The sequence below is a fragment of the Myripristis murdjan genome, chromosome 22 (assembly GCF_902150065.1).
Source record: "Myripristis murdjan chromosome 22, fMyrMur1.1, whole genome shotgun sequence".
Taxonomy (NCBI): domain Eukaryota; kingdom Metazoa; phylum Chordata; class Actinopteri; order Holocentriformes; family Holocentridae; genus Myripristis; species Myripristis murdjan.
In genome coordinates, this window is record NC_044001.1 from 18,759,571 (window position 1) to 18,820,180 (window position 60,610).

At 41.5% G+C, this 60,610-nt stretch overlaps 3 protein-coding genes across 7 annotated transcripts; 1 reads left to right on the forward strand and 2 right to left on the reverse strand.

The window, feature by feature from the left end:
• Nucleotides 1–8,121: 8,121 nt before the first annotated feature.
• Nucleotides 8,122–16,220, reverse strand: LOC115354537 (synapse differentiation-inducing gene protein 1-like). 3 transcript variants are annotated; one of them, XM_030044935.1, is made up of 5 exons: nt 15,863–16,219; nt 15,681–15,780; nt 13,692–14,189; nt 9,821–9,958; nt 8,122–9,094 (listed from the first exon to the last, which is right to left on the reverse strand). In XM_030044935.1, the coding sequence occupies exons 3-5, from the start codon at nt 14,115–14,117 to the stop codon at nt 8,936–8,938; spliced, it is 723 nt and encodes a 240-aa protein (XP_029900795.1). In that variant the 5' UTR covers nt 14,118–14,189; nt 15,681–15,780; nt 15,863–16,219; the 3' UTR covers nt 8,122–8,935. The 3 variants fall into 3 exon arrangements, with proteins under 3 accessions (XP_029900795.1, XP_029900797.1, XP_029900796.1); XM_030044937.1 differs by lacking the exon at nt 15,681–15,780 and having other exon boundaries at nt 13,692–14,140; nt 15,863–16,220; XM_030044936.1 differs by lacking the exon at nt 15,681–15,780.
• A 16,844-nt stretch (nt 16,221–33,064) lies between these two features.
• Nucleotides 33,065–50,440, reverse strand: LOC115354726 (RAS guanyl-releasing protein 1). Its single transcript, XM_030045214.1, has 17 exons — nt 50,176–50,440; nt 49,240–49,415; nt 44,076–44,181; nt 42,371–42,433; nt 41,758–41,889; nt 41,400–41,553; nt 41,036–41,209; nt 40,065–40,181; nt 38,796–39,071; nt 37,964–38,044; nt 37,611–37,715; nt 37,318–37,427; nt 36,508–36,652; nt 36,341–36,377; nt 35,797–35,928; nt 34,785–35,125; nt 33,065–34,679 (listed from the first exon to the last, which is right to left on the reverse strand). The coding sequence occupies exons 1-17, from the start codon at nt 50,313–50,315 to the stop codon at nt 34,548–34,550; spliced, it is 2,421 nt and encodes an 806-aa protein (XP_029901074.1). The 5' UTR covers nt 50,316–50,440; the 3' UTR covers nt 33,065–34,547.
• A 3,301-nt stretch (nt 50,441–53,741) lies between these two features.
• exd1 (exonuclease 3'-5' domain containing 1) lies at nt 53,742–59,824 on the forward strand. 3 transcript variants are annotated; one of them, XM_030081741.1, is made up of 11 exons: nt 53,742–54,036; nt 54,315–54,383; nt 54,538–54,571; nt 55,000–55,082; nt 55,164–55,237; nt 55,391–55,477; nt 55,593–55,697; nt 55,776–55,856; nt 55,974–56,117; nt 56,200–56,391; nt 57,980–59,824. In XM_030081741.1, exons 1-11 carry the CDS (start codon nt 53,913–53,915, stop codon nt 58,682–58,684), a joined length of 1,698 nt encoding a protein of 565 aa, XP_029937601.1. In that variant the 5' UTR covers nt 53,742–53,912; the 3' UTR covers nt 58,685–59,824. The 3 variants fall into 3 exon arrangements, with proteins under 3 accessions (XP_029937601.1, XP_029937605.1, XP_029937604.1); XM_030081745.1 differs by having other exon boundaries at nt 55,821–55,856; XM_030081744.1 differs by having other exon boundaries at nt 53,743–54,036; nt 55,000–55,076.
• Nucleotides 59,825–60,610: the final 786 nt, after the last annotated feature.

The following is a 60,610-nucleotide window of genomic DNA, read 5'->3' on the forward strand; positions in this document are numbered from 1 at the left end:
TGCATTACAGTAAAAAAGCAATTTTCTGAACATGATAGGCTCTTCTAGCTGGTTGATTATATCCCTCTATCTGCCTGGTTATCATATCCATATTACTCATGATTGTTTATGAAAAATCTCTTGTGTGTTACTATCCTGTGACAGTGCCAATAGTCATCCCTACAATACTGTCAGGATTGGAGTATTCAGTCAAAGATAGCTGTGATAGCTGTGATATTTGATTTTGTTCATAACACCCAGCCATAACTAGGCCACACTGTTTACACTGATTTGGCTCAGTTTGCTTTGTGTGTAATTATGCATTATAATGTTGTGCAAAGGCAATTAGAGCTACACTAAGGCCCGGTTATAGCTTTCGAGGCCAACCTAACCTGTGATTTTGTTTTTGTCCTTAATCAAGCCCAGACCTGACTAAAGCCTGTAATTACTAATAACTTGTAAATGTTAAATTGTTGCCAACAAAATCTTTGAACTCAAACCCTGCTCTACACTCAGGCAAATTTTGTTTGAGTCCCATGAGGTTCAGGAATAGATGCTGGCTTGCAACAAAAATAACAGCAAATGTTTCACCACATGCTTTATATACTGGAGGTAAAATTCTCTGTGGAGGCGCCCTGTAACTGAATGAGACTGACTGACAGACATGATTTGCAGTAGAGCCGGCCCTCACCTCTATAGACCCTCAGCCCAATTCAGCTATTGAGGCCAAGACATATGCAGAGTGAGGATTATTCTTCTGAGTGCAAAGCTATTTAATCCTCTGAAAGTGGAATGGGATGGTTATGATAGATCAGATTTGTTGAAGATCAAGCTGTTTACATTTCATATGAGGAGGTACTCCACAATATCCCTTATGATGGACACACTTGTATGCTGAAGACCATCAGAAGATCATTTCAGTGCATGCAAAGTGAGATCAGAGGAGGTTTATGAGAAGATTTCGACTTAATGTAATATTAACATCCAATTTCTTTTTATGTGGGGCTTATAAGCAAGATGATTTCACTGGTGAGATTACGTGCAGTAACATCTTTTTTGGCAAGGCTCCTTGCTCGAATTGCTTGGTGCCTTGAAATGTAATGTGAAACGTGGTGATGCTGAATAGCATTGAAACATGGTGTCGCTCTGCCCTCTGCTGCATACAGAAGTCAGTGCAACAAGACTGCACACGTCCTGCTGCAAAGTCCATGATTTCAATGTTCATGATTTCTAAATCCATGATTTAAAAGTCCATGATTTCTAAATCCATAATTTTAAAGTCCTTTCTCATGGCAATGGTACAGTGAAATGTCCCTTTTGTCCAAAAATTCATCTACACCTTGAGGAAAGCAAAAGAAAAAATAACATAATGCAGTTCAGCTTCTGTAATCAGCTAAGTAGTGTGTTTGTTTTAGAATTATTACATTTCTATAATTTTCTGAATAATAATGATATAGTCACTCTAGAGGTTTCTATATTGACCAATAGAGCTGCCTCTGACTATAATGGCTGTTTTTCTCTAAATACCAACACCTAAACACCAAGACTTAAGGCATCTGTTGCTCCTTAAAATACATTTCTCCTCCCAGTTACTATAGATATCAGGTTGACAACAAGATAAAAAAAAAAAGAAAAAAAAAGAAAAAAGAAAAGGGATAAAAAAAAAGATTAAAAAAAAAATACCTCCTGGATTTATTTTATTATTTTTCTTATCTCTACTTCCACATCTCCTCCTCATCCAAGGATGAGACACACATTTATATTACTGGTTCTGTTCTTAAAAAAAAAAAAAAAAAAAAAAAAATCACAACAGGTTTCTAACAAATTGTGCTCTCATGACCATTTCTCACATTGGGAAAATCTTTGAAAGTTATTTCTAACGGTGGAAGGGTACAGGAATGCCCTTCTCCAGCCCTGAAAGCAGTGTTACTTTGTAAATAATTTACTTATAGTAGTAGTGGTAGGTTCTTCTACGATCTACTCAAGTTCAAGGAAAAAGAAGCTCATTTGCAATTTACTGACATAACGCTACACTTAAAATGATTCAGTTGCTTGGGATAATAATTCCAAGTAGTCTATTTAAGACGATTTAGAGCATGAATAGATTATTTTAACTGGAAAGTTTGGGCATTACAAATTAAAGTGTTCTAACAAAATTAAATCAGATCACTCTCCTCTTCTTTGTTCTTATGTATTAACTTAAAAAGTACAAGTACACAAAAGAACTACCCATTTATGGTACAGTACATTAAATGAGTAAATGTAATCAGTTACTTTTGCTTTTTCTCAGACAGAAGCACATACAGTGAACATTAAATGATTTTTTTTACACAGCCACAGGATCCATGTTCAGATCCATGAACACTGACATCGGTGGGAAAATTATCTGGGAGGAATTACCATTTAAGTCATTCATGTATGTCTTTGAGCAGCAAGGGAAGATAAAAAAAATAGAATAACTCTTGCTAATTTACTCATTGAACCATGCCTTTCTGCCTCAGGGTAATTTATAGCAGTTGTTGCCGAAGCTGAATCCCGTGAGAGGCTTAATGAAATATAAAGAGGCCAGAAAGAGAACCTGAAGATGAGATGTGGAAAGTAAAGTTATATTACTGGATTGCAGATTCACAGAAATCACTGCACATTGTGCTCTCAGAAGACAATGTGGATCTGTCCAAACACTTGAGGACAAGCGGATCTGATTTAACCATAAAACAGAAAAGCTTTCATTAAAAAAATAAAAATGATCCATGATAATCTGTACCATAACCCCCTACCATGTGAAAACAGAGACGCATGTTATGATGTATTCAGATTTTGTTTCTATATTTTTGCTTCCATATCAACAACAACAATAAACAGTCACAGATCTGATTTCCTTTTATTTAAAAGCATACAAGCTCGGGGTGAACCTATTTATTTATTTATTTATTTGCTCAGTGATGCCTTTGAAATGATTTGCTGAAGCCTCAGTGGTATGTCTACACAGAGCACAGGGAGTTCATTCAGAAATGAGGGGTCACATCACCGACTTTGCATATTGAAGCTCCAGCCATGTGTAAACTCTACCTAATGTTAATGATAATTAACAATAATTAATGTAATGATACTAAGTGCATGTATCACCTTGTCTCCTCTCTCTCTCTCTAACACACACACACACACACACACAAACACACACAAATACTGATGTATGTCTTGTGTTTTACTATATAAAATCGTTAAACAGTATGCTTTTGTTAGAGTGAGTCACTGCGGTGTCAGTCAAATATCTGACCATACTAACATCTCAACACATGAGAATGCATTTATTACTTTCTTCAGTATTTATGGTATTTCTTTCTTTCTTTCTTTCTTCTTCTTCTTTTTTTTTTTGTTTTTTGATTTGTTTTAGCAATTCTGGCAGAGGCTTTATTTCTGAGACTTTCCCTCAGACCCTTGCATCAAATGTTGGTTGCTTGTCAAGCTGAATAAATTTAAACTTTATTCGAGATAAAAGTTAACTGCCAAAAAATGTAAAATGAACCTTTTATATATTGCAAATTGGCTTTGAGCTGAATTGGAGCTGAATCATGCCCTTTCACAGCTGGACTCGCAGTGCTTTCTTTTGCCCACATGGTGGCAGTCTTGAGCCTTATTCAAAACGAGATTTGTCACAGCCACTGTTGTCCCTGTGAATCAAATCAGAAGTTTACATATTTGATATAATATTGACAATACAAGAAGTCCTGACGGTGAAAATACTTCATGTATATAGTGGAAACCATTCGGATTTGTCCAGGTGAAGGAAGGGGCGAGTTACACGGCGAGTTTTTGAGTTATGATCTGCTATCAGGACTGGTATTTGTCATTTCTTGTCATGCTCGTGGTGCAGTGGTCGCTGATGAGGCTGTCTGCTGTGGGTTAATGGACACAGGACTGATGCTGCGGCTAAATGATCTGTCTTGGCCGGGGGGCTGATGTCATCTCCGAGACTCATTTTACCAAAAGCCATCGTGGGTCGATCACACTCGACTCACCCGGAGCCAACCAGCATCCTCACACACTTCACTGGATGACAGTCCTCATTCCAATGCCTTCAATCCACTGAGTTCAACTTTTTTTTGAACTCAGTTAATTTGTGCAGCAATGTTAAGTGACCCTAACATGGCTTTCTGATTGGTCCGCTGATCAGACTCTGCTGTTTATTATCACAGCCGGTGCCTTGGTGCTATTCCTTCTGCTGTGATAGATTTGGATGCGGGAGTACGGAAACAACATAATGGAAAGTAAACAGCACTTAATTTCCCTCATCATCTGCCCTCTTGCCATTTCCTCTCTTGTTGTCAACGAGAGAAATCTTGATTTTATGTTAGGCTATATTAAAATAATAATAAAAACAAAACAAAGCCATCCTCATGACAGCTGTTCAAAACCACACAAGCACATTTTGTCTTATTTTTTTTACACCAAAAAAAGGTGTTTGGCCCCACAGCTCTTTTGAAAGTTATGGCAAGTGTATCTTTGACATAGACTGATTACAGTGGAGTTGATATGAGTGCTGCAGCTGTCCCCTGGTAACCTTTACTGTCACAGCCCGGCCCTGCAGAGCAACACTTCTCTCTCTGTCAGCAATGGATATCGGTTATCTCTTGAAGTTGGACTTGACTGCTTGTCCCAGAAAAGATTTATGATGTGTGGCACGACACCAGCAGCCATCCACTCCAGCCTCCCTCCAGCCTTTAGAGCTCTGTATTTTCAGCGAGCCATCTGTGGCCAGATTTGGTGCCAAAATCTAGTCATCTGGACAGACACAAATGGTGTTAGCCCCAGTTTACTTTCATATTACCTTACCGGGCCTTTATTGCCTCCAGCTTCACACCTCACATCTCCATCCCCTTTCCAATCCCTCCCTCCCTGTGAAGTATCCCCATTCAGACACACAGGTAGCAATTAGAAACCATCACATCTCTCTGAGCCTTATCTGAAAGCTGCATTAGACGCCACCACTGGCACAAGACAGCAGTTTTGAGGAATGCTCAGAGGGAAAATAAAAGCGTCCAGTTTGCGCTTATCAAGAGAGCGTGCGAGAAGGCAGGACAGATAGACAGTTGCTTCCTTGTTGCTCAAGAGCGATAAGTCAAACCAAAGATGAGCTTGCGAGGCCCTTATCAGTCCAGAGTGTGTCCTGGCAAAATGCCGGTGCCACAGAGAGACGCATGTTAGAGTGCGACAAAGGTGTGAAGGCAGATAAGCATGCATGTGTGAAATGCTTCAAAGATGGGCTTAAACGCTGATGTGAAGCCGTGGCTGGGGAGGCTGGGAGGGTGCAGGAGGGAGAGGCAGAGAGATGGGTTTTTTAGAAATGGATGCTGACAACTGTGTGTGTGCTCGGCACTGATGTAGGGATGTCTTCATTTCCTGGTGCCCACAGAGCAGATAGTGGTATGGGAAAACTGCATGGGAATACTGATAGGTCCCGAGAGACTCTAGAGAAGAAGAATCGTCGAGGAACAGCAGCAGACGGATGCAAATGAACATACACGATGATGTTATAACTATCGGATGTGCCAAGGATGCTATTTGTAGTCGCTTGGATTCCTGATGAAGAGTTTCCACAAACATAAATAAATAAATAAATGAGAATAGCGAGTCTCTCTTTGAGTGACAGCGCACAAGTAAAGCAGAAGCAGAACATGATGCAACACAGTCTTTGATGAGCACAGTCATAATGGGATTTCTGGTGTGAGCCTTGCTATTTTTTTTTTTTTTTTTTCAGGTTAGATAGCAGACTATTGATCCCTGCATTCATCTGCTGCACAGCTGCTTTTTAGAGTTAGCTGCCCAAAACGCCTCAGCAATAGCAAGAGGCTCTGGCAGCATACTGAGGCAGCCTCAAACTCCACCATATTGTTATGGTAAAAAGAAATATATCCTGTGAAGGCTCCATGATATCCATGATATAATGGTTTTGAAGGATTGTTGAAGGATAGCAAGCAATCTGTTGAGAACTGTCGGTCCAAATGCATGGAAATATTTTATTGCTGAGAATCAATCTAACACAGGTTGGCAATAGATTCATGTTCAGGTGCTACAAGCTGTCAGTTCTCTGAATTTCAACTGGATGTAAAACAAAATCAGCACACTGTGGTAAACAATGCAAAGGAATCTGAATGGAGGGTAAGCAGTGTCTGCATGTAACCTGTTGAAGTACCAGAGGACACAGGGCGTACGTTTAGTGCGATCCATTGCCAGATTTGTCACTGCTGTTACTGACCTAGAAAGTGTCCCCAGAATAATGAAATATACATTAAATTTACCCGCCTGCATAGAAAATGGTCTCCGGATGAACATCAAAGAGCATGCCGCTATCTGTCATCTAGCAAATGATCTTTGTGGCTCTGATTTATGATGTTCCACAAAATATCTAGCTGAGGGTTTTTTCGCTTTCAGAAGGTAATCACTCTTTAGCAACAGATGGATATTTACATGCTCCTCATTCACATCCTCCCATTATGATTTTAGGTGGCAAATTGAAAATGCATCACACTTTTCTCCTTTTTAATTTGTTGCTTGCAAAATGCATTCTGCAAATGCAATAACTGACCAGGTGATTTTCAGACATTTCTCCAAGATTTCTCAGTGAGGAAAAAGCTGCTCGGAGGTGTAGGGATTCTATCTGTGCAGCTCTTTTAGATATCGCAACCAGCTGAAATGAATCTTCTCTCGCTCAGGGACAGAACAAACTGAAGACATTGTTTATATGCAGCTGTTGTCCATGTGCGGGCACTGTTGACAGGTATTTCATCAAAGCGGCGATAAGAATCTGAAAATGCCTCACAGTCGCATGAACAGTCAAGTGCAACGCGCGCCTTATTAATGTAGCACTCCACTCTAATGTCTTTTTGTCTTTCCACTTCCTTTTGAGTTTCTTATCCATTTGGTCTCAGCCCATTCATCACTGTTTTGCTCCTGAAATGTGTTTTCACTTCATTTGTGAGCATGAAAGAGCCATTCATTTTGCTCTTGGTCATTTGCTTAATGTGACAGGGTGGCGTGTGACTTTGTCAAACTTGGCAAAAACAGCCAAGCTTTTGGTTATTTTTAGATGACGGACTTATATTTAGAATCACAGTAGGGACATCACATTCCTCTCAGTGAAGTAAGCCTTGGCTTGTACTGCACATACAAACACACACACACACACACACACACACACACACACACACTCTATAAAAGTATTAAGCAATGTAATGAAATATTTGCAGAGGTTCAGATTCAACCTGCAGCCCCTTGGAAAGTTTTTATTCACATGTGGGTGGATGACTAATAAAACCAGTTTGCTTCTGGTGGTCTGAGCTGTGGATGGTGTGAGTGAGTGAGCGAGCGTGGGTGAAGCTTCCCATCTACTGAGGGAGAGAAAAACACATGCAGCACTGCACTCACTCTCAGAGTGAACCCACTTCAGCACCCCATACAGCTGCCATTGATGAGAGCGGCACTTTGGCCCCCGACTCCCCCACTGAACCATTTCATGCATTAGAAATTTGATGTACTCGGTGAGAAGCTGCACAGGGAGGTCAGGCTGCATCGGCCCTCCTGTGAAACTTGCTCCCATCGACAACTGCTCCATTTATACTGGTACAGTGAATGACGAGCTATATTTCCATATAATAGTCAGGCTTTTCTATGTGAGTCCAGCTCAGTGTGTGATCAAAGGAATGCACACACGGTTCAAACCCCTGTGGTACTTGGTAGGAAAGTTTGACTGGTTTCGGGCCATTCTGGCTTTGGAGGCAAATATGCTGATGAGATGGCAGGTAGTGAAAGAGTTTGGGACGGGCGTAATGGCCCTTCCAAGTCCTGGAGGAGAATAACTCAAATTTTGCCCTGACATCCTGACTTCACAGAGTAGGCATTGTTCCTGTCGCTTTCAGTGCTCTGGCAGCGAAAGTCACCTCAAGGCAAGACAGTGAGTGATGCAAAAGATAGAGGGGAGAGCAAGCGGTGCCAGTTACAGCAGGAGCCTGTGTCTACAATAGCAAACAGTCAATATAACTAAGAGCAGCAAACAATACTTTGCATCGGCCGTCTGTGCGCAGCTCATCAATGTCTCCGGGTCTCTCTTCTCAAAGAGGCGCTGAATAATAGGGAGAGATGGGATAGGATGGCTCATTATTCATGCCAAATGTATTTATTGATGAAATTTACAGTACACAAGAAACACAAATTAACCTCTTGACCACTGCTCAGCAGCTTTGCGTACACTCTCTGACAATTGCCTTTGTTCTTTTTCCATTAACAGCCCACTGCTCCCTCCTTTTCTTTATTCTGTTTACTGACCTGTTCAATTTCTGGGATTTTTCTTGAATAAACAATCATGTAGACACTCAAAGGATTTTTTTTTTTCCCCCGCTTGGATCTCATTTACAGCGTAAACACTACACTATCTGCAATAGTATTGACAGAGAATACATACAGAGGTGACATGAAAACAACAGAGGATAATGTCAAGTGGTAAAAGGTAGGTAGTTTTGTTACTGCTATGAGATCAGTTTTTTTTTGTCTAACTTGTAAGTACAACACAGTCTTTGTGGTGGAGTCGTCTCTCTTTTCCAATATTTCCCCCTGTCCTTTTGCTTTAGTTGTGATGGAATATCTTGATGGGAGTGCTGCGTCCCTGAAATAACGATTTGATGCACATCAATAAGTATGCAGTCCAAGTAATACTCCATCCGCAGACGCGCCTTGTTTATCTCTTCTTTCTTTCTGTGTTTAGTCTTTTCTCTCCACATAGCTGCTCCGCTTCCCAGACATCCAGGCAACAGCACAGGCGAAAGGGAACATGCCTTTAGGGTGGCTTAAGTGAAGGGATCTATCCAAATTTTCTCTCTTTCTCACACGCTCTCTCGCTCCCTCTCTTATTCTCTCACTCTCTCTACCCACTCTCACTCGCTCTCCCCCCACCCAGCAAATGCTATACGTGTCCGGGCTTGGACAGGTAGGCTATGAGAGCCACAACCACCCCCACATACATCCCTGTTCCGATGGTGATGGAAAGAGCAGCCAGGAAAAGGGCTCTCCTGGAGCTCATGCCCGCTCTGGAGAAGTCTCCCTTAGCGATGGCCTTGCCGGTCTGACAAAACAAAGCAGAGAGCGAAATGAGCCAGCGTTACTCATCAGCACCGAGTGTGTATGAGTAGGTGTTAAGCCACAGTTAAAAGAGAGAAAACAAGAAATGCTCTCAGGGAGCCATTAGTTACCATGGCAATTAGGTCATTATTCCTTTGACAGTGACAAATGTGTTGTTTGGGTGTTTTCGGTTTCTTCTAAAAAATGAGGCTGCCCTTTAATCTATTTATTCCTCTGACATATTATAGTCTCTTTCAGTATAATTGTCTCTGCAATTATTTTGGGACATGTTGCAAAACCAGAACGATGCGCTCTGTGCACTGTGCTTTGTTCAAGGGTTCATGGTTTAAGCCTTGTGGTTTTCAGCTGAACAAGACACTGAGGGTAGGCAACCTTGATGTATTATTACAATTATTACAGGACGCAACCATGGATGCAACAACTCAGTCATCACGCATGAATGGAGTAATGTAATTGTAATGTATTTCCCGTATAGAAAACGATTACATTGTACTATAAAATGTCAATGTTAATGGTTTCCTGAAGAGACTCACGAGAGGGCTGAACCTGCTGAGTTTATGCAGTCAGTCATCTGAAACCACTGTGGAGGGGTCACAGGTGTGGAAAATGGGCTCTGGTAGTACTTGTCAGAGCACTTGTGCTCACTGACCTTAAATAATATGCTGTGTAATCAGAGTTCATAACAGGCTTGAGGTCTCTGGGCCTTTACCTTGTGAGAGTAGTAAAAGGCAACAATGCCCAAGGGCCAGAAGCAGCAGAGCATGGAGAAGATGGCCAGGCCCAGGTGGTCCCTCGGGGGCAGCACGATGAAGTTGTCCTCACTCTCACTGTCACTGGAGCTGTCAGTCTGGGAGACAGGTTTATAAAGAAAAGAGAAGGTCAGAGAAGACATGGATGGTGCACTACTACACACACGGCAAAAAAAACCCTCCATCTTAGCAAATCATTTGGTCTCATATTTGGTGTTAAAATCTTGTTTTACTTAAAACAAAAGAAAAAAAATACCAGTGGGGTGAGACAATTCCTCTAGGTTCAGTGTTTTTCTGGGAGTATAAATATGTTGAAACAAGGCAAATCAGCCCACTAATACAAGAAAATAGCATTTGACTAAAGAAAATTCTACAAAACAATTCAATTAGCATTGGAAACATGTGGGATTATCTCATCCCACTGGCAGATTTTTTTCACTTGCTTCAAAAAATAAAGATTTTAACACTGAATATGAGCCTGAATGACTTGCTGAGATGGAGATTTTTTGCAGTGTGGCTCTCACTGAAGGCTATTTAGAGTAAACATACCACGTTTTGCATGCTGGAAATATATTGCGTGAGACTTTGAGTGCGGCAAACCATATCACCCTGATTCCATCTCACAGAATCAGACAAAAGGTGAGCGCTGAACTTGATGCTTAAATAATAAAGGAGTACAGGAGTTGTGTAGTCGGTCTGGTGTGCTTTGGGTATCTCCATGGTGGGGTGGCTTGACAGCTCGTGCCCCTCAGGCCTATCTGCCCTTGTTCCTCTACCATCCAGGACAGGATGTGCTTAACCAGCCAGAGAGGATTTGGTACCTCTGTCAACACCCATGAGCGGCCTGACAGATAACACAGGATTAACGGATTGTTCCATCATTGTGAGGTGACAGGGGAAACAGCGAGAAGACAGTGTCGTTTATGTGCTAAATTGCTTCTACAGCGTGAGGGACCTCCCCCGCCTCTCCCATTGCTCTCCTAAATACACCCGGCATCTTGAGAGGCTGTGAGCCCTCAACAGGCTCGTCTGATCGCTCCCCATTCGGCGCCTCCACACTCAACCGAGGCCCACGGGGGCTGAGTGGGCTAATGAATCACAGAATCGAATGCCACTTCTTGGGCTACGCTGGCACGGCTCGCTCAAGGCAAAGATGGCAATGTGGCCGGGTGACCTTTAAGAGGAAATGGCCTTGCCTCTCTCAGTTCTCCCGGAGACAGAGAGGATGTTTGTCTAAATAAATAGCTCCCATAACGAGCCGGATTCATTTGTTGGTCCTGTAGCCTGCAGTGATCAACCGAGATGGGACTTAAAGGAAGAAACAAAATAGAAATCGATATGTAAGGCAGAACATAAATAAGCTGGTCTAAACCTGATTAAAATAGTCAGGGAAGAGGGCAAAGAAGAAAAGGAACACAGAAAATAAGCACAAAACTATGTACAAATGAGACTATAGGCATAGACCAATAACTCATGTAGTGAAGACCTATTTTTCCAAAGTATTGTACATAATCCTTTGATGGAGCCTCTTTTAGCGCAAGGTCTCAGTCTAATCTGCATTTACCAAACCACAGGATCTGATGTAATTATCATCTGTTTTATTTTAGGGGTGCTCCTGTGAAGAAACTTTGCTTAGATGTTGGAAAAACGGGAGTGAGAGCACTGCTCTATCCAGCCGTCTCTCAACAGGTTACCTTTGCCAGGGAAAGATTATGGCGCTCCCTGTTATCTGCTTTATGAACACTGTCCACCTGGACCACCGGGTGTGATCCATCAAAACAGCAGCTGGTCATAACCATATAATCTGACATCGCATGAATAAACTGCTAAGCACAAACAGCAGTAATATCCTTTTATCTCTGTGACCTGGTAACGACTCTGAGCGACTGGTGCACTCGGATGTACCGACAGTCTGCCCGTCCTGCTCCAGACAGACGCCCGCTCTGTTTTGAGGCCAGTGTTACTGGTGGAATTTCACCATGGCAAAGTGCCTTTAACTATCCTCTAACAGCTGTCCCAGAGGCCTTGTTAAAGTCAGCTGGGGACAGCGTGCTCATTGTCGGGGCACACAGCGACCCTGGACCCTGTTAGCAGAGAGTGGTGGCATCACTCTGGCATCCTTCACTCACAACCACATCAGAGCCGAATCGCTCTCCCGTCTCATTAACAGCAATATCCTTACTGTCTGTCACAGCCTGCTGACAAAGACCGTTTGTGGAACCTGGGGTATTTTGAGGGGAAAAATGTGTAAAAACAACAGCCACATGCCATGCAGACTATCCAGACTTTAGGATCTGCACCTGGTAGTCCAGCTCCTCCTTTCTGACCTTCTCATGTTCAGTCTGTGTCAGTAAAAGCAGGGCTGAGAGACATTGCGATATTATATCAGCATCAAGAAATGAAATTGACTATCATCTTGGAGACTGAACATGGTAATACTGGAATTTTTTAATGGCTGCATTACCATAAAAAGATATAATTTTCTGAACTTATTAGACTGTTATTTGTCCCTACCTGCCTGGTTATCATATCCACATTGCTAAAGATTGTTTACCAAAAATCTCTTTGTGTGTAAATATCTTATGAAAGCATCCTACAAAATCTTCATAGCAACATCAAGGTATTGAATGATAGATACTGTGATCATGTTCACATTGTGCAGCCTTAGGTATACCTACCCTAAATCTCTGATCTGTTATTTGTGTAAAGCTGCTGTACATTAGCACATGCCTGGCATATATTTTATCGATGCCTTGCAATCACTTTTTCCACTGAAATGATCTATCTAAATGTGTGTGTGTGTGTGTGTGTGTGTGTGTGTGTGTGTGTGTGTGTGTGTGTGTGTGTGTGTGTGTGTGTGTGTGAGTCTTCAAACACGTGCCCACACAAGATGGAAAGCCAAGAAACGCAGCTGCTGAGCAAAAAGTCTCTCATATTCCAACTGGAAACCCAACTTTCATCTGAGCAGTGTTCATCAGATTCATTTGCTCGGTGAATTGACATGGAATAACTTTAGCTCTCGGCTCACCTGCTCCGAGGGCCATGCATCAGCGGAGTCCCCCGCTTAATACCCTCAAAGGATGGCATTACTTAAGGCATTAATGACACTCACTGCCATGTCTCTATCCATCTGCCAGGCCTCCAACTGACAGGAGCTGGCATGATCATCAGCCCAGTTAGGAAGCTATACTTCTTCCCCTGCCAGCCCTGAGCTCTGGGTATTTCACAATCTTCCCTGGGTGAAATTAGATTCTTGCTACTTCTGAAAAGATTTTGCTCTGTCGCCTGTCACAGTTTCCTTTGGAGAGTGTAATCATAGCCTTAATGTAACAATAGCCTGGGCAGACGCAATCAGATGCATCATTTTTTCCAATACAATTATAAAACAAAAAAGAGTGCAATTACCCTCCGCTGGATTTGAAAGGCCATGGAAAATTGACCATTTAGAGAACAAATAGAAAAATGAGCATGAATCACGCTGACAGTCTATTAGGACAGCAAATGAAATAATGAATGTCACTACGCACCATGACTCACATTCTGTGGAAAGATGGCCCTGACAGTTATGAATAAATGTTGAAATCCTTTTAATTTGAGATAGTCTTGATATTCTAATTAGCCTGTCAACATTGCCAAATGGCTTCCACTTGCACAAATTAGCTCTTTAGCAAGATTCTCTCCATATTGCAAGTAAGATAGATAGATAGATAGATAGATAGATAGATAGATAGATAGATAGATAGATTCATAGATAGACCTAGCAGGCACACATGCAAAAAAAAACAAACAGATTCTCATTGGGTTCATTCCTTGCTCTATGTGACGTCTGACCTCATACTCATGACCCTGCTCCTCCTCCACCTCGTAGGACACCGTCTGGATCTTCACATCCTTCTCTCCTTGAATGTTATCCAGGATGTGGTCTGCAGAAACTCCATCCAACACAGCGTCCTTACTCTCTGTGAAGGTTGTCTCAAAGCTCTCGCTCTTGGAGTCCTTGCTGTGAAGACTGATATCGTCCTTGTACAGGATAAAGTTGGGTCTGTAGAAGGCCTCCACTGCCAGGTGCAGGGAGGTGGCATCCAGGTACTGCTGAGTCTTATTCTTGCCATTGGTTCCGGTGTAGAAGTAGCCGATCAAGCTGTCATGGTAAGGGTGGCTCGGGTAGTCGCACTGGTAGCCCTGGTAGTCATTGTGGACCACATGTCTGCTGGTCTTCTCTAGCAGAGGGTTCTGCAGCTCGCTCAGGCTCTCCATGGTGGGCGGGCAGGTTCAAACGTCTGGCAGATCAGAGAGGATAGAGTCCAGAAAGATATGGAAATCTGGCAGCTGGAAGAACATGCCAAAAAGAGTTATAATAAAAGCTGGGAACAGTGGAGCGACAGGCAGCTACTTTTTTTGTTGGAAGACTAAATCTGGATGCACAACAGATACTGTGTGAACCAGTCTGATCCAAAACGGATTTTAGTAATTACACACTATCCAATGGAGCAGGACAAGGATTCAGCCTGGGGAACAATTCATCCTGCCTGGCTATCAGCATTCCCCTCACAAGCCTTCACCACTCTGAGCCTCCAAATCGCCATCTGCTGTATGTTCGACTGTTGCATCTCACACCCCTGGATTTATATAAACATGGAGAAAAAAGGCTATCTTCAATGTATCAAAACTGCCTTTATTCAAACCGAGTGAAAAAGCGGCAGATGTTGCTGCGTTTTGCAGTGCATACTAATTACTTCAGATATGAGCAGGCCTCCATGTCGTCACTTGAGTGTTTTTAAATTGGAAAAAAAGCCTAACATATGATGAATAAGCTTTAGTCATGTTATTAAAGTGTGAGACGGTGGACTAAACATTAATAAACACAGCAAGACTATCAAGAGAGGCCGTCACTAAGGCAACAAGTCCTCCAATGTGTTTCAAACAGGTACAGAGTCCGGTAGGCAAATGCTTTCTCTTGCCACGAAACAAGCACATTTGCATACACATTCGAAGTAGCCATCCGGAGCACATGGTCAGTCTGGAAGCCAGCAAGAGGACCGTGTCCATCAAATGAATCTTTCATCCCATGCCTAATGATGAACGAAGATCAGAGCCACTGATGCAGCTGCACTGCATTTTGGAAAGCAGCAAGTCACACCAGAGTCATTTCATGATTTTGTGTTGAATGCTCGACTGGTGAGAAATGTGCCACAGGGGAGAAATACACCACACCATTAAGTGATTTTCCACCAGCACATAAAAAAAATCCATTGTGTGGCAGGGCTAAAATGGTTACTGAGTTGCACTGAGCCAGATTTGGGTATATATGTACATTATTGCCCGGCTTCACAGAGACAACATGAGACATCTGGCCTCTTTGACCCTAGAACAAATGTTCATCCAGACAAAATGGGTGTAAGTCCCTGATCTGCACTGAGACGCTTGATAAATAGAGGTCGGGTGCCTGAAGCAGGAGCCTGCACACAGGTCAAACCCACTGTCTCCTATGGGGTTCTCTTTTTTATTGTCTTGCTGTCTCCATTCTCAAACGCTTGGAGAGAAAAGTCTCTCTCCAGATAACAGGGAATTCCATAACACAGAACACCCGGCAACAAAACCCACATCATACCCACAAATAATTCATCTGACACACCAAGATATGCACTTATGCATGAGTGGGTGTGTGGTTAGACTCTACAATTATTAATGATTGTGAACCCTCTCCACTGGCTGACTTTTTCCCCTCTCCCTCTCTCGATATATCGTCTTTCTTGTCTGGATACCACTATATTTTTACTTTACATTACACATGATTATTTTCCAAAAAAAATTACTTACATGTAAGCGCAATCTCGATGATGATTTTTCACTTCTTCTGTCATATAGATACATTAAGCACCGTCTCTAGGAAGTAGATGGCATTCCTGGCCTCTAAAAGCTGGCATAATGAGAATATTCCATAATGTATAACTTGTATGGACATGGTAAACACAGCTCGGACGATCAGTTGTGAATCATACCTGTAGTGCAAGATTCTCCCGCAGACTTATTCAGCATCATCCCTCGGCGCTTGCAGCTAAAGTCGATGGAGACGGACGAACCCACCTCTCTACTTCACATTATCAGTTATTTGGGAAATTGCCAGTGCGATTTTAATCAGCATCGGGAAGTTATTCCGTGTGTGAGAGAACAGAGCTTCCTCTGCGCGTTCCGCCTGGCATGACACTGCAGCGCGCACAAGCCGGAGTCTGACAGGTAGATTTTACGCACAAAATCGCTCTGAGCTCAGGCTCCAAACTCCGGCAAAAAGGCTGACCTGAGTCTAGCCAAGTGATTGGCTGTGCGAGGCGCGCTGCAAACTCTATTACCGACCACGGATTTGACATTTCCAAACTCTGTTACCTTGCCTGGGCGTCTTCCTCCATCCCGGTGGCCAATGTGGCTGTCTGGGATTTTACGCCCCCCCCTCCTATTCCCCTCTCCTCCCTCCCGCTGTGTGTAATTTTGCCTCGTTGCATAAGCAGTGAGTCCTTTTGCAAAAAAAAAAAAAAAAAAAAAAAAATCGGTTAGCTGCTCTCAGCACGTCAAACAGCCACCCAAAAGAACAACTCTGTTTTAGGCTGAGCATGTGTTATTCTTCAGCTACGGAGGAAAGCAGCCATAAATATCCTTTGGCAGAAGATAGTGTCCTGAAATGATTCACTGCGCCACTCGGATTACTTGTAAAACTTCTAAGTGGAAGCTTTCTTTAAGTGGCCTGTGTGTTTGGCTATTCTCGCCCACTGAAAACACCCACTCGGTGACTTCTAGAGTAAAGGATAACACACATTAAGTAGCTGACATAGCAACTCTAAAGATATATTGCATTTTTTTTTTTTTTTTTTTTAATTTACAAGTGGTCTCCCCCAGCTTGAATAATGTCATGATTCCCTTTGTTCACGCAAATGCAGTTTTATTTGCGACTTTTTTCCCTAAAATTTGCCTGTTTTCCTTTGTTCCCAAAAAAGGACCAGTCCCCAAAAGGTGCGCCACCCTGGGGACTGACTCCAAATAGCTCATGAATAAGCCGCTATTTAATTCATTGCGCATTTATATTTTATTAATATTTCAGACAAATCTCATGCATTTATCATGAGCCTGCCAATTTGGTTGTGCTTTTAACCCTACTCTGGTAAGCTGCTTAAGATTTCATGTCGACAATTGATCATTGTAAACAGTGTTTACATAACATTAATATGGATGTATTTTTCATGCAAGCACAGCAAACGGGTGACATAATAGATTCCATGCAGCAGAATTAAGCCTAATTCGTTTGATTCCACTTGGAGTTAATACTGATGCTACCACTGTGTGCCCGGGGATGCAGCCTGGCTGTGGCTCAGAGTAAAGGGAGCCCACTGTGAAGCCCGTGTCTATCAATGGATTGTAATGCCATGCCACTGGAAAACCTAAAAGGCTGATATACAGCCATTGAACACTGGACACGTGTCTTGTTCAGAAGGAGCACTCTGTTCCATCGGATCATAAAAATGTCTGGAGTTAATAATGTGCAAACCCGGCTCTGTCACTTTCACTGGGAGATGCATTAAGGTGCTGATGGAGACTTTATGGGGGAAACATGGGACTGCATTTATAAGACTGGGCCTGCCTGAGCTACCTCTCTCCTAGAGTCACCTTGTGTTCAAATGGACAAGGCAATGTGGCATAACAACACTCCCATCTCTGTGATGGATACCACTCCCTCAGGAGAGGAGTATATTAGAGACGAGGATGGGGGGAGGGACAGAACCTGTAGCGGTTTATCCTCTTCCCCTCTTTACCTCCTCTCTCTGTCTCTCCGTGCCTCTCTCTCTCTCTCCATTAGCCCTCATAGCACAACTCAGAAACCCATCTAATGAAGATTAGTGTTGCAATGACACAGGAGCATCCACAATCCAAAACATCCAAACGTTAAATGTGGCACTGCCGAGGCTAAAACGGAGCCGCTCGGTGTTGAAAGATGAAGCATAGTTTTATAAGCAGACAAGAGATTTCTCCTTGGATGAAGCTTTTGCCAGCCTTCAAGATGGACTGTGAATATTTATGGTCCTAACTGTGCCCCTTTCTTCTGCTCCATTTTCCACTCTATATTTAGGCACAGTGTCACTACACAGCAGATGCACTATTTGTCAAGCGAATGTTTTTGTTTCTTGCGATTTCACAGCCAGAGGGATGATTGAATCTGAATGTGCAGGTATTCAATTTGTGTTGCCTATTTCCCTTAGATAGTGAGACAGGGCAACTGAAATGCAAAAAATCGTTATTCTGTGTGGCTATTAGTTATTTCTTATATTAACTTAATAGAACTTTCCTCCACCTCTGTTTGATATCACAGCCAACTCTGACACCCTGAACTTGGAAGTCTTTCCTAAGGCCCATTAACCAGCTTTAATCATTTAAACACTTTTGGGAATTAATCAGCCTAATCCGATTGGCAGAGAAAGTATCAAACCACTTAATTTGATCTGCCCTTGCCAGCTTTTGTCAAGAAAGGAGGGATTTAAGCGGCTTTTCCCAAAGGGCCATTCTGTGCATTATTTCCTGTTTGATTAAACACTTAAACAAAGTGTATGCCAGCACAGCACCTCTGACCGCCGAGCAACCCAGGGGTTAGACGAGAAAGAGCTGAAGTACGGCAGTGAGAAAGCAATATTAGATCTGTTTGGAATCTAAATGTTAGTAGGGACAGGAATGTTTAATTGCAGCACAATTTCAGTCCAGCTATGGTCCCTCCCCTCTCCTTGTAGATCATAAACAAAGCTACTGAAAGTCGACCTAATTCCGATACTTGCCGTTATTCGTACCACAAACTTCCTACGTCTGTTTTATATTCTGCTGGTGTTTGTTTGCAGACATCAGGTGCTGTGCAAGAAGCTCATCCATTTGGCCAAAGAGGTCAGTTTACAGAAAACAGCGAGACTCCATCCCCGCGGCGGCAGTTCAGGTGCAGGAGCAGGAGGGAGGCTTGGCATATGGGAAGGTTTTGGCAGGGACGGCGGCAGGAGCTCCTTCCAGACCTGAAGGCACGCTGCAAGCCTCAAACTGAAAAACCCTTCGCTAGTTAAAGCAGCAGCCAAATACTGCCTCATATTCGCCCGCTGATTTAGGAACGAAGAGCGCCTCAGGAGTTGGATGAGGGTGTTGTGTCCAGGTATGGGCTGGGAAGAGGCTGAGGAGAGGAGTACGCGGAGGCGGTGATGAGTAAGAGAGATGATATATAGATGGGAAAATAAATAACATACCCAGTTGTTTACATCCCGCACTCAGGCTGTGGCTGTTTCCTTCCAGTGGAGCAAACAGAGCTTAAGAGCTGACAAATACCACAAAAGCCCTTCTATAAAGCTTGGTTTGTTTACCATGAAATGCCACTATCAAGCTCCCACTGAATCAATTTCTGAAAGCCTTATTAAGGAACTGCACTTTAGTTATTTGTTAAGGTCTGATAGTAAAACCAGCCGGTCTGCTGGGCATTTAAGGACATGGATTTATTGCCCTCTTACACCCGGAGAAAATGAAAATGAGTTTGACTCCTCGGTTGTCATAATGAAAAAACATAATAGTCGGTGAATGCCAACATTATGAGAAGCAATTTCATTAAAGTGTTTGAAAGTTGCACGGTGTGTGACTTTTCAAGGTCCTTCTACAAATGTTCAATCAGAATATTAACTGTATGTCTCTGGGAGTTGGCCCAAGTTGGTGCGCTGGAGCAGGAGGTGGTGTGTGGATATGTGGAGAGCCCCGAGGGACTGGCACAGGCTTTTGGCTTTGCAATTATCTACCACACAAATGCAATAGGTGTCTTATTAGTTGAACGCACTCCATCAGGAGGGGAAAGGTCAGAATTTCAGACAGAAGCACATTTTGCAGCTCTGCTCTTCACCTTAAGCGCACATAAAAACAACCCTGAGTGCACAGCTTGGGATGGATCCAGGCTGGAACTACACTGCTTAACGTCAATCATAATTGGACTTCCTCTGACAGAGGGAAAGTGAACGAGGACAGTGGGGAGTTTCTAAACTTCACAGATCATTGGCAGCGGTACAGTAAGCGACGGTTTCGCTCCAGAGAGAGAGGCTGCGTGCAGATTAATGGCATCCTTCGTGTTGAGATTTCAAAACTTCCATTAATGGAACACCAATGATAATTTATTTGGACAACCGGGCTGTTTCTCTGTGAATAATGAAGTGGCCTCGGGATCATTAGTATGATGGATTCTCTCTAATGCGGCGGTGCTGTGCCAGTAGTCTAGCTGCAAAAAGAAAAAAAAAAGCAATAATAATAGCAATGCACAAATCTGTGCACAATGTTTGCATTGTTGATTTTTACAAGGAAAACACAATAATTCAATATTAAACCGGTGTCCTTCTCTTTAAGGGAGTTGATTGGAGGACTAATGCTGCAAAGGACTAACATTTGAACATTTGCATTAGCACTAATGAGCAACATCCTGCTAATCCGACAGACCAGACAGCCGTACCTTGGAGTGTGAGATGGTACCAGGTGATGAGTCAGCCAGGCATAACAGTCTGTTCAGTCTGTATGACTTGCAGATGTGGTTTTATTGGCAGCCCACCATCGTTGGTCTAGTAAGAAGCAGAATTAAACTTAGCCAACCCTGTCAGAGCTGCTGTCCCTGTTGTGTCATCGTAGCAGTCTGCATGTGTTAGAGAGCTTCCTGCTTTAAGTGATGAGCATAATTACAGACAGAGTGAGCCATTTCTACAAAGCCGCATTAGTTCTTCCATATGGTTTTGGAGCAGAATAGAGCCCTAGATGAAGGCAGAGATTGCCTCGTCTGTCAATGGGGTGAATTACTTGTGGTTGTGGGACTGCGGTGGAAGGGTTATAAATAGGTAATCGTTTAGGAGACTGCAGGTTAGGCAAGGGAGCTCGCTGAGGGCTTGGGTGACTCATCGCCCTGTCTCTTCACATCACGTCAGTTACCTGCTCTCTGCATCTGTCACTGTACCCCCTGCCCTTCCCAGAACCGTCGACCCGCAAGCACACACTGCCACAAACACGCCCATGCAGTCATGCAGCAGTCATGTTAAATGGAGAAGCATAAGGCAGATTTTTCCTTTGTCATGTGTGAATGCACAAGAGTTGGTGTGGGAGGTGAGACTTACTGGAGAATTCACCTCCAGCACTGTTCTTCCCCACAGTTTCAACGTGTGTAGTCTGCAGCAACAGGTATGTTTCAAACATAACGATGAGGAAGCTATATCTGGATTTCCAGAGCCCCAAAAATTTTTTTAGGAAAACCTTAGCACGCCATTTTGTCAAAGTAGGGAGACAAAGAAAACAGCATTTTCAGCTGAAAATGGGAGCGCTTTGTCTTAACTACAGTTGCAGCAAGCTTAGCTCCCCAGTCCTATTGCAATGCTGGCACTTGTGAGACTCGATAACGATTGTGGTTTATTTACAGCGGTCTAATGCCTTTGTGCATTTTGCGGCTGTGGAAATAAGGCTGTCCCAGAAACTCTTTATCAATATATTTCAGTTTCTGTCAAGCACAGAATCATGCGGTGGCTGTGGACATTAAAACTAAAGATTGTGGTAGATTTGATCATTTTATGCAGTGTGTTGTGATTGAAAGTGAAAACTGTAAAACTAATTACTCCACATTGCATTCAAAATAGTTTGCATTATGTATGAACTATGAAAATGCTCCTCTACTTCCTTCCCCTCTGATTTTTTCATAGAGTTGCATTTCCCATTAATGTTCCCTTTTAATGCTCTTGTGCATGCTGTGATGTCTGGTGGGTATAATCTCTGAGCCTTGGAGGGCTGTTGTTGGTGCCTTTACTAAAAAAAGCTGTTTTCAGTGTATGCTGTCACAGAGGCTCATGTTGTGACTAATAAACAATATGAGAGGCTCCAGGATTCGAAAGGTCAGGAAAGACTACGCCTATTTGTTGCTGTGTGCACACAACAGCTTGTTTCTCCTTTTCAAAAGCCTCTAATGGACCCACAGGAGATGTGTGTCTTGATTTCACGGTGAAAGACCAATCCAGCCATAATTGCAGCAGCTAAAAATCTATGATTTTCTGTCACACGATCCTTTTCGGTGTCAGGGGTGGCTCTGTATTGCTCAACAGGACATGTGTTGGCTTGGACGACCCTTTAAAGAGAATCAATGCTCACATGTGTAACCCGTGGGACAGGAGCAATCATCGGGGTCCCAGATGAAGAGAGATGAATTCCTTTAACTGCTCATCCATTTGAGCACTCTGGCCCAAGGCCCTTTAAATGACCACCCTGCTCTACCATATTAGTGCCGTCATCTATCTGCAGACAGCCCTCTGCTGCACGGCATGGCTCCCCTGAAAGCCACGCAGCAGCACACGATGGAGTCATCTTGTACATGGCACCGTGCTCGTGACATTCTCTGATTGCATGATGGAGGTATTCTCATGTTTTCTCACTCAGGCGAACATTGATTTGATTACACATAGCAGGGGTGTGAATCTTTGGCTCCATAATGATTCAGTTTGATTCACGATTCACCAGCTGGCGATTCCATGTATGAACGATTTCTCTTTTTTTCTTTTTTTTTTTTTCAATGACTCAATTTGATTTATGTTCGAAAGCCACGATTCATGTCAACGATTCAACACTTTTAGCCACAATTTTCTATCTGTTAAACACGTGCAACAATGTAAGACTGCCATTTTTCCTCTTTAATGTGAAAAAGAAATTACAGCAGTTAAACAATATTCATTCCAAAAAACATTGTTAAAAACCTTTTCAGAATCATGAATGAGAGTCATTTGTTCGATTTAATTCTCAACACCTTTAACTCATAGCCTTCATTGTGCCACGAAATGAACAGTAAGATCCAGACAACATTGACACCATTGCTGAAAAACCACACTGCCATCTGAAAAGTGACAGGGAAGCACTTGTGTTGGGCGATTACTGAAAGGCTCTGCAGTGGCTGAATGTTACTATGGATGATACCCGGCATGTCTATACTGTAATTGACATAGCTTTCTCTTGTCAAGCTGAATAATACATGTGTCCCGATGCATAATTCATCTAAAATGCGGTATTTGCAGTTCTTTTCTTTGGCAGGGAGCTTTCTTGAATTCAAGACAAGAGTTGGCAGTGTCACTGTGACTTGTTTATTCTGTTCATCAAGGAGGAAACTCATGTCATTTTCCACCAGCTACACCATAGCAGATGTTATGATTTTTTTTTTTTTTTTTTTTTTTACACAGCTAAACATTCATGCATGTGACTGGTTTATTAGGGTTATGAGCATTATGATAAGCTAACCGTAAAATTGAGACGTTTGAGAGCTGTTGGACACTAAAGTCAGGTCCGGTCTTTTAGTAGGCCTACTGAGGACTGCTGGAAGTATACATATTTTATCGGCATATCCATATTTTATTGAAGTGCTCATTAAGTTGAGTGATGGCTCAGCTGGAGATTTAATCAGGTCCTTTTTAATCTCTCATTCAATGCATAATGACCTATTTCTCACTCGACATTGACTCTGAGATGGACATCCTTTTTTTTCTGTGGCACTGCGACTGTAAGGATTAAGTAAGAAATTTCCATATTGATGTCCCATTTGCACGCTAGAAACAAAAAATTAATGAGAAATTTGAATACTTTTTCCCCCCTCGCTTCTTTTAGCAGCTGGAGAAGGTCACTCTTTTTTTGGATATTGCTAAGATTGTCCAGCTTCAGGATAACAACTTCATCAAAGTTGCATGGAATTTTATTTGTGGGTAGAACAGGTGGGTAAACTATAATTTTTATACAGCTTGCTATGCTGCATAGTATTCATTTAGGTCATAAAAATACTGGAAAAGTAATAATGATCATATTGTAAACTAACAAGGCAGCAATAAGGACTTCAGGTGAATTCCCTGTGCATTATTTTGACGTCTTCATGACTTGTACCTCCACCTTCAGCGTGACATGGTGCTGCATTAGCACTGTATACACACAGATTAGCATGTGCTTAACATTACATAAGCGGGCAAGGTAACAGCATGACATACAGTGTGGCTTCCTCCTCCAAGTTGTGTATGTGCAGTGCCCTATAAGAGATGATAAGGGATGATACTTTCTTAAAATAGGTTGACAAAGTGACATAAGGTAACCATGGTTACTCAGTGTGAGAAACAGAGGCGGTGGTAGGAGAGAGAGAGACACAGAGAGAGAGAGAGAGAGAGAGAGAGGGAGAGAGAGAGGATGAGGAAGAGGAAGAGGAAGAAGAAAAATGTATATACACATGGGCTATATGGGTTAGTATAGCCAACACACTACAGATGCTGCCACTCTCCCTTTATGCCTGAGCATTAACAGCACAGTATATGTGTAGCACCATTTAGTATAAGGTTTGATTCATGGGGGAAAAAAATAATGTTTGTTAAATGCATAGAAAATGTATCCAAGTGGAAAATGCTAATCTACACACCAAAGCCTCCAAATGGCACTGTTCCATATAAAATTTCCTTTAGATGTGAGACGTGTTGGCAAGTTCCAGCATGTGAGGCACAGAGGCAGTTGTTTCCAGGGAAAGGACACATCTCCATCTGGAGTATTTGCCTTTTTTTCTTATCAGTAAATAGGAGGAAGCATGAAATGTTGCCGTTGTGCAAAAAATTTCAAACGATGCCCATTAATAGCAGCATACAGAAACATATGCCGGCCCATTCACTGTGGATGATGAAGCATTTTGCAGGTTGCTCACAGATAGTGCTGTCCACAGTGTGTTTCCACACTATTTCCTGTATCTCAGTCCAAAAACTTACATGGCTTAAGTGAGGGGACAAGCAAGTAGTGTTTGCATGCACTGTTTATATTAGTGCATGTAGAACTAATGATTTGTCTTTTCATTGTGCCATTGCTACGTTGTGGTGTGTCCAGTTTGCTCCTGCTGCTGTTTTCACTCACAGAATGCATTTGCACATAACACAAGACATAAACAAAATATGGTACTTTCAGTATTTTTAAGTCATTAGTTGACAAATGAAGAATGACAAAGCCTAACGATTTATTAAAAATGGATATACAGTGTTTGGGATAGAATTCTTCAAATGGTATTCTAAACTTTGACTTTTGAAGTGTGACCATATTCTTCTCTTTTCTTTTCTTTTTATTTGTACATTAATTTCATACTAGCTGAATGAAGGCACTGCAGACAGGCATTTTCCAAGTCATTGCAATGCTGCTTTCACTCTCAAATGTAGTCCAACATTAAGTATCTAGAGGAATATTTCATGTACTATATACTGGTACAGTTTTACCAGGCTATGTAAATAAAATGTGCACCACAACTGCACATTTTTCCTTAGTTTTCCAAACAAAATACCTACAATTCTTTACCATACCCAGTTTCTAGAGGCAACATGGCCACCCCCTCAGTTTGCTCAGCAACATTGCAGCTCTCACTTGCTCCTCTGGGACAGGGAGAGTTGAGGTTTTGTGACATGCCAGGTGAAAGGTTCCCCGGCAATGTGATGTATAAATGAAGAGCTGTAGCTTTACTAGCCTCAGCTGTCAACTCGCATTACCTGTGGGGTTCCTCCTTGAACGCTCTTAGCAGTTTGCCAGGCAGGCGAGGGTCAGAGGGCACTCATATTTCTGGACCTCGCAGGTTGATGAGAAAGTTTGAACTTCTGAGCAGCTCCCTGACTCAAGAACTTGTTAGTGCACGGCTGATGTCGCCGCTGAAGCAGTTTTGCACGCTCGCAAATGCCTCCGTGGTGTCATCTGACGGCGTGTTGTCCGATTTTGGGTGCTAGGGAACAAAAGAGGACCATCTTTCACTTCCCATTAGCCAGTTTGGAAGAAAGTGAATACAGTGCTAATGGTCATTCTCAAGGGAAGCCTATGGGGAGGAAGGCATCAAATCACATTAAGCAGAACAGTTGGCTGCTCCCTGTGGGTTGGCTGCTCACAGATGGTGGAGAGCTGTGTGTGATGTGTTTAACTTCTCTCAAGTTGACCCAAATTAACTTGCGCCTATCATACTAGTGACTCCAGGGATCAGCATGATAATCCTTGACAATCTTAGTGGAAAACAAGGAAGTGTTCATAGCAAGCAGGAGTTATGCCCTCTTTTTGTGCAGGATTTGCAACTCAAAGTAGCCAGTATCAAATGTGGCTGCCTAATATGTATCACAAATCAAATTTCATAGTTGAAGGTTTAACTTGGTAGATATCCAAGTGATAAATCCAAGTCTCCTGTGATTTTTGACTGCTCACTAAGTTTAGAGTAATCCAGAGGGATGTTTTGCTCATGTACCTTATTGGGAGACTTTAATACAGAGTCGGTACACATCAGCTCCCTCCAGATGTATCCAGGCCTTTGAAATCTCTGGTGAGTGACTGTGTTGAAACCGGTCCCTCTGTTTGCCTTATCTGCTGTTCCAAGGCCACACTGTAAAATTCAGTTAAAAGGCAGCTGTTTTTTTTTTTTTTTTTTTTTTATATATATATATTTATTTTATTCAAAATAGGTGCTGAATTACCTGCCGTGTGGCTCAGAATATTTCTCCTGTCATGCAAGCCACTGTGCAGCTCTTAACTTCCCTCGTCTTTCTCGGAGATCTGACCTTCAAAGAGAGTCCAGAGTAGATGTGGGAAATGAAAGAGAGAACCGGTTGTATTTCTGACCTTTAAGTCGTTTATCTGTGCCAGGCAGTTGGTGATTTCAGACTTTTTGTGTGTAACTCTGGTGTGGCAAATATGTAAGTCACCAGATCTTGTAGGCTCAGTTCATGTCACTGTGTAGACTCGAGTCACACCCCTTGGTCTCTTGTCTCACCAGAGGCACAATTTTGCTGACTTGTGACTCGACTTGATGATCCATGAAACAAACTTGACACCTGATTCAAGTTGCAGTTAGTAACTTGCAACTTGTCTTTGACCTGCTTATTAATAGCCTGACTTGACTTAAGTCAGAGTTGAAGGGATTTTAAATGGGTTGTCATATCCAACTGGAGAATTTCAGGTATTCATCACAACTTCTCTCAACATCATATCTTACCAAACCTCTCTTATTCTCAGGGTTGAGATTGATTGTCATGTTGTGTGTTGGATGGACCAGTGTTAGGAATATGTGCAGTAACACCAACCCATTAGCAGGCACTTTCGCCAGTTCAGTGTTTACCTGAGCAGATTCCTCAAGAATAGTCAAGCTCTATAAATGTTTGACAGTACTCATACTCATCATCACATGACAATGTGTGTGTGATTGGTTGATCTAAGATGTGAAAATCCTCCCGTTCATTCGTGAACTTCAAGTTTCACCTGACCAGCAATCCATCAGCTCAGCATTACAGTACATTACAATACAGCAATTGAATGTCAGTGGAATGCTTGAATGCTTGCAATCAGGTAATTGTGCCAATTCGGTGAAGGTTTTCTCAAATAGTTCTGACAACATTTATTATCATTCGAGAACTGAGCCAAAGCAGGTGAGATCTTGGAAATCACCTGGGACGTGATGGTGTTCACAGAGTCTGCTGGTCAGTAGACTGGGCCAAATCAAACTTGTTAGAAAGCACCATTTGCAACCTTTTTTGGATGGATGATTTCAGAACATTTTGTAAATGTTTTTGACTCTGAAGACAGGAGGCAAGAGGTTTCTGCACTGGCAATTTTCTCATCATTAACTCCATATTGATCGGGGTTGTTATTGGTGTTCTGAAATGAAATCATACACGATTCCCAAAAGCTGAACAGCGCAAAAAAGGCAGAAAAAGATCAGCAGAATAAAAATGAAATACACTCACAACACACTCATTGTTGATAGGCTGGCTCAGTCTGAATTGCTTCTCATAAAATAATGATAATTGAGTCAGAATGCAAGAAAAAAGACATAATATTAACACGTTGTCAGTCCCTCTCTTTCTGTAATTGTGCTGTCTCTAAATGCAATATTCATTCGTTACGCTTTCCCACCACTTCCCAGAACAAAAGAAAAATCAGCTGCCCTTATCTCTTTGTGTGGGTGGAAATCTAAAATTGGACATGAGAAGCTAGTACTCTTGCCTATATTGTGTTTGGTGGTGAAATGCATGCAGCAATAATATGATCGTGTTGTACTGGCTGACCGTCCTGCCCGGTGGAGAAGGGAGCAGTGGGTGGCCGGCCAACAGCAACTAGCAGCCGTTTAAATAGCCTGCTGTCCTTCATTAAAGTCCTGTGGCTATTTCAGTCAGCCGTGCCGGAGAGGTGTTGGGACTGATGGTGCAGTGGACAGTCTCTCTCTCTCTCTCTCGCTCGCTCTCTCTCTCTCCCTCACTGTGCATTGGGGACCAAATGTAATTGCAGAGAGAAACAACCGATTGTTATACATAAACACAGAGTAACATTTTTTTTTTTTTTTAATCATGATAACTCTTGCATAACTGTGGTCCAGGAGGATCTCTGTGGTTGTTAGCTGCTCCGCCTGTAATTTGAGCATCACTTGGTTTGGTTCCACATTAACACACTAAGTGAATACCACAAGCACAATAAGGCTCCTCGGTTGCAATGCTGAAACCAAAAGCCTGGAAATATTGGAGCACTCCAATCTAGCGCCTAATTACAGAGAATTAAATCTATCGGGGAGGCTTAACTGAATATGATCCACAGCTTGCTGCCACTGTGTAGCAGTGCTGTAACAGTATACAGCATCACAGCTGATTTATATTTTCAATTTTTAGAGGGACACATTCAGCAATGTGGCAGATGATTCATTTTATGTGCTATCACGTTGTGTGTAATGTATCAGTGTAAAAAAAAAAAAAAAAAGAAGATTGTGTCAGTAATTAAATTTATCTTCCCAGTTCCTCTTTTCTGGCTATTTCCACAAGCCGTACAGTATTTGGAGGCTGTGCTGGAGCTTGAGCATGTGAGGAAACTATCAGTGTTTGGAGATGCACTGTGTAAATGTGATGTGTACATTGTGGTTGTGCACTAGGCGCACCAGCTGGGAAGGTCTTGCTGCAAGGAAAGCAATAAAGCCTGCCAGTATAATACAGAAGTGAAAATTAATTCAAAGTTAATGTTCTCTGTTTTATTGTAGCGTGCGAGACTTGGCTTTAAGTGGAAGAGAAAACCGACAAGCTTGTGCATATTTTTAGTGTAATTCAAAGTCACCGCAGACAGCAATCTCTCTGTTTTATTGAGTTGATGAGTGCAATTATGTATAATTATATGAGTAGAAGATACAGTCATGCTGAAAATGGATTGAGCTCCTGGACATTTTGAAGATTTAGTTAGAAGTAAAGACATACTATTCAAATAAAGGGAATTATAGTGTGAAGAAATAAACATGTGAAATGATGTTTCTGACAAATATTTGTTCAGCATTCCATATCAAATGTTGCCCAGGCTTCATATTTAGGTTCTTGTCATGAGATTCAAACACTATTTTCCTTTCAGGAGTGCTCTAATGGAGCCTCTTTGCCTATAAAACAAATATCGAGTGTTTTCATGAGATTGTAGGCTGCAGGTTGGAGTCTGATTCAGAGCTTTGTGAGGAGTTTGTCATTCCCACTGTAATGCCATGAGCCCAGTGTCTGAGGTTGTTTAAATGAGTTGCATATCTGACAGTGGAGTTTCACTAACAGTGCACCCTGTGTATGACATATTCAAGTGGGAGGGTGATAATTCATGTTCTCCTTTGAAACCTCGCAAACTGGATTCCACTGCCGTGTGAACTGGCCTACATGTTCTCCAGGCTAGTCTCATGTTTTTTAATTAGTTAGGTGAGTCCATCACACAGCCTAAAGTCATGTGTTTTGTCCTCACTTGTTCTGCAGACCAAAAAAAGCACACAAATAACTGCACTTTTAACTTCTTTTCAAGTGCTGAAAACATGGTGTAAGTCAGAATTTCATACAATTTTGATGTACACATTGTCTCATTCTCTCTCTCTCTTTTTTTTTTTTTGCTCAGGGGTCCTGAGAATCAGGCACACATAAGAGAGAGGAGAAAAACTGCAAATGGCCACTGCAGCACTATGAAAATTTCATAGATTTGCACTACACCTCCCGATTTTGTCTCAGTGAGAGCAGCTGTAGACTTTGGTCCCTGTCAGGAGGGCATGGGAGTCCAACTGTGCCCCGGCACTCTATGGAAACACCAGAAGTTGAGAGGGTTCAGATGCAGACCAGCTCAGGCGAGCGCTTGATCTGCTCTATCTTTACTTACCTTCTAAAGCAATTCTCAGTGGGGAACTCACTCCTCTCCCACTGCTTCCTCTCATACTTATTCAGTTCTTTTTGCTGCAATGCTTTGCTTCTGTTTCCTTGATCTTGGCAATTCGTTGTTTCAGAAGGTTGTGCTGATCATCGACGGCGTCCCGGTTGCTCGTGCACTGCAGCATCTGTTCTTGTCTCAGTGTCTCCAGTTTTTTTTTTTCTTCTTCTTTTCCAGCAGCTCCTCTCCTTTCTTCTTCAAAAGACCTTCTTTCCCCTGCAATCTTCCTCTGCAGCGTGTATTCACTTAGATGCCCTAGCCTTGATTCATGCCATTCTCTTTCTCTACTTATAGTATAGAGAGGACATTACATCAAACTGCATGCTGCAATTTGGCAGTTTAATGTTGCAGAACTTATTGGAAATAGACATTCTGAATAGGACATGAAATAAGATCTTTTCCCAAATTGTTTCGAATCTGCTCTTCAGTTCATCCCTCATCTGATCCAACAAGCAACACTTATTTCAGTGGATTTACAACTTTTTTTTTTATTCTCGTTTGCTTGTTATTCCTCCATTTCCATCCTCTAAAATACACCTTGAGGGGCAATAGCAAGCAGTGCGAATTAATCTACTTACTTCTGACAGCTGCACTGACGATGTGTGAATTTACATTAATCTCACATTACCAAACAACATGTAACTGCCAGCTGTATTCTGTTCTCTTCCCCGCGATTACTAAAGCAGTAATTAAGAGGCCACAGAGGAACACACAGCCCAACTATTACACACACACAGACATATCTAATTAATGAGGACCATGCTTTCAAATGCACGATCCTCCAAAAATGGTGTTTTAGGATCTTTGCGCATCTTATATAACTTGCATTTCATGCCATTCTGGCTCTATTTACACCCAGCCAATATGTAAATGCCAGGAGTCCCATTACTCTTACTGCTTGGATTTCTACAGAAAAGACCGAGAGAAGTTGTGCCAGCAAGAAAAACTGTTTGGAGCCGCCCCATTGGAAATTAACGCTACATGAATTTGTGGACTCATAGATTAGTTTGTGCTTTAACACTCCTAATGAGTTTTATTCTGCCATACTGCGTCCAGAGCCTGAAAATGCACTGATGGTCCCGTGTGGGTACTGTCACAGTCCAAGATGCTGTTCACCAACACTTGCAGCTGCTCCAAGCTTGGTCTCTTGTCTGTATTGTGGATCGAGCTGGAGCTGATAGCCGTGTGTGTGGCTTCACTTATGAATAGAGTCTGAGCTGCTGAAGTAGCATGACAGTCAAAGGCCAAAAAGGACACAGTCAGACTGATGATGTTTATCTTGGCGGCCACATTTAAAGTCCAGCTCTCATTATCCTGCACCGTCATTAAGGTTAATTAAAAAGTTCAGCACAGCAAGCTTTAAGCCACCTCTAGAAAATTTGTGCAAAATACATGTCTTCCTCTCTCTTTCCTTCTTGTACATCCCCTCCTCCTCCTCCTCACTCGTTCTCTGCTCTCTTCCACAAGCCTCCTTTGGCCATCATTAGAACTTAATGAACTCAGTTTAATAATCCGGGGAATTAGTTGAGTTGAGTTGGGCGGTGGTGTTGCTGTATCCTACAGGCACAGTGGCGCTCCTCTTCGCGTTTGAAACGAGCGTAGCCTTGGTGTTTAATGTGTTGTGTTCTGATTGTATTCTCCATGTCCCATACTTTGCTATCGGAGGGGGCATAATGGGATGTTCGCACATCTTTCCCTAATTAGTTTCGGAGTGTGTTCATCAGACTTAGCAGATTTAGTTAACTTATGGGTATCTCACAATGGCCCAATTCCCTCAAGTGCGCTGATGTCTGGGTGATAAATCATCTGTCTGCCAGCTGTAATTAGGCTGACTTCTGAAGTGTCATGTTTTGCTCATAGTGTCTTAATATATGGGGGCCTGAGTTGGATGGAGCACTTGTCCGAGCTAGCCCTCATATGCCTTGCAATCTCCTTCAGGCTTAAATGGACCACCACTGATCGTGTTTGCATTCTCTGATGGATTTGTAAATTGATTTTATACTGATATATTTATCTTTGTGATAGCTGTGTTAACACGTCAGGGTAAACCTATTTCTCCTTTAAAGGCTGTGCAATGGAGCCTTGATGAAAATAACAGGTTTTGAAAGGGCGTCGTCCGCTGAGTTTAAGGCATGTTCACTCTGTCACTTTTTCTCAGCCAGCCATGATATTGGAAATTATTCTGCATTAGTGTACGAAGAGCCTGGCCGCCCTGGGTGTGACTTCACTACAGTTGCGTGTCACATTCAAATGGGAGTAAATTAGCTGTCACCAAGGATAGGCTTAGAAGCCGCTGCTATGCCTCAGAGACTATTTCTTTTCTTTGGGTTTCTGCTGGGTTTATCACTACCAGCCGATACAGTGGGCCACAAGTCATTATAGCTACATGAAATGAAGAGCCACAATATAATTTGAGTCAGATAGCTTTCTCTGTCTGAGGGGGTTCTCTGTTTTTTCTGAGGTAAAATGATGTGTTACAACACCAGCTCTGTATTGTCACATGAATTGCTACTACAGAAATGCTAAAAAACAACAAATCACAACAGTCAGATGTGTGGTGCCTCCATATCACCTGTAGTGTCGACAGGAAAGATGAAGAAAACAGGATGATTAGGTATGTGGTTTGAAACTCTGCTCCTCCAACAGCAGACAGTTGTGCTCTAATTATCTACAGGCCAACATGAACTGTGGAGCTGGACACACACATGCACGCATGCACACACACACCCACACACACGATTGGCACAGTCTTCAGACATCAGGGTGCCACAGCCCACAGACATAAATGACAGTGTCTAAAGCATTTTAATGGTCAAAATCACCATTATTTTTGTCTACAACCTCAACAGTTGACCTCAGGTCCACATTGTGGTTTTGCTCAATTAAGCACATTTTATCACTGAACCTTTTTTATTATTTTCAAATTTATTATTATTATTAAAGTTACAAGCCACAAATTACAGGGCAAAGAATCTGTTTGTGATGTTTCTCAAATCCCCTAATTAGACAGAAGTATCTGGCTTTAATGTTAACCACAGTGACATCTAATTAGAGTGGAAGGCCCTCTCACATACACAACAGAACAGGAATGTGAAAACATAAAAATCAGCAGCACACAGCTGAAATCACAGACACATTATAAAAACAGCAAGTGTCTGCAGAAATACCAGAGAGGACTATTATGAGTGTTTAGTGACCCCTAGTGGTCATATAGGGTAACACAGGCAAATATATAAACATATATAGATAGATAGATAGATAGATAGATATTTTTTACTGGGATATTTTTATCATAACAAAAAATAAAAACAATACTGAAAGAAGATGAACCTTGAAGGAACTATGATGGCACTGCCATATAGCGGCACTCTGGATATACTGTAATTACAGTATATTAAAAACACTTGTAATGGTGAAAATCCCACAGAATTCCCAATTGTCATACACAGTACGATACTGCTACCATGGATAACACAATAACAGAAGTAACATGGCAGCACGATGAAAAAAGTAACATCATAATGCAAAAACACACAAGCATAAATAAGTCAATGAGAGTACCTGCATATAAAACATTCAGATTTTTTTTATAAGACAGACTGTGTAGTGTTTTAGACAATAAATATTAAGTGAGGCACTGAAAACTTCTTGTACATTGATACAAATGATGTGATATAGAGCAATGACAGTTCTGTACACCTAAGGCTTATCTCAATGTACATCTTTCTTTCTGGTGTGCTAACCAGTGAGCTACTGTCAATCCCTTGTGTTAATAACATTACTACTAATAATAATAATGATTACAACTATAATAATACCAGAAAGAAATAAGAAACAAGAATATTTTTTACTCTGACATTAACTTTCACATACCTCATAACTGCCTCTCATACTAACAAAATTATTTTGAGCAAACTTCATTATTGTAGCCGCTGACTTCCACTGTGTTTTAACTTCCATCATATAATTTATATATGTATTTGTACATTGACTGATCAAGAACTGATCAAGTGCAGTTTGCTATCTCTTTCACTCTCAACAACGATAGCCAATGTAGTTCATTCATTATATTCACAACTAAGTAATGTTAACCCCGAGAAACTCTAGTCCACCTGCAAACTAAATAGGGTCAGTAATGTTTAAGTTGAAGACTGTTTTCATTGTTTTTTTGAGCTACAAGACACAGCAAGATGGCAATAATTACACTGTCACTGTTTTCAAAACTTTTTACTTAATTACTTTTGTAGTTATTTTGTAGTAGACCTTACTTTAATTACTTGCTGTGTCTCAGAGCTTTAAAATATCCTAATTGGCTGAATGCACTGTATGGTGCTTGATTATACAATATAATTCATGTTGCCTGCGTCTTATTATCCCGATCAAGTGTTTGCAGTGATCCTGACCAGTAAGTTTATACAAGCTGCCATATGGGGGCAGCAAATCCTTCCCTAGAGGCTAGGAGGAGTCCTCCTCAACGGTGTGGAGGGCATGTCTCTTCAGCAGTGTCTTTAGTATCTCCACCTCCCTCTCTGTCTCCTTCAGCTTCCTACGTAGTGTGTCATTGGTTTTCTGCAGCTTCTGGTTTTCCTGGGAATGACACGTCAGATTCAGGTTGTCTGTCTTGAGTGTAGTCACGTAGTGGAAAAATACATAAATATAGGGGAGAGGATAATAATCATTTGTGGCACTCACCAGTTCCAGAGCTTCATAGGTGGGTTTGCTCTCTTCCTCTGGTTCCTTGGGTTTCTGTACAATAGATGCTCTGTTTTCCCATTTGGCACAGTGTCTCTGTTTGCGTTGGGGCACCGGGCTGGGACACGGGGTGAGGGTGGTGGGGGTGACTGCTGGGGCCAGGAGAGAGGGCTGAGCACGGCTGGATTCAGGGGCTGAGGAGGGGAGATGGAGTCCTTCTGTTTGGGTGCCACTATGGACCCTGAGAGGCCTTCCTAGCCTAACATGGAAGGCGACTGGGGACTCAGGGCTCCAGTCTTTGTTTTCATCTGGTGGGTAAGAGAAAGGGCCATCCTCTGAACCTACAACAGATGAGGAAATGTGAGATTTAGGGAAACATTTCTAATAGGACAAATGGAAAATATAGACAATCGTGATGTACTTGGCCTTCCATTTTGAGTGGTGCTGTATGATACATTTAGGCAGCAAGGTTAAAAGATGAGCCTTGATACATGTTTACCTATGTCACTCTATATGTAGTCAAAGTGAAGGTTCATAAGTTCCAAATTTAGCACTATTCTTGCAACAGACAGGAAGCTATTACTGTAAGTGAAACAAGTCCTCCTGACAGCTGGAGTGTACACTGGGAAATCACCCAGGCAGTAAGACACTACACTCTCTAGTATTTTTTACATTAGCTACAACAAACTAATATTGAGTCATATGAATTATGATTTTTTGTGTTTATCTACACTGTAGAAGAGGGTGACTACATGAAATAGTATCCACATATGCCTTAAAATTTCTGTGCCACAAGGTGGCATTAGTCAAATGATGTAGTGACTACTGCTACATCATGTCGCTGTCACCACGGTTTTGGTGAGATTGTGTTGAAACCCATGGGAACATGGGTTATGGTGCATATGGGTCAGCATATGCATCAGTGAGTGAATGAGGTTGTATATAATCACTACATTTTACTGTGTGTATCGATGTGTGTGTGTTGGCACTGAGCCCCAACACCTCCACCCACCCTCTGAGGTGCCTGTGGTGACGGGTGTAGAGCTCGGTGTTGGACTGTCAGTGGCACTGGTCCCTTTGGTGTTCTTCTTGCACTCAAATGCCACCTGGTCCTTGCACAGCTTGTGGCAGTTCATCCCACAGTCTGGGCAGACCACAAGAATGCAAGCATGTCAAGACAGGAACTAGCATTTGTTTAATTTCAACAAGTCAGTTCCAGATTCACTAAATGATTCACTGAATGGTGTACGCACTGCAACTGCAACTCTCCAGCCTTTGCATGCTCACTGGCATGTAAACAATTTTCTTCTCATATCTATAGAGGGAAGGGGGAGGGGAAAACTGTGGTTCTGACTGCAGACTCCACTTTCTTTCATGTGCAGCAGGGTTCAGCTAGCAGTATGCAACACAGAAAACCACAGTACACCTTCCTAAGATAGTGTCGTTTTACCTGCTCCCCATGCTTAATACAAGACACTGTCACTACCCTCTCTGAATATGAACTGCTTGTTCGATCTGCAAGAATTTCACAAGACAGAGGGTAATGAGATAACTACCTTTGCATCTATAGCCTTGTTTGATGACACCCCACAACTGCAAAGGAGGAAAAGGAGAGAACAAGGGCACATTAAGACAAAGCAATCATTGTCTGAGGACTTGTAAACAGTGAACAACTAGTTTCTCTATCCTGCGTCCTTATCCTTGAGTTAGAGTGGTCACTTACAAATCCTGAGCAGTTGTCACAGAAGGTCGGCTTCATGTAAGTGGCCTCCTGGAAGTTGTGGACGAAGCCCAGACCCAGCTTGGAGCATATGACACTGGCTCGCATGAAATAGGCTGTGATCTCCTCTCTGTTGATGAGGCCCTCTCTGGACAAATGCAGCATAGATACACATTCATTGTCTATGAGTATCAACACTGCATATGGCAAATGACCACTTTCAGACAGGTTTTAGCACTAAACCAGATATTTTTACAGCTGATAATCCTGGTGGAAGACTTATCTTAGGCTATGCTGCTCAGTCCACAACTGCTTCCAATCCATGGCCCCATGTGTACAGTTATTACTTGCAGGTAAGTGATTTAAGTAATTGCTTGTCACTTTACATAATGCTTTTGTAGTGTGAAAGTCTAAGAACTCCAGTTTGGGTCATTTTCAAGTTGTCAGGGATTACCTGGGCTTCTATAGACTGAGAAACCTACTGGATAAATCTGAAAACAAGGCTTTTTTTCTTAAGTTGACAAAAGGTATACTAGGTTTCCACCCAAAAGCAATGACAAGCGACTTCAGATCTTCACTGTAGCAACACGTATCATGTATTTTAGTATGAGGATGTATGCACTGCTAGGTTCGCATGAGAGAGTATTCAGTGGCAGCGTTATGGTTAGTTCTGCATCTATTTTTGTTTCCTGTTGCTAGACACATCACTACAGATACTACTTGTGTTTCCTCTTCAGTGCAGTCACAATTGAACTCCAAGAGAATGTGTGACCCATCAAACAAACCACAAAACGCAGGGCCCACTCCACTCACTTCTCTTTGTCCATGACACAGAAGGAGAAGGGAAAACTTGCAGCAATTTTCTCAAAATCATCGTGAGAAATGAAGCCGTTCTCATCATGATCGTAGTTCTTAAACACAGACTGTCAAGACACAAGAGGAAAACACTGTTGTTGTCACATTGTCGGTGAACAATAACTGAAAGAGCAGTCTCTCAAAATGGCAGCGTCCAGAAGAATAGAATAGTTAAATTAAATGATTGTGGTTATGTAACAACATTACTGAGTAACTGTGCGGAGGCTACACTTAAAAAATGAAACACTCACATCCACCATTCTCTGCACATGTTTGCTGATGGTTCTGGGGTCGGGTTTCGGAGCCACTCCTGAAGCCCAGTCCACAACCACTGGAGGTCTAGAGGGGGTGGCTGGCTGATAGAAAATCAGTCAATCATTACAACAGCCTTGAGCAGCTCAACAAACAAGTATGGTATTAAATAACTGATTCACAGCTATTATATTACTCTAAATCTCTTCAATAGCTAACATGCTGACTGGAGTACCAAAAAATATTCAAACAGGAGGAGAGTGATTCCTAGAAGTGTGGCATGGCTGAATTTTGTGCCAAACTGGTGTTAAACAGGTGTTACACTCTGTGGATAGTCATCTCTGTCACTCACAGGTGCTTTACAGTTCTTGGGTTCCCTGGCATAAGACAGCTCGTAGATCTCATCCTCTGTGTAATAAAGGTCCAAGGACAACTGTGGGGAAGGAAGATGGTACTGTTAATTTATAGGGCATGGGCTCAAAGAGGATCCTTGAAATATGTTTTGATGAGCTAGGTTACAAGGTAAGCGGTTATCCTGTGAAGGAAATTCTGTTGTGCAAGTGTGATAAAAGCGGGACATGCAAATAACACAGTAATACAGTAATCTGCAATTTCTCTCATTCACGCTCAGTTGTCACCCACATACTCATACGTGCAGATCCTCATCACACCCACACAAGTGTACACACACACACACACAATCTACATACTGAAATACACGAACCCACATTTTGGTTTGATTCAGTACAATCAAATGCAATTTTAAGGGACAGTTAACCCCCAAAAAGATATTTTATCACTTAACTCTGACGCAATCTATCCATCATGAAGAATACAGGCAAACTGTATCTGACCACACCAAACTAGTGTGAATTAGATGTAGATATATGTAGTTTGTTGGTGCTTTTTGGTGGGAAGTAGTTCCCAAGAAAACTCGGAAACCCTGAGGGGTATCCATGTTGTTGTTTTTGTAAGGAGCTATTGCTGCTGAGCTTTTTACATCTAAACATTTGACGGTTTGAGCTCCACAACAGAGTATTCATCAATCTGAAAGTGGGAAAATATGATTTCTTGTATTTTGGGTAAACTGTTCCTTTAAATAGGGGTCAAAAAAGACTTGCAGTACATCTCATCCATCATAAAGCTTTGTGAAACAGCTATACATGAAGGTGCACTGGGTTTACCGTCAACAGATGGACCAGGTCCTTGTTAGCGTCCAGCCTGGGTGGGATCTGCTGTAGCTGGATCAGCTCGTTAATGTGGCTGTAGAGCGCCTGGAGCTTCTGGACATTCACCTTGTTGTCCTCCACGTAGTCCGACATGGCTTCATTGACTGAAATCAGGTCCTTGAGGTGCACTCCCAGGATGGGGATCTTAAACCCTGTGCACCTGCTGTAAGCCTGTCTGTAGTTGTCATAGTTCCTACAGGAGGACAGCAGGTCTGTCATCTCATTCAGTACCTGTGGAGTGAACACACAGCCTTCACTCCTCTGGCAGGTTTTCAAAGCTAATTGTTATTGTTAACCAGCGGTTTACAATAACAGTTAGTGGGGCCTGGGACCCCCTCGGGTCCCTGAGGGGCTTTCGAGGAGTCCCCAGCAAAATGAGGAGTATTCTGACTTCATGATAATTTAATTCAGTAGAAACTGTAATAATACAAAAACAAGTGATTATTTCAATATTATGTTTTAATCTCAACACTTTGAACTGAAATGTCAAGTGTGTACAATTTAATACTGATCATAAACCAAAACATCTTTTCATATTGGGGTACATAGGGCAAAATCACCTCTAATGACCCTGTTAAATGAATCAAGTCTTGTATTTATTCATTATTATGCATGAAATTATTGTTATCATTATTATCATTACTAGTATTATCATTATGCATGAAAACGTCTTTACTCCTGTCTATGGTTCAATCGATATGAGGTGTTTTTTGTTTTGTTTTGTTTTGTTTTTTTTTTGTTACACTGATACTCATTCAGTTTTTTTTTTTTTTTTTTTTTTTTATATATCTGCAGCTACTATAAGATGATATTTTGTGCAGATATTCATTATCTTTAAATTGGGAAATTTCTGTGCAATGGAATAAACAACACAAATTTTACTGGAGTAAATCTCTTTTTAATGAAATATTTGAATGAACCAAATATAGCAAATTTTAAATAAGAGAGGACTGTTGAACAATACAATTATTTGAAAAAAAAAAAAAAGACACCACATACCAATATCCATGAAATATTATTATTATTATTATTACTATTAATGATGATAACAACAACAATGATAATAATAATAATAATAATAATAATAATAATAATAATGATAATAATGATAATAATAATGAACTGCATTAGTAAAGCCAGAAACCAGTCTATCCCTACTACTGGCACAGCATAATCATAATCATAATCTCGATAACAAGGACTGTGTTACCAGGTGTCCTTTACCTTGGTGACCTCGCTGGGTACATGTGAGCTGGTGTCCTTTAGTCTGGAGATAGAGCTGTGACAAAGGCCTCCCACCACTGCCATCAATGTGTTGTAGTTGTGCATAAGATGGAGGCTCTGGTGGACACACAAAGCACATGCATCCATCCATTCATCCACCCATCCATCACACACACACACACACACACACACACACACGCACACAGATAAACACACACAATTAAACTCATTCCAGGTAGCCTTAGTTACATAATCCACAAAACTGCAGTTGCATAAGCCACTCATATTGTTTGCCATTTCTTACTGTGCTCTGATATCTCACGCTTTCAGCCCTCTAATTCATGGTGCAGCTAGAGCTTTATGGTGTAAAATTCATTTCCAGAGCAGTGGGCTTTGAGGTTGATAGTTGTGAACAGCAGAAGACTGGTGCATTAGTGAAATAGTGCAAGAGGTCCTCCAGAGTTCATGCCTGCCTGACAGTTCGCTGAACCCAACACATCACTTCTCAATAGGCTGCATGCAGCTTCACATGGAGTGCTTTTAATAAGCAAGGTCTGATCAGCTACTACGCTCACTAGTCATTTCTCTCTTTTTCTACTTCCCAACTCCTCAATGTCTAAGTGTCTTCCACTTGATGACTCCATTAGCTTGCACTCAGTTAATATTTCTGTATTGGTAAAATCTGTGATGTGCTAAAAGCCTGTCACAGAGCTCTTGAGAGTCATTACCAGCTCTCTGTGAATATGCATTATGCAACTGCCAATTGTGCAGCATCTATAGTGGAGTTCATCTTGCAGTGCAGAGTGTGACAATAGGCCTTCATTAGGTGGATAAAGCGTGGGAACGGTGGAAAACACAAGCCAGCAATGAGGAAATGTGTTGAAAATTGTTCTGTAAGAATTGTTCCTCATACTGATGAAACAGGAATAGAAACTAAATCAGTGGTAGTGAGATGCGGATTAAACCACTACCTGCGCCACGTGGATAAACTTAGTAAAGACCTCAGCTCTCAGCTGAGCCGTCGGTCTGCTCAGCACCATCAGCTGCACCCACTGGGAGATGCCGTTACACAAGGCAATGGAACGCTCCATCATGGGGATGTCCTTCATGCAGCAACTGCGGATGTAGCTCTGATAGTCTACAAACTGCCAACAAGAACAGAAGAGCACAAAGAGCTGCACGGAAACTGCTGTAAAGCTTTTTCCTTTGGGAGGAAATACCATATGGTTTTCATTTCACAAAGTATTATATCAAAAAGGGAAATCATGAACGCACAAAAGGCAACCTGTATACCCTTACATGGTGTATTGTGTTCACCCTGGTAAGTATACTCACTGATATCCTACAGAAGGACTTGAACTCCAAATAGGTGAGATGCTCAGCCAACTCAATGGGCTCCAGGTGATCAAACAGAAGAGAGACTTTCCTCTTTTTACTGTAATTAGCCTTGATCTTCTGGCTTGCCTTCCACGACCAGTCCCGCTCATTTCTAGAATACACCAAAATAACAATCACATCAACTATAAACAATTTAGAAGCTGATGGTATAGCTAAATAAATGGGAAATGTACAACTTTTTAATTTTATAGTCTGGGTCATAATTGATCTCACTCTTTTCTGTGAGTGAACCAACAACTGAGAGTCATGTGGCCCTAATGTGTCAGTTACCAGCTGGTCAGAGAAAAACACTTACATCCATCTGGTCTCTAGGAGAGAAATGAGGCACTCCTGCCCCTGGTCTCTGATCAGCTCTCGAAACTGGTCCAGGCTGTCCGTCAGGCTGTGGTGCAACCGGAACATCACCCAGAACTCCTGGATCCAGTACCTGGAGGTAAAACATGATATCATGTGACTACAAAACACAGAATGTCATGGAAGTTAAGAATTGAAAATTTGGCTGAGCAATTCATCAAAAATATTATTAAAAATGTAATATAGCCAAGCGCAATATCCAAATTGTAAGAGCTGCATTTTTTGAAAAGTGTGACAAAACACAAGTCTAAATGAAGTATTGTGGTGTTACAGAGATGCCCTGGCCAACAAGTCACATTTTCCTCAAATCATATTTGTTTGGTACAGACCCCAGCAAAAATTGCATCATCATTTTAATCATGTTTTCGGTGAGAATAAAAATGATGATGCTACAATGAACATTCCCACTAAAATCTTGAATCATATCACAATTGCAATATCTGTCAAAACATTGCAATACTTTTTTTTTTTTTTTTTTGCCATATTGTTCATTCCTAATCGGCAAACATGTCAGTGTGTTAGAATTAAGCCCACTGTGATTGGAGGAAACTGACCTGATGAAGTAGCATATCCTCTGGCACTCTGCAGGCTGCTCATTATCCACTGCTGTTTTAAATGTAAGGACTGAAGTTAAGGAATAGATGATGGTAACTGGTGACAGTGATAGCCCTGAGTAAACTGTACTCTCAGCTGAGATTTACAACATTTTTCATTAGAAAGTTATACAGATGAGAAATCACAGGTTTAGGTATAGACTGTTTACATATCAGTGCATCCACTGATCTGCGACATTGTTCACAACAGGCATTAAATGTTTTGAGTAAACAATGAGCATATTGTTGATCAGAATGCAGATCATCAGGTGCAAACTCATTAATGAAAACTAAAGAAACTCAACTAAAAGGCAAACAGAAGTGACATTTGGTAATGTGGGAGGAGGTGACCACAAAAGGGAAAACTGTGATGATCATCACTGAATGAATCATTCAGGCATACAGAAGTAAATGAATAATCAAGTGTGCAGAGAAAAGAAACCCATGTCTCATATAATGTAAAGCAAGTCTTAAACAACGACCACTTTCACAAAAATACAAAAATACATACATTCCTGTACTCATACTATACTATACTATATTTTTAAGTCAATGTTGTGTGTTTATGAGACTCTCACTCATCACCTATGTTGGTCTGCCCTAGGATGACCACAATTCACTAACACTGTGGATTTATGTACAGTAAAAACAAAAAACATCTTTTTACATGAATAAGCTTTCAAAAATAGATCGACATTATGGCTCTCAACTAGCAGGAATCAGCTTCAAGTGATGCACATAAAAAGGCTAATTGCGTCATGGGAGCAGAAGAACTGCCCACGCAATCCCAAAGCCAGACCACGGCGAAGGCTGTTAATGGCTCCTGTGTCTGTTCCTTGATCCTGACCCACACGTTGAATTCATTTGATGCGTCCTTTTGGGTCTTCGGCTCACAACAAGAGGGTTAAAAATAGCAGAGAGGTGCATTCGGTGCTCTGCGGTCTGACGTGGGTTCTTGTGAGCAGCGCCCTCTTTAAGCAATGGAGGCTGTGTGTTTTTATATAGCTGAAGAGGAATTGTACAGGAAAGAGCCAGAGGTAATTAACACCTGAAACCCCAAGGCTCCTCACTAGGCCAGTAAGCTCTTCTGAGAGGCTTCATGACGCCACTGCTGTTTCTTCAATGAAAGCCTAGATTACAGGCTATATTGAAAACATAAGGCACTACAAAAAAAAGAAAAAGATGTGAAGTGGGGGAAAATGAGTGGGTTGGAATCAAGCATTTTGAATGGGATCAAATACAAGATGGTAATAGAAAAGACTTAAGATTGTAGAGTCTAGATGAATATTGTATAGAATATATACAACCTGACACAAGATACACCAGTGGGTGAACTTTGAATACAGCACAGAAGAAAGCAAATTTATGCTGCAGAGCTAAAAATGACTAAATAACAGAGATCTAAAAGCTCTACAGCAAATGACAGCTGGGGTAAACACGAACCGTCACTGCCTATCAAGTTTTACAGTGACAGCTATGGCACAGTGCATTGTAAGCCAAGTATTCGTTTCGCTGCCCGTTGCTGTTGACAACCAACCGAAAGGCAGCAGAGTGAGGAAAGATCTGATCCCATGCTATATTTGGCACTCAAAATTGGCCAAGCCCTTGTGACACATTCATGTTTGAATCGTTGGGCTGATGGCAGTCTATTTCTGCTTAAGGATATAGAGCGGTGAGTTTATCCAGGAGATCACTGGAGGATATGAGGAGACGGTGCATGGTCAGGGTGATGTTCAACAGGTGGCTGCTCCCACATACACTGCCATTGGAGTCTGAAACAACAAAGCACAAACTTCAGAGTAACTCAGCCAGTACACAGCGGAGTGGTGTATGTGTGATATCATCTGTCTTGAATGACGCAGGTATCCTTTGAAACAGCGAGTAACAAGATACATCATTCCTCCAACTTTCATCAAAACTGAACCAGTGGTGTCTAAGATAGCACTTTTGAGTCAAAGATTTTTATCTTTAATTATAGCACTCTCATTAGGCCAACCAGTGTGGCTGACATGGTAGGTGGATTTGTTGTTTTGTGATAATCCCACATACAGTGTATGAGTTAGGGCAGTTCAAATATAACCTTTAATAATATCACCACCATAGAGTTAATCACTGTAATGTTTTAAAATGTCCCATAGTATGGCGCTAGTCCTTCTTTGATTTTATGCAGGCTATTTCCTGCTGCAAAAGGATGTTGGGGTGTGACACAATGTGGGGAAGGTTGATCAAAAGTGTAAACCAATATGATATTGCATACAGAGTGAATCAAACAAACAAACAAAATTTGGTAATATTTTTTTATTTATGCTTACTGGTGCAGCATGAGGTCATCACTGAAGACACATTGTTTATGCATTGTTTACCAGGAAATTAAAGTTCATTTCATGTGGTTTAAATATTAGAAAACAGCACCAGGACAGATCATGCCCAGAGGTTTTGACGGTGCAGTGGTTAGCACTGTTGCCTCACAGCAAGAAGGTCCTGGGTTTGATTCCTGGCAGACCGGCCAGGGTCCTTTCTGTGTGGAGTTTGCATGCCCTCCCCATGTCTGCATGAGTTTCCTGGAAGCTCCAGTTTCCTCCCCCAGTCCAAAGACAGGTGAATTGGACATACTAACTTGCCCTCAGGTGTGAATGTGCTTGTTTGTCTCTGCCCTGTGACAGAGTGGCGATCTGTCCAGGGTGTTCCCCTGCCTTTCGCCCACTGAGCACTGGGATAGACTCCTGCAACCCTTACAGATAATTAGTTTGGAAAATGAATGTTCTGAGACACTACCTTTGAGTTTAAAATGTTGACCTTTTAATATGCTTCATTAAACATGATAATTAATGCTACATTACACAATAATACATGCATTTTTTTTTTTTTTTTACAGTAAAATGACCCCTGGCAATGTGAGAGTCGTAAATGTGAGTCTTCTTTCCACCATGCAATTTATAGCCAGCCTGTTGTAACTGCCTGGTTTGAGCTTTCTAAATTTCTGTAGTAGCCTGAGAAAAGTTCCTCCTCTGCCTCACCATAATTTTATTTCAATCAACCTTACAGGGTCTATCAAACTTAAAAATTTTGATTAAACACATTAGACTAGATGTAATTATAGATTTCATCGAATGGGGGAATAGTGACTAGCAAGCATATAAAAAAAGACACTGGCCTCTAAGAAAGATGTAACTGTTTTTACATACAGTTTTTACCTTTTGTAAGCCTGGGCAGTATTATCGGTGCAACTTAACGATGATCTATCCATCAGTGCACAGCAGAGGATAAATGTATCTCAAGTCAGCATCAAATAAGGTTCATCCTATTGAAACATTTAGTGAAATTATTAATGGACCATATTTCTCAAGTTATGTCTGGGGTTGGGTGACTGTGGTTTGCTATTCACTCATATCTCACTTCCTTTCTTTGTGACCCAACCACCTTTCCTATCTTGGCTGTCAGTTATCTGTCTCTACACTGCCTCTGACATCATGGGATTGCACGCTGGCCGTCTTTCTGTCCGACTACTCTGTATCAGAAGAGTATGTAGAAAGCAACATGATGAGATTATATGCCTAAGAAAACAATACAAAATGTCACAGTGTCAGATCTGGCATATAATTGTAGAAAATGCATTTCTGTGCCCACTCAAGCAAAGCAGCAAACCACTTATCTTCTGAGAAGCATAAAACCACTGTGCTTGAGAGACACAACTAAGAGAAACAGCACTGAATTCCAGCTTTGAAAAAATATTATTTATATGCCTTAGGATGTTTCTGTCTGTGCTAGGACACATTTACATCTGTCACCCACGGCCAGTGACAAGCTCTATTGTGAAAGAAATGAAAAGATGACTATGGAGACTTTAACGTTAACAAATCTGAAAAAAAAAAAAAAACACCATTTTGGGCTGGGCCAAATCCACAGGAGCAACATTTCTCAATTCTTAAACTGTGCAGTATTTCCCTTTAAGATTTGGCAGTATTTTGACACCATCAAGGACATTAGTTTCCATGGACACACTTTTAAACCATATCACCTTGGAAATACTTCAGACGCCATGGCAACGTGTTTTCTAATCTTTGTTATCAATATGCAGTGGGCCACTCCAGCAGTTGACTAATCCTGCCCTCATATCCTGCATGGGGTGTGTTTCTGTTTGTAACACACTGCAGACACAGCCGCCTAAACCCAGTCAACATCAATGACCTCACCAAGTCCTCGTTGCAAAAAGTCCTCTTACTTACATGGGAGATAAAGAAATAGCTGTGCTCTCAGGTGATAAAATAACCACTGTACTGATAATGACACAGATGGTGTAAAAAAAAAAAAAAAAAAAAAAAAAAAAAGCAGTGTTTGATTTGAAAATACACACAGCTGCACAGAATATTGCCCAGCTCTTTAGCTCTGAGCATTTATGGCACACTCAGTTATCAGCTTAATTAGCCTTAAAATGAGTATTTCTTTTAATTATTTGTTTAATTATTAAGATCCCCATAAGCTAAGGTCATTGTGCCAGCTAGTCTTCCTGGGGTCTGACACAATGTATACAACCTGACACATCCTTAAAACACATTAATCACTTTTATGTCCTACTCTACAACATTACACATTTGTATCATACAAGGTAACCTTGTACATTTCGTATCTTTATGTTTTGTTGAGAATGTAACCAATGTAGGCTTCTGATGAAAATGTACACAAAAATTATCAAAATGACATTTAATACCATAATAATCCACTCCTCTATTTCAGTTAGCTAAATGATGTGTCTTTAAATCTCAAATCCATCATCTTGTTCTGGTGCAAGATACAATAACAATTTGCATAAAGTTGTGAATCAACACAGCCAAGACCTTCGGTAAATCTTTAACAGGAAGCCTTGATTCTCCATCAAGTAAACAATTGCTCCATCTTTTTTTCACAACCTTCCAACCACTAACCCTCCCTCTGCCAGGTTAATCACAGAGGAAATCCCCTCTGGACTGTCTGTTACTCACTGGAAAATTAGGAAATGTGTCGGCTTGCTGCACTGAATGAACAGGAGGGACTGCTGTAGGATGACAAACACTGCTGGGGGCATGCAGCGCCTGGCCTACTTTTAGGGTTATCTCAGACATTCATCGGCCATTCCAAACCTGTGTGTGTCGCTTTTCCTTGTTTTGACAGCTATCAGAATGGATGATCCCTTTGTTTTAGAAGAATCCAAGTCAGACTCAGGTCGATATTTATCACTTTATCTCTCAACATTTTGAACAGAGCTATCTGAAAGAATGAAAAGCAAAACTGAAAGAATGCCAGTATTTTTTTGTGTTGCCAAACATTTCAATACCGTTTGATCCTTCAATATTAAATCAAATAAATTAATACAGCAATGACAGGTATCTCTTCTGATGTCTGCCCATATCCTAGACATTGAACTTGCTTTTTGAATGTGAAGTACAGCAGTGCAGTCTAGGGAGAGAGTGATGATGTCAACAGCTATTGATCCCAGCCTCATAGCGCTCTGCATTTCAAAGACCGGCCAGCATCTAAGGATCACTGTTTGGGGAGCTGACCTTTAGGCTTGGCCAGGCTTAAAGCTGCCATCAGGTAATCCTTCAAATAGCTCTTACGTGCACTCTCATATTTGAAAAGGTGGCAGGACCCGTGGACCTCAGGGGTTCGCCTGTGATGTGGGCCAGGAGTAGCAGGGCTGTACTCCACTTTATCAAGAGAAACCGTGCAAGCAAAACTCCAGTTGACACACACTGTACCGCTGACCGTGAGATAGTATCTTGAGCATGTGCTCAGCGTATCACATTGTATTTTGCATAATCACAGTCAAAGTACTTTTAAACTGAGCCACAGCTTGTTAAAAAATACTGTAGGATATAACATTGTTTCTCTTATTTTCACACATTAATTTACTGTGATAAACCATGAACTTGAAATCAACTACTGCTGCCCTATTCTATCTCTCGACAGATAAATGTAGTTATGGCATGTCATTCAATGTTCATACCATTGTACCACCTCTCCATTGCTCTTGCTTCATTTCTGTATCCAGGCAACAGCGATTTGAAAGCTTGTCTCTTTAGAGACACAATCACCATAACTCTGAGAGCACTCCAGACAACTCAGTGAAGCCCACAGTCTTCACTTGATTCATCAATTAAAGCCTACTCAATTGTCCTTTTCATAAAAACTTCAATTGCACTGACATATTCTATGTCGCACAAAAAATACATATTATTGAAAAAATACTGCCTAAATCCCCAAAATTGTAGAAACAAACAACAGTCCTAGATCATCAAAAAACATTTTGTCAACATTTAAATCCAATATTGCAAAAAATTAAATTCAGATAGTTGACATAAAAGACTGATTTCAACTCAAAAACCAATTAAAACGGAAATATTTTCAGCTTTGTTGAGGAGGAAAGCCATTTTACTTCAAATGCTTAGCAGCACCTCCATTTGATCATGAAGGCCTGTCTGTACTTATTAAAATTTATTCTGAAGAAAATGAGGTGCCAAATTAGGGACTGCTGGGGAAAAACACAACACAGTGGTGTGATTTCACATGAAATGAGGTTCAGCTTTGCCAGTCCTCCAATTTATAATTGCCTGCATGGTTTCTCCAAAACAGAGACAAGTAATTACCGCATGCAACAAAGGTCACACTCACCCCATTATTTTAATGCAACAAACTTTTTAGGAAACACATTCAGTCTTCACTGAAAAGACGTCAGTGCACTGTAACTCAGCAGCAGCACCAGTGTGGACCACAAATAAATGACTTGAAACTTGTCAAAATATTTAAGACGACTGCCAACTTGAGAGCAGCGAGGCAGGCCAGCATGGACTTACCGAAGGTCTGCAGGCAGGCCTGGATGAGCTCCTCCCAGCTGCCCCCCTTGGTTAAGTGTCCCAGGGGCGTCATGGCCTTGCCCTGGGTCGTCTGGGCCGGGCCAGGCCTGTGGAACCTCTGAGGACGGCCAGGAGGAGAGACTCTAGACCTGGAGCCGCATCCCGGAGTCACTCGCCTTGAGAAACACCACAGAGGAGGAGTGAGGAGCTGGGACAGGGCAGGAGTGCTTGTTGTGTTGTGTGTGTGTGTGTGTGTGTGTGTGTGTGTGTGTGTGTGTGTGTTGTGTATGTGCAGGGCGAAGATGTTCACACAAACCTATTCATCTGAGGCAACAGGCTACACTACAAATAGGAAAGAACTTGACAAATTTTTTTTTCATAAAAATTAAAGCTATTGTTCCAACTTCAAAAAAACACCTGGATTTTTTTCTTTTTCTTTTCTTTTCTTTTTTTTTTTTTTGTCTGCAGCCTACAGCTTTGCTATTCATTGTTCTCATTTCCTTCCCTTAAGCTGGGGAAATAACTGATTGCGGACATCCAGTTTAAACTGTCGGGTGACCAGTAAACAAGGAGGATACAATTTAAAGAAAAAAAAAAAAATTTAAATGTCTGCAGTTCCGAGTCCAGCATGTCAGTCAAGCACAGTTAACTGAGGGTGAGGAAAATATTAACCTTAAGTTTTTAGGGTGGGTTTTTGAGTTCACCTATTAACTGAACATGTTTTAGCCCTTGTTGGTGTACACTTGTTAATGATAAAAAAAAAATGTCCATTTATGTGTTGCTACAGGTGACAGACGGTTATTTAAAAAAAAAAAAAAAATTAAATACGTTTAATTAAGTTCACGTTACAGTGGGTTAAGTGCACGCGCTGTCGCCAAATCCTCCTTGAAAAAAAAAAACGTGCCGATAAATTCATTAAAAGTTTTCGGAACTTACGGCTCCTCCTTGTCCTTTTCTTTTCCTGTTACATTTTCATTTCGGTTGTTTTCTTTTGCCTGACATCCCATGGCGAGATACTGGGCGACGAGCGGCTGAACCAGGCTGTCCATTTGTGTCCTCCTCGCGGCTGGGAGCATTTCATTTCATTTCATAGCTCCGCTCGGCTCACTGCGCGTCCGCGATCTCAGCATTGTGCTGAGTCGTCAATGAAGATGACACACAAATTAACATTCATCCAGCCTATCTGCGAGTGGGCGGCCGAGCTGCGCCTGTCACTCACAAGAAAGTAATCCGTTACTCCTTACTCACTTCAGAAGTAGCCCCTGTGCTCTCAGTTTTGGTGTTAATCCGCGGGTGGGCGCAGTAATCCGTTGCGTTACTCGGGGATGCTTTTATGTGGCCAAAATGACAGTTATGCGTCCTTCAAAAATCGCGATAACTCCACTTGTCTCCCTTGAGAGAGACTGCAGAAACCAAAGTGGGCTTGACACGCTTGGGCATGATAAAGTTAAAATAGTGAGAATACTTCCACCGGATGTGCCCACGCCTTTTATAAATTGAAATTTCACAACTAAGAAGAATGATGAAGAAAACAAAATGAGGAGATGGTGCAGTGTAAAGTGTAGTTCACATGGGGCAGAGAGGGCTGGGTCATTTAATCTTTAACTATCTATGTATCTATCTATCTACTCATTTGTGCACTTATTTTTTTTTTATGTACATATTGAGTGATTGGTAACTGCAATGCATTCTCTGAAATCAAAACAGCCCACTTCCTTCTTACTTGTGACTCATTGAAGTATAAACTGCAGCTGCAACTCTCTCCATTATAATGCCCCTATAACAGACACTTGCCCTGTTTGTCAAATCATATCCATATTGTCTGAGTCATCCCTTATTAATGGGGCAGGTCAATCAGTAGCATATCAAATGAGGGTCCTTGGATTATTAAAATGTATGCATTCTGAGGTCCTTGACATCAATAAGTTTTGGAAGCCCTGTGAGAGGTAATTCCCTCTGTGGTTTCCCTATACTAGAGCAACTTTTTTTTTTTTCCTGAGAAATCTATCAGACAGGAAAGGGTGGGCTTTCCTCTAAAGCTGGCAGTGGCTGGACGGTCCATTATGGCCTATATGCAGCACAAAGCCATTGTACCATAGGGGGATCCAAAGAGGATGTTTCTGCAAGCCTTAAGAAGTCTGCTGAGTCTAATCAACACTCATCCGGGTGGAGAACAGAGCTCTGTGATAAGGGCGTCTCCACAGTGTAGACGGCATGCCAATATGAATAACAATGAGTTGTTTCACATTTGTTCGCTCGAGAACATAATCCATTGCTTGGCTTCCGAGGACCATAAGCAAGATGGCAATAAATGATCTTAATACAGAGCTTTTTTATGGATTAGTCATGCAGACCAATGAATATTACCATGCCAAATAACAAAACCTGACCTGCATATATGCCACAATGGATGATGTGACAACCCTTGCAAACAACATAGTCTGGCTATAATAGGGTGTATCGCAGCTTTTCTTCAGCCATAAAGAATCTCATTTGGCCAAAAAGGAACGCTGTTGATCAAGTTTAGCTCTTCGTGATGCTGAATGTTTGCCTCTTTCCATCTCCTGACTTTGACTGAGTAGGCTCAAGAGGAGCAATACACACCACAGCCTTAATGCTGACAAAGGCACTGACTAATGTCTACAATCTGTGCTCAAATCTGGACATCTCTGTGCATTCTGCATCCTACTGCGTGTGCTCCATTTGATTAAGTGCCACCCTGGGCGTTTTAGTTTGTTCGTTTCATTGCAGAGGTGGGGTAGGCTCATGAGAACTTCTCATCTGCTGGCAGCTGGCTATCACCAGTGAGATACTGTTGTGTTGTCTACCCTCCTCAGTGCGGCAGCTGCTATCTCAACAATGACATTGAGCCCACACAGGCTGTCTGAAGGTCTGCAGTGCCTTCAGCCTGCCCCCATGTGGCTAGAAACTGTTTTACCTCTGCTTTCACTTTTGCTTTCACAAATTTAATCCTTAAATCAAAGTTAGAGCGTATTGTATACACAGAACTGTAAGGGAATGTGTAGAATCAATGTAAGTGCAAATGCTTGTGTTACAGGTGTAGCTGCCTCCATGTCTGAGTCACCCTCCAACCTTGAGGCAATAATTCTGGTGTTGGCAAACTTGATAGACTGTACAAAGACAGCACCAAGAGGGAGAATTTAATAAAGCTCTTATTTCTACCAGAGGAGTGAGTTCATCCAGCTTTTTCCAAATTTGTTAAACTTATCCTACTTCAGTGCTGCTTCTGATTTTATACACCACTGGCTAAAGAAGTTCTTCCTATGATTTCAGTTGGATAGGCTAAATAAGAAATAGAGTGCAGTCTATTTCATTAGATGACAGCTTTTCTCTGTACTGAGCAGTTCCTGGTCTGCTTTCAGGGTCCAACAAAATGGCCCCGGAAATTTGGCAAATGTGTTTGGACTCTCTATAATATGACCGCCTGAAAAGACAAAAGAGTGATGGACCAACAACATGCATCAAGAACAAGAGCATTGTTTGTGGTTGGACGTTTTCCTGAAGAGATGGAAACTTTTCCTTTTCCTTTCAAATGGCAAATTTAGTTTAAGAAGCCAAAAATAGGAAGATTACGTTTGATGCCTGAGAATCATTAGTTTTTCGTTATTTATTGTCTGTATTTTTTTTTTTTTTTTTTGAATCAGCCCTGTTTAGAAAGTGTACCATAATCATAATTAGTTCACCAAAAACCCAAAACAAGGCACAAAAGCTCAATAACTAGCACCACCAGCTCATTAGATGTGCAGTGTTCGCCCCCTGGTGGATAATTTCATGTCAACAATAGTGTGTCCTCATTTACATGATCAGGACACTGATGGGCCATGCATACCCCACAGTCATGTCTCTAAGCCAGACACCTAGAAGATTAAAAATTATAATAAATAAATAAATAAATAAAGCTAGCTGTTTCACTCTATGACCAAAAGTGACTATTGTATTATTATTATTATTATTATTATTATTATTATTATTATTATTATTATAAATTCATTCACTTGGGCCACAATAATGATCTCCCCTCCAATACGGGAATGTAATCTTATTGTGACCAAGACATGGTGTTGATGCTGATCCATCCACGTTGATCTTTTGGTGGCCAGACATTTGCTTGTTGTGCCTGTGCATTTTTGGCTATCAATTCAAACAAGGCTTACATTTTCATTTATTTATTTGTTTGTTAATAATTACATTTCTTGGATAGACTGGCGACCTGTCCAGGATGTTTCCCTGCCTTGTGCGCAGTGAGTACTCCGGTACCCAGCAACGCTAAAGGCTCGGAAAATGAATGTGTGAATCAATGCAAATTTATGTTTCGCGACTTCTGTTCTGCATAATGAGACTCTGTGCACTAACATAAAACAAAGTCTAAAATAATAATTTTGTCACATGAAAGACATTGTTAGGGCGTCTATTTGTGAGTGAAAGCGCTCAAAAGTATGGCTCGTTGTTTCACCCAGGATTGTAAAAGTGGAAAATCGGAACCAAAGAAAAGCACTTGAACGCGCCACGCGGTAGAGGTAGCGCACTGGTGTTAAGGTGTAGCTAGTCCCTCACTACTGCTGCTGTAACCAAATATGAGCGAATACACTTCAACCTAATACACTCACAACTTTACTGTTTTGTTGTCCGAAACAACACTTATTAATGTTAACATGGACGACTTGCAGTTCTTGGATATCTTCAGAGGAAAGCTTATCAAACTGACCCTCAAGACTTCGTCCTACGTCGGGGTTGTCCAGCGCATCAACTCAAACAAAACGGTGCTTTTAGCAGACGGTTAGTTAGCTAATTTTGCTTTTGACTGTCAAACCATGTGATTTTTTTTTTTTAGTAGACATACAAATTTGAGTCACAACTTAGCTATATATTATGTCGTAGTCGTGTTGCCTCCGTGTGTCCTAGCGAGAAATAGCATACATATCACAGAAGTTAGCTAGCTGCCGTTAGCTGGCAGTATTATAAGGTTTTACCCAGAGTTGAATTGTCTTGTCACTACACAACGCATGCAATTATATGACTGAATTTTTTTCCTTTTTCTTTTTTGACTGTTCCAGTTGTTTATGTTGAGAAGGGAATAAAAGTCCCTGGGCTGAAGCTGTTCTTCGGGCATGAGATTGTGAATGGTGAGTCGCTTTAACGTTTTACTATTTGTTGCTAACGATAGCTTAAACCTCATTATTGGGGGCTGAGGAGGGCTAAACAGGGATAAATAGTTAGCAATAGATCTTTCATGTCATCTTTTGGTGTCTGAGATGTCTTTTATTACTTGATTTACAGTGGAATTTCCCGGTAAGACAAACAGTGGCGATAGGTAAGTAATTGTGAATCAGAATCAGACAGACTTTATTGATCTCCAAGGGGAAACTGGATGATAGGTCCGCTGCATTTGCTCAAATTCTCAAGCGAACAGTATATTATAAGCATATCAGGAATATGTCAGGAATAGAAAAAGATGTAAGGAATAAATTATGTGCATTAGGTATAAATATGTGCATGAGTCCTACAGAAATAGTCAACAGTAAATACAGAAATTAGAAATGGAGCATATGTAAAAAGTATACCAATATACACAGGCGTATTATACACTGTTGAATTATTGTCCTAAGTCATAATTAAGCAATCAGCACAAGTGAGCATTGGTGACAAGACACAGTGCTGGTTGTTGCTGCTAATAAATTCAGGATTTTAAAAAAAAGGGGGAAAAAAATCCATAAATTCAAAGATGCAATCTTTTTTCAGAGAAACTCTTGGCTATAAACTTGAAGACCACTTGCTTGTAGAAGAGTTTCAGCCGTACAGAAAAAGCATCAGGCTGGGTGAGTGTAAGTGGAAAAAAAAAGGGTGAGGGTTTTTCATTAAATGTAAATAATTTATTACTGAGAAAGATTATTGTGTGTTTGTAGATGACGATGAAGATGATGAAGTGGTTATCAACTTTGAGGTCATTGATGAATTTCATGGGAAGTTTGGCTCTGCAGTAAGTTGAACTGTTGTGCCTACTCAATTTGATATGAATCCTGCTCGTATGGGTTTTCTCCATCCAGCTTTATGTTTAATGACAAATAAAGCGATTCTGATTCTGACTGTTGTCCTTACCCTGAGCTGACATGCTCTGTTTTGACCACCATAGGTGATGCACATCAAGAAGCAGCGGTTGATTGGTGTAGGAGCTGATGCGGTCGAGGCGTTCCAACAAGGCAGACTGTGCTGGCTGCAGGTGAGGAGAGAGACAAAGTGGGTTTGTGGTAGACACACCCTGGTTCAATTCATTCTTTTGTCCAGTTTATTTCATCACCAAAAACAAAAGCCTGACTATTAATATTTTTTTGTAGATTGCCACAAAAAACAAGGTATACTTATTTGACATCCTGGTGCTCGGAGCCCAGGCCTTTAAGAATGGCCTTTCGATGATCCTGGAAAACAAGCACATACTGAAGGTGAGCACAGTAAACAATACGATAAAACTCTTAATTCAGGTTAAATCGTTATTAAGAGAAGTGCACCTTATTGCACAGGTCATTCATGACTGCCGTGTCATCTCTGCATGCCTGCTGGCTCAGTTTGGTGTACGTCTAACCAACGTCTTCGACACACAGGTACAGTAGCCAACTATGAAACAGTTTTAAGAAATCAATGTCATTACTCTCCTTGAGATTTTCACGGCTCATCTCTAATTGTACCCTCTGTTTTTTTCTCTTGTCTGATCTCTAAAGGTGGCAGATGTTATGTGCTTTTACTCGGAGACAGGGGGCTTCCTTCCAGACCGAGTCAGTACTCTGCAAGAGGTGGTGAGTCTCCATCTGAACGTGCCCTCCTCCCAACTCTCATCCCTAAAGATGAAGTCACAGCTCACCAAGGTACACAACCTCATTTAGAAGTAAATAATGTTTGCATATTATTGCCTGTATGCAGTGTACTCACAAGTGCTTGGTTTTACAGGAGGAAAGGGAGTTGTGGTACAAGCGCCCATGCCCTTTGCCTCTGCTGAAGGTGATGGCACTGTCAGTGATCCACCTGCTGCCTCTGAGACTGGTGCTGTTAGACACTCTCATGACCGACTACATGGACCTGGTGGACTCGTATCTCTCTAGCAGCTACAACGAACCAGGAGAAGTAGAGCACATAAATATGGTAGGTAGTTCATAAACATGCACATAATTAATTTCCCCTACCCCATTTTACTCAGATTTACTGATTAGTTTTTTAAGCAGTGCTGTGCTTCACACTGACATGGTTGCACAAATTCCTACAGTCCAAAATTAACACCCTCCAAGTGCCAAATACTGGCAAAATTTGTCTTTGGCAGATGAATCAATAAGGGACACTCATCACGCTAGACAGATTAACAGTTCACTGTCTGGCTTACAAATCGCCCCTGGTGTTTGCCGAGTTTCAGACTGTCTCTGCTGCTCACTCACTCAGATTGTGACCAAATCAAATACAAGCTAAACAGTAGCTATCTGTCAAATGGGCACCTGATTGGCTGCCTGTTGCACTAACATCTGTTTATCTGGTGCTTGGATGGTTATGTCCAGCAGTTAAAACTATACTTGAATCACAGTAAATCTGCACATACTCCATGTTTCACACAGTGCTCGAGTCTACATACTGACTAACACTGACACTTGTAGGGTGACATCAAAAACTAAAATTATTTTTGGTGGGTAATTTCAGCATTTGAAGAGCATCTTCAATTTACTTCTTTCAGCAAGTATTTTTCAGACAATCTGGAGATTCAAGCTGGCAGCCATCTGGTCACAAACTGTTTTCTCTAACATTTAGGCGACCACTGCATCATTTTGATGCATAACACTGTTGTGAACCTTGTGTGACCCAGAAGAATATGTGGAAACTGTGGATTTCAGCAATAAATGACTAACAGTTCCTGTTTGAACTGTATTGTGTAACTTTTTACTTTTCTAAAATGCCAGTAATACACAAAGGTTTAGAACAAGCAGTTATATTAAATTAATCTTTTATTTTCTGTTGATGATAATAGACAAATGTTACTCAGTGTGTTAACATATGAACTACCACTGTCATGTGGTCCCAGGTGGGCGTTTGTCACGTGTCTTATAACAGCTTCAAATGTGACTTGGCCTATCAGAATTTAGGACCTGTTGTATAGTCCAATATGAGTAACGATCTCATAACAATTAATACAGAGATACCAATCTCATCCAAAATTTTGGAAACAGTAACAATACTAGTGTGTTTAGTATCGATGCAGATTGATCTCTCACTCTGTAACTCGGCGTTCTTTTCTGATGTAGCCTTCGTCTGTATATTTAAATTGTTGAAACACTGTAAGCTGCAATCATGTTTACATAACTAATTCAAAATCATTTCATTGTATTCTTAGTTACAACAGGACATTTCATGCAGTTTCTAAATTGAAATCAGTATTTTGTTGGGCTGCTTTGTTTTCTGCTTGAAGGCTACAGGCTGCTGTTGTACTTGTAACTCATAATTCATATTCTAATATAGCCTACAGGTTTAAATACTTGAAACACAAAGTTTGTATTTACTTGTTAATGTTTATACAGACTTCTTAAATAAAGTGAGTGTGTTGAATGTGATTTCTGTTTCGCTATGGTATCAAAGCAGGTAATGAGATTTGAAGAATTTCACTGGCACTGGTATCAACCACTGAAATCTGGTGTCATGACGTCTTCAATATGGAAGCACAAATGTCCTGTGTACCTGCATGTATCTACAGGACAGTGTGTTGGCCCTGCCCAGGGAGTTGAGAGAGCTGGAACGCATGCGTCGGGAGCGCAGGGAGTGGGCCACTAACCGCTACCCTCTCACAGAGCAGGATCTGCTGGTTCGTTTCAAGCCACGACCGCAGTCTTCACATCAGACCCAGACCTCACCTCCAGCAGAGGAACCTAGCCAGGATCCTGCAACTGTGGAAGCTCCTTCCCCAGCACAAGTGGACTTTTTCTATGACCAGCAGTCCACAAAACCCTCATCTGTGACTGATATTTCCTCTGCACAGTCTACAGCCATTAATTCTGATCTAATCCCAGCTCTGTCAGACCTCAGGAAACAACAGCCTGTCCACAGACTTGTGTCTCCAGCTGCAGGCCGAGGACTCATGGGAGTAAGGATGGAGACAATGGGTGGAGGGAGGCCCTTGGGGAAAGAGCAGCAGTCATCCTTCCTTGCCTCCCCCCCTGTAGGAAGAGGCTTTTCTGTCCAGATACCACCAACCCAGCTTCTCAAGGAAAGTCCAGGGAGGATGGAGACGGCTCCAACTCTTAGTTCCAGTTCTGCCCAAAACGTGATGCCCCAGCTGACCCACAACACAAACTCCCTGTCTGGAAGCACCCTTGGATTGGGAAGAGGCTATTTTAACTCAGAGGCCAAGTCCCTCTCGTCTCCACTCAGTCAGTCGTTCAGCTCCTTCAGGAAGACATAGAGGTGCTGCGAAACCTGAGCCTAAAACATACTCTGTAAATGTGTTTGCTGTTCCCAGTGTTTTTGTTTCTCTGGAGTGGCCACTAGATGGCAGTAAACATTGTTTTGTCTAAATGCTCACTGTGAGACCAGTTGGTGGTGAGCATTTATGTTTTCCTTTTTACAGACAGAATACTTTGTTAGACCCCATAGACTGTATTGCAAAATATTAAGGTGAAGAAAGTTTAATTTTTAAGGTTTACAAGGTTGCAGTGTTAACAATTGAATCTCAGTGGAGAAGCTTAGTTGTGTTTCAGTGATGTTTCATCTCTACTACAGCTAGTTCATCAGCACATTGTTTATCAGAACAGCCTAATACACAGTAGGACTGTAATGAAAGTAACATAGCAAGACTGGTTGGCAAGCAAACTTACCTGCTAAGGTGAACGCTACATTTGAACCATCACTGACTGTTTTGATGTTACTTTTCTTGACCAATCACATAATGTTCTAGTGTTGATCCAGTGTCTCCTTTTATCCACCCAGAACTGCTCTCCACTCAACATTACAGTCAGTTTTTTTGGCCTTTGTATTCTCCTGCTTACTTTAGTCTCGTTCTTACAGTAACATACTAATTGAGTGAGCAGAGAGGAGTAGTTGAGTATGTATAATCTGAAGTGGTCCATAGGCCCTAAGTCCTCATCTCTGTACAATATTTTGTACTTACTCTTACTCTTATTGTGCTTGTACATCTCTGTGTGTATGCTTGAAAACCAAATTAGTGCTCTTGTACTTGTTATTATGAATCCATGGATCCACTTCCCACTCACTAGTGCTACTAGTGGCCAAAAACATATTGGTTGTCTTTAATCAATTGTGTGTTAAAAGCACTGTTTATATAGTTTGGTTTTTAGTAAGCATTATGCACAACATACTAGTGGATATTTTTGTTCATTAATGAGAAAAGGCATGCTATTCTTGTTTGTCCTTTGTTTGCATTTCATTGGATCTAGTGATTTGCTTGTAAATCTTGCTCAGTTTTGCTTTGACAATGAGTGTTAATTCATTGCATTCTGAAGGTTGTTATGTTGATAGCAAAATATACAGTAAATTTCACCAATCAGCTCGCTTGGTAAATGGAAATACAGTGTTGTTTCTCAGAGTTAGTTTGTTTATATTTCACAAAATGAGCTCTGATAAAACCAGAGAATAAACACACTGGCTGCTGGAACACAAACTACAACCAAAAACAGCACCAAATGCACATTGCACCTAATTGTGTTAAGCGTAGCGTGATTGATTGACTGTACAGCTTGGCTTCTCTGTTGCGGTTAATTGAGGGTGAAAAGCAGAGACAAGCACTGATGGATCTGCTGTTAATTGAGCAAAAACATTGTTAGCTGACGGTTCTTTTGATTACTGCTGACTGGAAAACCATTAGACTTGGCACGAGTTGGACTTTGTTATTGGCTGTCTGTAGCTTTGGTCATCGCTGTAGATCAGATGAATATGATCACAAGTGGCCAGCACCTGCCATGCACTACAAGGGCACATAAAGCAGATCTTATCCAGTGTTCTGGATGAGGTGCCATGCAGATTTTACAGACAGGCACTGCGCAGCCATTTTGCCTGCATCATGAGAGGTGGTGCCTGGGATCAAAACAGGATACGAAGACAAAACAAGGCATGGAAACAACAGCAGGGCATTGCTGAAGCCTGTGCCATAAATGGGCCCCCTGCATTAATCACATCTTATTGCCATGGTTATCTACATACAGAGGCTTGGGCCCTTGCCAGGGCATTCTAATTGAAAGCACAAAATAGATAAAGTAGGATTTTAATTAACTGGGAGGTTGCCCGGCACAAAGCCTTAGCATCTCTCTTAGCAACCAGCTCCTCCTCAGCTTCTGCTAAGGACAAGCAGGGTGGATCCTACCCATATGCCTCC

Bases quoted from the DNA above. Each gene is read 5' to 3' on its own strand.
- LOC115354726 (XM_030045214.1), bottom strand. From the start codon at position 50,315: ATGCTCCCAGCCGCGAGGAGGACACAAATGGACAGCCTGGTTCAGCCG. The intron at 36,653-37,317 runs GTGAGTGGAGTG...GCATTTGTCCAG, and splicing joins TGTGTCATGGACAAAGAGAA to AGAGGGCCTCATCAACAGAG. The intron at 35,126-35,796 runs GTGGGTGGAGGT...CATCTGTTGTAG, and splicing joins CACCACAGGCACCTCAGAGG to GTTCAGAGGATGGCCCTTTC.
- exd1 (XM_030081741.1), top strand. From the start codon at position 53,913: ATGGACGACTTGCAGTTCTTGGATATCTTCAGAGGAAAGCTTATCAAA. The intron at 54,037-54,314 runs GTTAGTTAGCTA...TGACTGTTCCAG, and splicing joins AACGGTGCTTTTAGCAGACG to TTGTTTATGTTGAGAAGGGA. The intron at 55,083-55,163 runs GTAAGTGGAAAA...GTGTGTTTGTAG, and splicing joins AAGCATCAGGCTGGGTGAGT to ATGACGATGAAGATGATGAA.
- LOC115354537 (XM_030044937.1), bottom strand. From the start codon at position 14,117: ATGGAGAGCCTGAGCGAGCTGCAGAACCCTCTGCTAGAGAAGACCAGC. The intron at 9,959-13,691 runs GTCAGACGTCAC...CCTGTCTCCCAG, and splicing joins AGCAGGGTCATGAGTATGAG to ACTGACAGCTCCAGTGACAG. The intron at 9,095-9,820 runs GTAAAGGCCCAG...TTGTTTTGTCAG, and splicing joins CCTTTTACTACTCTCACAAG to ACCGGCAAGGCCATCGCTAA.